We start from the raw sequence: 72,089 nt of genomic DNA, 5'->3' as shown, positions 1-72,089 counted from the left end.
TGAGAGTATCGAAGCGTTGTCCGAGTGCTGAGTCACCACCTTTCAGGTGAGTGCATAGTTACTTTCATCTTACACATAGATATGAAGTATTTTATATGAATTACGTGCTATGTGTGCATATTATCTGAGTACTTGTTGTCTATGCTGGATGAATGATTTTATACATGTTTTAAATGATTTAAACTGTATATGTATTTTATATCTATGATAATATTGGGGTAAAATATGGGTAGATGTAATGGATGGAATATGAGTTGGATGATGAGTTGAGAGGTGTTATAGACCACGAGGTGAGGGTGAGAGGTGGATGATGTGAGAAGCCTTTCCCAAATGATGGCCCCGTCATTCAGCATTGTATGGATGACAACCACAGACTATTCTAGACAGTCCAGTGGAACACTAGCAGGCTCGCAACCTATAGGTGTTATGAAGGATGTGTTCACCCGGTGTACTCTAAACTTTGGTGATCAAGCATACTTGATGCCTAATCCTTGGTGATCATGCAGACTTGATGCCTAAACCTTGGTGATCATGCAGACTTCATGCCTAAACCGTGGCAACTATGCAGACTTAGTGCCCATTCTGTAAACCGTGGCATCAATGGACTTCGTGTTGATTCCTTAGGATGATCATTAGGAATGAATGAACAAGGAATAGCTGATTCTTAGGGTAGATCCTTAAGAGTAAAGAAGATAATGGGGATGGGTAATTGGGTTGATTGTTTGATTGTTAAACATAATAATTATATTATTGTGGGTTGAAAACCCTATGTACTCAACAGGTTTCCCAACCTAACCCACTCAGTTTATTTACATCACAGGTGTTGATATGAAGTCACATTACACTGAGAGATTAAGGAGATATAAATCACTAGTGATAATGAATGTAAGTTATGTTTATGCTTATGTTTCTGTATTAAGAATGACATCCCAAATGTTTTAAAAGGAATAAAAATACTTTTCTTCGGAAATGATTTGATAACGTATTTATCATGTTTTACTGGGAATAATTCTGCAACGTTTTTATTAAAAGAGATACTCTGATTTTTATAAAGCATAAACAAAATCGGTCTTTTCTGACCGAGAAAATGGGGATGTCACAGTTGGTATCAGAGCATTAGTTTAAACGAACTAGGAATTTGTAGGAAATTTCTAGACTTAAACTTAGAATGCTAAGCAATGATTGTGAGGAGTGTGTATAATAAATTTAGGTAATTGTGACAACCCGGAACTTTTACCTTATATGATTGGTCAACAATATCAATGTTTAATTCGATTCCGTTATCTTTTAACGTCGTTTAAGGGTTCGTTTAAGTGTTCTAAGCAAGAGTACAGTTGGGAATGAGTTTAGGAATGAATCAGCATGTCATATTGAAGCAAAAATCCGGCCATACACACTCATGAGAGGTGTGTACGGCCGCACACACGGGTGTGCGGCCGCACACCCATCACCTAGCCGCACACTCACCCCTATATATAGAGGGTGACCCCTTCATTCACTCTTTTCCCTTTTTGGCTGCACTCCACTTCTCTCTCTACTTTCTCTCTCTAGAAACATCCTTCAAGAACACTCTAAGGTCCTCAAAAACGTGAAGTACTCCATCATTCAGCTTGTTATCTGGTAAGAAGCCTTAATCTAAGCTCAAAACTCTTCATTGTTCTTCATGTTCTTCATCACTTGAAGGTGTACGGCCACACACCTTCATATGGTGGTCGTACACACTCCAAAGACCCTCCAAAGTGAGAGTTTGGCCCCCCTATATTTGAGTAAAGACTTGGTTTGAACCTTGAAACACCTCAAAATCGACTTTTGTAGCTTAAATGAGGAGTGTACGGCCGCACACACCTGTGTACGGCCGCACACTCCTGTGTGCAGTCGCACACACTTCCTGGCCGCACTCCCTGGCCGCACACACATCAAATCCGTGAATTTTGTGACCATACACCTCCTCACTTGATCATTTGTGGATCCAACACTTAGTTCTAGCGTTTCCAAGTCTTTAGGGTGGTTTTCCATCATTTTTTGTCATGGAATACTATAATCTAATACATATATGTGTAATAATGTCAATAGGATCCCCTCGTGTACAAAACATCAGTTGACACTCGGCGCTCTTAAGCAAGTTGTACATTCGGATCCTACGATAAAAATTGAGTTCATACCCTTACGCTTTTATAAGTTTTACAATGTTTTTTTTTGGGGGGGGGATACAAACCAAACATAAAGGTTTTCACAACTTAAAAACTAATGCAATTACAATGGTTTTGCTACTTTAATCCTTTTGTAAAATGCATACCATGAGGGACGTTTTTCTAAACATGATTGCATAGTTTTCAGAACAGTACATAAACATAACTTACAAATCAAACTATAATGGGTATAGTTTGGGGATTTTCTTACCAATTTCACACAACCAAAACTATGTACAAAGTCAACTATATAAACTATGACAGCTCAATTTATCCATACAGACAACAAGAGTATCATACTAAATAATTATTTTGTGTATAACTATTTATACTCTACTATATATACATCGATTTCAAACTCGAGAACAACAGAACAACACGTAAACTAGTTAATACAGGATTGTGAGACTTATCTTCGCCTTGCCCTTTGGGGTACCAATAAATCCTTGCCCTTAGTATAACCAGAGTCTCCTAGAGGGAGAGTGTGAAATTTGTGAATAGATCTATTCATGACTGACAATCCCACACCTAAACTTCTAGCTACAGTTATGTGGGCACGCCTGGGGTGACAAGTTTTGTAACGTACGACGTTTGAATAAACGTTAACGAGGTTCATCGGTCATATTAGTATCGTTATACGAACTCACAATAGTATCAACTAATCTTTTGTTTACGGGATTCCTTTCTTCAATAGTTTTATTTTAAACAATAAAACTACTTTTCTTACTGGTGGTAACCAGGATTTCAAACAGAACATACATTATATACTGGTGGTAACAAGGGTTTTCAAATGGAAATACTTTTACACAAAAAACAACAAACATGTTAGAAAATATTGCATTTTCTTGGAAAGCATGCATACACATTCTAGAACTTGAAAACAATGGTTTTTCAATAACAAATGACATTTTACTTATAATGAAACGAAATAGATTGTACAAACTGTCACATCCCAAAACTAATAACGACGGAATACGTTCTGGGGTAGAGGACGTCATGTACAGTATCATCACAATGCATAATAGTAAACACAAGAAACATACAACCATTTCATTTCATAGTAAGTTTAATTACAAGTGTGTTATGTAAAGTTTAACAAACACCAAAAGTAATACAAAAATAAGAGATGGATCTTGTATGCTCCACCTTCTCCAAAATGATGCGCCTGTACCTGTCTATCTTTGACCTGAGGATACAAGTTATTTTGAAAACGAGTATCAGCATAAAGCTGGTGAGTTCATAAGAATTTAGTGTGAGTTTTTGTATAAAATGCATTAGAACATATAGTGTCTAAAGCTGTGATTTACAGTTTGAAAGTAGTAGAAAAACCCTAGAAAATCCTATATTTTCTAGAAAATACATCGTGAGTGAAAATCTTCAAGTTGCAAGTAAGTTTCATTGATGAAAACCGTTTATTGTAAGAGTATATTAGTAATTTACCAATACGTAGTGTAAATAAGAAAAGGTTATGCCTGATGTCAGTAATAGTGGTGCAAACTCCCATTAGTAATAGATACTTATTTACTTCGGGATATTAACTTATACTTTAGTTTTAGTATTTTAGTGTGGATATAGTGTATTCCTTGTATGCGACTGATAGTGTGAGTAATAGAGGACCCCATGACCTTCCCGGTCATGCACAGTGTAGTGAAATAGTGTCATCCTTGGGCTTGCATGGCTCGGACTGAAGTTAACAGTCGGGATTTAATAGTGTCTTCCCCATATAGATCTATACATGTAGCGTCGTCTTCCTATCGGAAAACTCTGGGCATAGTATGTAGCGAGTAGAGTATCTTGTAGTGAGTTAGTGTGTTATCTTCCTGTTTAGTGCTTTCTCTAGTATTATAGTGTAGTAGTCTTTTATATAGCTCGTAGTGTGTTCTCCTATTCATGTATCGTCTCGTAATAGTATGTATTATAGTATGTAAAGCAGCAGCAGTAACAAGTAGTAGTGGCCTTAACTATACCTATTATAGTTAACTTAGTGTGTATGGTTCTTGGCAATTAAGTAGTATAGGCATCGAATGAAATGAAAATGTTTGTATCCAACACCAATATACATGATATATAACTAAGAAATCAACGACAGTCGGACGGATAACAACTACCCTAAGTCCACAATCAAACAAGAACAGGAAATAAGGCGAGCTATCGGTCCTAAGTCCTTCAAGTCTTACTTATATAAATATATTAGTGTGGTTACATTTTATAACAAAATTTATTTAATAAAAATCTTGTCCAAAGAAAACATTTAGAAAATAGTTTATTTATCCAAAGTAGTTTCAAAAACGCAAAGTTCTTTTATAAGGCATAGTGATAAATCACATGTGATTTGAACTACGAGTAGTGAATCACATGTGATTAATCTTCATGAACATGTATATTTGACTTGTATCCCCCCCCTAAAACATATAAAAACATTTGACAGGTTCATTAAAGGGGTATGAACTCACCTGAAGTCGGGTAAATCAGGTAAAAGTGTCGGTTGAGCGTTTGGTGTCAATTATGGACTTGTACACCGTTTAGGACCCTATTAACATGTGAGATATGTGTTTTACAAGATATTAGTCATTTTATGCTTTTTATTAAAACATTTACATATCCTAACATTGATTCGGGGTCTTATGGATTGGAAGTGGTTCGCGGGGATTGTACAAGACCAAAAGGAGTTACGGGGGAGCCCAAGAGTTTACTCCCTTGGAGTTTACGGCCCAAAGGCCACTCCTTGGGAGTTTACGTCCGTAAGCCCCATGGCTTGGCCGTGAACTGTTGTTCTCTCCCAAAAATTGATGCTAAGACCCTTAAATCAATCCGATATATTTTCTAGTGAATGTCTAGGGCAAATTTAGGGGTTTAAACCTTCATTTGGTGTTGTTTGGGGGAGTTTACGGTCCTAGCTTGTGGTTGGGCCGTAAACTCTAAATTACCCCCTAAAATGTGATGTTTGATGGCCCTAAACTCGAAATGGCATTTCCTAAATTCATATCTCAAGTCTAACATGCATTAGATGAGTTTTTGGGGCACTTTTATATGGAAAAAGGGTGTTTACGGCCTAAGCATGTTCTTGGGCCGTAAACCCTATTTTACGCCTTCAAAAAACTTGTGTTTTGATGTCCAAACTCTCTTAGGTAAATTCCCTAATTATCGTACAAGCCTAAAGGAAGGAAAGGTTGGACTTTGGCCATGTTTTGGGGTGTTTACGGCCTAAGGAGCTTCTTAGGCCGTAAACTCCTTATTTACCCCTTAATCATACGATTTTTGAGTTATAAACACAATGATGTATGTTTAGAACAAGTTAGGGAGGAAAATCTTACGTTTGGAAGCCGGAATTCGTGGTTTTGGAGTCAAAAACGGGTCTAGAGAGAGAAAGTAGTGAGAGAGGGAGTATTTGGGTGGTAAAAGTGTGCAAAGTGGTATTCACTTTCCTTATATATGCATCGGGTATTGCACCCGGTACACGACTACCCGATGCTCAAGTTTAACGGGGTTTAAACTTTTTACCCAGGTTAAGTGGTTGAAAAGTAATATAACTTTATTTTGTTAAATGGGATTAACATTTAACAAGTTATATTTGTTTATACTAAAATAATAATGACATGAAATATAAATAAATAGATATTTATTTATTGACGGCTCCAAATATTACAGAACTTTTTATAAAGCGACGAATTCCGTTAGTGAAAACGGGATTATGTAACGGAATAAAATTTGGGTTGTCACACAACATAGTGACTAGTTTTCATTACAAAAACATACTTATGAACTCACCAGCTTTATGCTGAAACATTTTTCAAAACTGCTTGTATTCTCTGGACAACGTTAGACAGGTATCTCGCATAAACTTTTAGAGAAGACGGAGTGTATTAAAGACTCGTCTTTATCTTTTGCTTACACTGATGTATACAAACTATGTTTTCGAACGCATGTAAATATTCATATTGCAATGTAATGGGTGTGTTTGCTATGATTAGTATGTTACAATTGTTGTGATACTACGTATGACGTCACCCGCCCCCGGACGTTTCCGTCGTTGTTTTTCTGATGGTTCGAGGGTGTGAAAGATTGGTATCAAAGATTTTGTTTATAGTGAACTAAGTATACCAAACCTTACATAGTATAAAACTATAAACACTAAGCGGACGAAGTGATCTGAACTAAAAGTATACTTTAAAATATAAGTATTTTGCAAGAAGTATACAAGAATACCTATATACCAGAAATAGTAACCACGAGTAGAACAAAACAAAAGTAATTGGATGTTGGACGCTGTGGTTAAACCTGGGCAGTTATGTAGTCATGTCTATGTTCAATATAGCCTGATCAACTATATTCATTCGATACATGACCAACATGTGCTTGGGAGTGACTGTGGTGTGCAGCAGGCCTAAAACTTACCAAATATTCATACAACAAGACATCGAATCGACAAAACACAAAATACTATAGGAGTATTTTACTAGAGTCAAATTCTTTGTAAAGATTACTCATTCCCTTTAGCGATAACTTATTTGTCTTGGTAGCTTTTCCTATGTTTGTCGCTTAGTAGAACACTCTATCTATCATATTGAGATATATCTTGTTTCATATCTCTTGATTCAATCCAGAGGACTTACCATCCTCTCCTTCCTGATCATTTTTAGAACAAGATACCTCCAAAGAAAAGATCCAACGCAAAGAACAACAATCCTCCGCCGCCACCTCCTCAGTTCGATCCCGTCATGTTTCAGGCAGGCGTTACTGCCGCTATAGCTGCCGCGATGCACAAATGAATCCTAGCGGCTCTAGCAGGCCAGGAGGTGGTATCCATCCCCAAAATCAGGAAGGTAGTCAGGGACACCAGAAGGAGTGTTCCTGTAAAGACTTCATGAATGCGAAACCAACGCCTTTCAATGGCGATGGAGGTGTTATTACCTTGACTCGATGGTTCGAAAAGATCGAGTCTATCTTCGAAATTTGTTCTTGTTCAAAGACCAACAAGGTGAAGTTCGCCACCTGCACTTTCACCGACAAATCATTAACCTGGTGGAATGGCCAGGTCAAATCCCTAACCCTGCTAGTAGCAAATGCTATGGGTTGGGAAAGCTTGAAGGATCTTATGCTCGCTGAATACTGCCCAAGGGGCGAAATGCAGAAACTGGAGCACGAACTCTGGAACTTGAAGATGAAGGGTTCCGACATTGCCTCTTACACAGCTAGATTATGCGATCTGGCTCTCCTCTGCCCGGGAATGGTCACCCCGGAAAGCAAAAATATTGAGAGATTTATTTGGGGATTGACACCCCCAACGCAAGGAAATGTCTTGGTTGCCAAGCCAACCACTTTTGACAGCGCCAAGTGCCTGGCGTAGACCCTCATAGATCACGGACTTGATCTTGATGCAACAACAGCGACTCCTGAACCCGCAAAGGAGAGTGGTGAGAATAAGAAGAAATTATGGAATAAGCGAAAGGGCCAGAATTTGTAGGGCCCTTCCAAGAAACAACAAACAGTGGCAGTCCACGTTGTTACTACTCCTACTCTTGCCCCCCACCACTCAAGCACCTACCAGTAGATATGTTGGCACCCTCCCAAGGTGAAACTAGTGCAACTACCATCATCTCACTTCCAGCCCATGTCGTGAGATGCTCTGCAAAAATTGCGGCAAGAAGGGTCACACGACTCGAAGCTGCAAAACTCCAGCCCAACCAATCAAACAGGCATCTGGGGCAGGTGTCGGTCAAGCCTGCTATGGTTGTGGTGAAGTTGGGCACTACAAGAGAGATTGTCCCAAGGAAACAACTGCTGGCAACACCGAAAGAGTACTAGCAATGGGTCATGAGGAAGAAGTTACAGATCCCACCATTGTTACGGGTACGTCCTCCTTCACAACTCTTATGCATGCATTCTTTTCGATTCTGATGCGGAAAGAAGGTTTGTTAGCCATTCATTCAAACATCTTCTTAAACATAAACCTCAACCATTAACTGAAACATTTACCATCGAGATGGCTAACGGTGAGAAAGAGAACGCTAATGATATATTCATAGGCTGCACCCTTACCCTCAACGATCATTATTTTCCCATCGACCTTATGTCAGTCTCTATAAAAAGCTTCGATGTCATCATCGGCATGGATTGGTTGAGCCCTAATCGTGCTGATATTCTTTGTTACAAAAAAGCTATGTGTTTCAATCTTCTCTCTGGCGAAACCCTCATGATCTATGGTGATAAACTTAGCTCCAACCTTCGTATCATCTCGTGCATCAAAGCCTAAAAACTTATGCGAAGGGAGTGCCATGCGTTCCTAGCCCATGTGATTAATGAGAAACATGAAGTTAAAGACATCGAGAGCATCCCCGAAGTCAGCAATTTTCTTGAGGTCTTTCCCGAAGAGCTTCCGGGAATTCCTCCCGTGCGCCAAGCCGAATTTTGTATCGAATTAATCCCCGGAGCTACCCCCATAGCTAAGTCCCCATATCTCTTAGCGCCAGCAGAAATGCAAGAGTTATCTAGACAGCTCAATGAATTGCTCAACAAAGGATTCATAAGACCAAGTTCCTCACCCTGGGGAGCCCCGGTTCTATTTGTGAAAAAGAAGGATGGATCTTTTCGGATGTGCATTGACTACCGTGAATTGAACAAACTTACCGTCAAAAACCATTATCCTCTTCCTCGAATTGACGATCTTTTCGACCAACTTCAAGGAGCCAGCTACTTCTCGAAAATAGACCTAAGATCTGGGTACCATCAGCTACGAGTCCATGAGAGTGATGCTCCTAAAATAGCATTTCGGACTCGATATGGTCACTACGAGTTTGTAGTAATGCCCTTCTGTCTAACTAACGCACCAACGGTGTTCATGGACCTGATTAACCAGGTGTGTAGCTCCTTTTTGGACAAGTTCGTTATCGTGTTCATCGACGATATACTTGTTTATTCCAAAAGCAAAGAAGATCACAGACAACACTTGAGATTGGTACTGGAAACACTTAGATCGGAGAAGTTGTACGCAAAATTTTCCAAGTGCGAATTCTAGATTCGAAAATTAACCTTCTTAGGTCACATAGTAAGTGAGGAAGACATACATGTGGACCCTTCCAAAGTCAAGGCGATAGAGAACTGGTCAGCACCGAAGACACCCATGGAAATCCGTCAATTCTTGGGTCTCACTGGCTATTATCGTAGATTTATCCATAATTTTTCCAGAATTGCCAAACCCTTAAACGCTCTAACTCAGAAAGGTGTACCCTTTTGTTGAAGTGAAAAACAAGACACTGTGTTCCATACATTGAAGCAGGCCCTATGCAGCGCACCTATCCTGTCCCTGCCCGAGGGGATGGAGGACTTCGTTGTCTACTGTGATGCATCCAACCAAGGCTTAGGTTATGTACTCATGCAGCGAGGAAAAGTTATTGCTTATGCCTCGAGACAGCTGAAAGCACACGAAGTCAACTATACAACTCATGACCTGGAGTTGGGAGCAGTGGTCTTCGCTTTGAAAATATGGAGATATTACCTCTATGGAACCAAGTGCACGATCTTCACTGACCACAAAATCTTGCAGCACATCTTCGATCAGAAGAGTTGAATATGAGACAATGGCGATGGGTAGAGTTACTCAGCGATTATGAGTGCGAAATCCGCTACCATCCCGGCAAGGCCAACATGGTGGCAGATGCCCTTAGCCGGAAAGAATGCTCAGGCCGTAAAGGGAAGACACTAGCAATGACTATCCATTCTCACTTATCCATACAAATCAGAGAGACTCAGATGGAAGCCCTAAACCCAGAGAATGTGTCGGATGAAGCCTTGAGAGGAATGGATAACAACCTCGAAAGCAAGGGAGACAGAGTCCATTATTTCATGGACCAAATCTGGACCCCAAAGTTCGGTGGTTACAGGGAGGTTGTCATAAATGAAGCTCACAAGACTAGATACTCCGTTCACCCAGGTTCGGATAAGATGTACCTTGATCTCAAGAAATTGTATTGGTCGCCAAACATGAAAGTAGAGATTGCTACCTTTGTGAGCAAGTGTCTGACTTGTACCAAGGTGAAGGTCGAATATCAAAAGCCCTCAGGTTTGCTTCAGCAGCCAGAAATACCTGAGTGGAAATGGGATATGATTTCTATGGATTTCATTAGCAAATTACCCAAATCTCTGAGTGGGTACGAAACCATTTGGTTAATTGTCGATCGATTGACGAAATCCGCCCATTTCCTACCGACGAAAGAAACATTCAAGATGGAAAGGTTCATGTGAATCTACATCCAAGAGATAGTTCGACAGCACGGTGTGCCTGTTTCTATTATCTCCGATAGAGATAGCAAGTTTACCTCGAGATTTTGGCAACCCCTGTAGAAGGCTCTTGGAACTAAGCTGGACATGAGCACAGCTTATCATCCTCAGACTGATGGGCAGAGTGAGAGAACCATCCAAACCTTGGAAGATATGTTAAGAGCATGTGTCATCGACTTCGGTAAGTCGTGGGACACTCATTTACACTTGGTCGAGTTTTCTTACAACAACAGTTACCACACCAGCATCAAGGCTGCTCCGTTCGAAGCCCTCTATGGTCGTAAGTGCAGATCCCCTCTGTGCTGGGTTGAGGTGGGTGACACGCAGTTAGCCAAGGGACAAATCCCCGACAGCACTCTTACTGGCCCCGAAATCATCCGCGAAACCACTGAAAATATCATACAAATATGTGAGCGATTGAAAGCCTCTCGAGACAAACAAAAGAGCTACGCCGATAAACGTCGAAAACCCTTGGAGTTCCAGGTTGGAGACCGTGTCCTGTTGAAGGTCTTGCCCTGGAAATGCATGATACACTTTGGAAAGCATGGTAAGCTAAATCCAAGGTACATAGGACCTTTCGAGATCCTCGCTAGGATCGGTCCAGGAGCATACAAACTCCGATTACCACAAGAGCTTAGCAACATCCATCCCGTATTCTACATCTCAAATCTTAAAAAGTGCTTATCCGACGAAACCCTTATAATCCCTCTCGATGAGATAGAAATCAACGAAAGCCTCAACTTTGTCGAATAACCAATCAAAATCATGGATCGGGAGGTCAAACGTACAAAGCAAAGTCGCATCCCAATAGTGCAGGTTCGCTCGAATGCCAAGCGGGGACCTGAATTCACTTGGGAGTGCGAAGACTCAATGAAACAGAAGTACCCCCATCTTTTTCTAAATCCATGATCTGTATTTTATTCTTGAATTTTGGGACGAAATTCCCTCTAACTGGGGGATGATGTGACAACCCGGAACTTTTACCTTATATGATTGGTCAACAATATCAATGTTTAATTCGATTTCGTTATCTTTTAACGTCGTTTAAGGGTTTGTTTAAGTGTTCTAAGCGAGAGTACAGTCAGGAATGAGTTTAGGAATGAGTCAGCATGTCGTATAGAAGCAAAAATCGGGCCATATACACTCATGAGAGGTGTGTACGACCGTACACACGGGTGTGCGGCCGCACACCTATCACCCAGTCGTACACTCACCCCTATATATAGAGGGTGACCCCTTCATTCACTCTTTTCCCTCTTTGGCTACACTCTACTTTCTCTCTCTAGAAACATCCTTCAAGAACACTCTAAGGGCCTCAAAAACGTGAAGTACTCCATCATTCAGCTTGTTATTTAGTAAGAAGCCTTAATCTAAGCTCAAAACTTTTCATTGTTCTTCATGTTCTTCATCACTTGAAGGTGTATGGCCGCACACCTTCATATGGAGGTCGTACACACCCCAAAGACCCTTCAAAATGAGAGTTTGGCCCCCTATATTCGAGTTAAGACTTGGTTTGAACCTTGAAACACCTCAAAATCGACTTTTAGAGCTTAAATGAGTAGTGTATGATCGCACACACCCTCTGTACGGCCGCACACTCCTATATGCAGTCGCACACACTTCCTGGCCGCACTCCCTGGCCGCACACACATCAAATCCGCGAATTTTGTGGCCATACACCTCCCCCACTTGATCATTTGTGGATCCAACACTTAGTTCTAGCATTTCCAAGTCTTTAGGGTGGTTTTCCATCATTGTTTTGTCATGGAGTACTATAATCTAAGACATATATGTGTAATAATGTCAATAGGATCCCCTCGTGTACAAAACATCAGTTGACACTCTGCGCTCATAAACAAGTCGTACATTCAGATCCTACGGAGAATTGTAAGTTCATACCCCTACGCTTTTATAAGTTTTAAAATGTTTTAGGGGGGAATACATGCCAAACATAAAGGTTTTCACAACTTAAAAACTAATGCAATAATAATGGTTTTACTACTTTAATCCTTTTGTAAAATGCGTACCATGAGGGACATTTTTCTAAACATGATTGCATAGTTTTCAGAATAGTACATGAACATAACTTACAAATCAAACTATAATGGGTATAGTTTGGGGATTTTCTTACCGATTTCACACAACCAAAACTATGTACAAAGTCAACTATATAAACTATGACAGCTCAATTTATCCATACAGACAACAAGAGTATCATACTAAATAATTATTTTGTGTATAATTATTTATAATCTATTACGTATACATCGATTTCGAACTCGAGAACAACAGAACAACACGTAAACTAGTTAATACAGGATTGTGAGACTTATCTTCGCCTTGCCCTTTGGGGTACCAATAAATCCTTGCCCTTAGTATAACCAGAGTCTCTTAGAGGGAGAGCATGAAATTCGTGAATAGATCTATTCGGGACTGACAATCCCACACCTAAACTGCTAGCTACAGTTAGGCGGGCACGCCTGGGGTGACAAGTTTTGTAACGTACGACATCTGAAGAAACATTAAGGAGGTTCATCGGTCGTATTAGTATCGTCATACGAACTCACAATAGTATCAACTAATCTTTTGTTTACGGGATTCCTTTCTTCAATAGTTTTATTTTAAACAATAAAACTACTTTTCTTACTGGTGGTAACCAGGATTTCAAACAGAACATACATTACATACTGGTGGTAACCAGGGTTTTCAAACGGAAATACTTTTACACAAAAAACAACAAACATGTTAGAAAATATTGGATTTTCTTGGAAAGCATGTATACACATTCTAGAACTTGAAAACAATGGTTTTTCGATAACAAATGACATTTTACTTATAATGAAAAGGAATTGATTATACAAACTCAGTGACTAGTTTTCATTACAAAAACATTCATATGAACTCACCAGCTTTATGCTGGAACATTTTTCAAAACCGTTTGTATTCTCAGGACAACGTTAGACAGGTATCTCGCACAAACTTTTGGAGAAGACGAAGCGTATTGAAGACTCATCGTTATCTTTTACTTACACTGATGTATACAAACTATGTTTTCAAATGCATGTAAATATTCATATTGCAATGTAATGGTTGTGTTTACTATGATTACTATGTTACAATTGTTGTGATACTACGTATGACGTCACCCTCCCCCGGACGTTTCCGTCATTGTTTTTCTGACGGTTCGGGGGTGTGACAGTAATACACCTGAATAGACACAAGCACTAGCTTATCTTAGGAATTATGCCTAAAATGCTTTTATGTGCTAAATGCTTTGTGCATTATATGTTGTTATTTATTTGGATCTATGGTCTGTTGCCGACCGGATCTGGAAACCTTATGTGTTTAGGATTCTAAACTTACGACTATGATATTAGAACTAGCATATAAACGTTTTGGAGGGATAAGGATGATTTAAACGTCAATCCTAAATAAAGATGTAAATTCACCTTATTCGGTGTATAAATCAAGATAGCAAGGACCCGTAGCGGAAACATAAACGCAAATGGAAATAGGAACCAACCCCCTCAACCTCCAGTGATACAGCAAATACATGTTGTCGAAGAAGTGGCACCTAAGCCAATAACGATGGCTGGAGTGCAAGCGATGTTCCAGGTGATGTTGGATCGCCAAATGGAGGAAACAAGGCGTTTACTTCAACAGAACCGAGAAGAACTTAACATGGTAGTTTCTTATGGTGTGATGGTATTACCCATGGATGAAATACGGGTCATTGGTCAACATGGTAGTTGCTTATGGTGTCCATGGATGACATATGGGTCATTGGTCAACATGGTAGTTGCTTATGGTGTGATGGTATCATACATGGATGACATACGGGTCATTGGTCAACATGGTAGTTGCTTATGGTGTCCATGGTTGACATATGGATGACATATGGGCCATTGGTCAACATGGTAGTTGCTTATGTTGTGATGGTATCACCCATGGAAGAAATACTGGTCATTGGTGAACATGGTAGTTGATAGGGGAATCCATGGCCATTCGTCAACATAGTAGTTGCTTATGGTGTGATGGTATCACCCATGGATGAAATACAGGTCATTGGTCAACATGGTAGTTGCTTATGGTGTCCATGGATGACATATGGGTTATTGGTCAACATTGTAGTTGCTTATGGTGTGATGGTATCACACATGGATGGCATACGGGTCATTGGTCAACATGGTAGTTGATAGGGGTGTCCATGGTCATTGGTCAACATGGTAGTTGCTTATGGTGTGATGGTATCACCCATGGATGAAATACAGGTCGTTGGTCAAGATGGTAGTTACTTATGGTGTCCATGGATGACATATGGGCCATTGGTCAACATGGTAATTACTTATGGTGTGATGGTATCATACATGGATGACATATGGATCATTGGTCAACATGGTAGTTGCTTATGGTGTCCATGGTTGACATATGGATGACATATGGGTCATTGGTCAACATGGTAGTTGCTTATGGTGTCCATGGATGAAATACGGGTCATTGGTCAACATGGTAGTTGATTATGGTGTCCATGGATGACATATGGGCCATTGGTAAACATGGCAGTTGCTTATGGTGTGATGGTATCAGCCATGGATGACATACAGGTCATTGGTCAACATGGTAGTTGACAATGGTGTCCATAGATGACATATGGGCCATTGGTCAACATGGTAGTTGCTTATAGTGTGATGGTATCACCCATGGATGACATGCGGGCCATTGGTCAACATGGTAGTTGCTTATGGTGTAATGGTATCACCCATGGATGAAATACGGGTCATTTGTCAACATGGTAGTTGATTATGGTGTCCATGGATGACATATGGGTCATTGGTCAACATGGTAGTTGCTTATGGTGTGATGGTATCACCCATGGATGACATATGGGTCATTGGTCAACATATATCATTTGTGCCGGTTGTGTATTAAAAATTTAAAATATTCAAATACTTAATTTTGTAGGAAATATTAATTTTTTTAATTATTTTATTAATAATTTAGGGTCCTCGACTAATCCCTACTGAGTCTAATTAATCGCTTATCGCCAGTCGACCGTTAGGCGACCGACGAGCGATTTTTATAACCTTGATTAAAATAGAAATTGATTTTTCTTTTAAATATGACTTTTTACAAAACTACCCTTACTAATTAAATACGAGTCATTGTATGTATTAGGACAATTTGGTCATTTTATAATGGAACATCTTCTTGGCGCCATAATGTTTTCCGACGAAGCACGTTGTTTCAATTCTTCACTCTTATTTCAGTCACTTTCAAACAAACCCAATTTAAAAATTCCGACAGACAAAAAACCCTAAAATCAATTTCGTAGAATCGTTATCTTAGTGAATGTTTATTATTATGGAAGTCAGTACTTCTTCTAAGATTCAATCAAGTAATCTAACGAAATCCCTAACAGACATGCCATTTGAAGTGATGGAAAAATAATAGTCGACTTGGCAAAAATTTCAGCAGTCGAGGCTTTCAGGATGAAGAGTGTGTAAGTTTTTCCTTTGATCATTCTATTTCACAATTGTATTTGAGTTGTCTTTACATTGCGGAGCGAATATTGTGTTTCGTTTGCAGTTGCAGATTCTTCAACGAGGCAGAAAAAATGGATGAAGTATATAAACATATGGAGTTAGATGGATTACGGTTTTGTGCAGTTGTCAATAAATGCATAGAGATGAGAAACCCAAATATTCTATTCAGGAATGGATTGTTACGTTGTTGTATATATCCTTTGTAGTAATTAATATGTTACTTGTTTTGCATAACTTTAACTAGAAATAATCTGTTTAATGTTTTTTTCAGATGAAGTTATTTTTCTTAGAAGCTGAACATGAAGGGAAAACGATGCTTGAAGAAGCATTGGCATTGGGACATTTGGATTCAACATTTGTCCTGGGAATGATGTTGATGGCTGAAGGGAGACATAGGAAGCAGGAAGCTTCGAACATGTTGAACAATGCTTACCGCAGAGCAAAAGGTACATGGAATCTTAGAGCAACTTGTTCTAAGGTTCATCTCCACTTAAATAGGGAGGGGAGGAAACATGTACACTTCCATGGCTTCCATAGATCTTGTGCATTGCATAAGTCTGTAGTTAGTGTGTTAGACGCTTTTGTGAATGGATACAAATGGGTGTTTATGTGTGAAATTTGTTTATGGGATGCTTGTTTCATTAGGTTTTCTAGGGAGTTTGGTATAATTTATGAGTAGTTTATTGATATGTACTTTCATATTATGACAATTAATGCTATGTAGATTCTTTTGGTTTAATATACGAATACATAGTAATTTACTTGATGAGTAATTATTTGATGTTGTTACTTGATTAGTAAATATGTTGTGTTGTTAATAAGGGACTAAAAGAGTTAAAGTTTGGAATGATGTTTGAATGATGTTTAAATAATGTATTTTGGACTTTTAATATTAGTGTTTATATCGTATTGTCATTATAGTTGTATGTACCAAATGTTTGTTCTTTCCTAGTATTAAATACATATAAAATACAATTGTAAAGGCATAAACAAACATGTATTTTATTTTGGACTTGGTAATTTGGTTTAATATCAACTAGTGGAGAACCCATGCTTTGCATAGGGTAAAATTGTAAAGGAATAAACATAGGGACTAAAAGTGGCAACAAAGAAAAAGCATTGTGGCTAAAATCAAAGTAAAAAAGTTACTATAAACATAGGGACTAAAAGTGGCAACAAAAGAAAAGTATTGTGTCTAAAATCTAAAGTAAATAATTTTACTGTTAAAATCTTGTTCCACTTTTAATATGTATATTAGTACATGATTATATACTAGTAATTTGGTGAAATGTTAATATAAATGTATTACATTATGGATTATGATATATATGTTATTTTTGTCTTTTTCATTTCAACAATCAAAAGTCAAATGTTACCTAGCTATAAAAGGCTATAATATTTGAATATGTGTTTTGACACAAATACCCTTAGTATTCATATATTTGGAATGATTTCAGGGGCAATTCGGTCTTTTTGCACTCTAAATTGTTAAGGCGCCATCATACCTCTGAAGTAACGCCGGCGTTCCAGTTCTTCAACCATTCAGAAAATCTCAACTTTTCTGGACGATAAATCTGCATACAAACACTAAAACCCCCAAATCGTCGAAGGATAATCATTCTCAAAAATGATTTTCTCCGATAATAGAGACTTATGTACTCCTCTCGACCAGATCAGCATAAAGTAAGTTTTTTTCCATACCCTGTTACACTGTCTTTCATAGTTATGCTTAATTTTTAAAAAAAAATTGAAATCAACTACTTCAATGTGTATTTTGTAAGTAGAACGTCCAATACTAGAAGTCGTCGTTCGTTAGATGATCTCCCACTAGAGCTTTTGAGTCGGATATTTGTAGTATTAGGGTCAGAATCTGCGAAAGACATCGTCTCTTCAAGACTTTGGTAATTCTCAATAAACATCAACTAATGAATGCATTGACATGTTTGAAGGAATGGGTCCCAAAAATTTGAAAGTTGATTTATTTATACGCACATATGCATTGCATAATAACATTGAAGCCATGTTCAGACAAGGAATTGTATGTGTAGTTTCATTAATTATATGTAATCTATATCATTTATTAATATTTAGTGTCATGATGTTATAAGTTTATATTGTTATTCTGTCAATAGGATGAGTGCTTTTATTATGGCAATTTTGATTTAGGAATGACTTTGTTGAGACAAGCAGCAGATGAAGATCATCTTGAGGCAATTTATTTGCTTGGAATGATCTACATTTCAAGAGGGCCTCATCAATGTGATGAAGGTATGTATATATGGTATATATGTAAATTAAATTTTATATATATATATATATATATATATATATATATATATATATATATACACTTAATTAAGGCATGTTTGTAGTTTGGAGTTAGTATTTAGTTGTGTTGTGTTGTATAATATTTATTGTTTTATTGAAAAGGGTACATTGGATTAATTGATGGATATTTTAATGTGTAGGTTTACAGTTACTTGATGCCTATTTTGGCTGGGCAGTTCCGGATGATGGAGAGTACACGGGTGTTGTTGATAGTGCCAAAGAGTTGTTGCAGGTTGTTGATGTTGTTCATAGACTTACAACGAATAACATCACATTCCAATGTGAAGACCCACGTCATTATGTTAAAGGTGCATTGGCAATAGGCCATGAAGAGGATGAGGATCGACAAAGATATTGCACGGTTTGTCGTTGGTATGTAGAGTATGGTAGGTTTTGTATATTTCTTAAAAATATTAATGGTTGATAATAAAATGGGCATTGAATATTAGTGTTCTTATTGTATTGTATATGAAGTTGTATAGTCCTACTATAATTTTATTTTGGGTTTGTGTTTACATTGTTCTGATAAAAGGGCATTTTAGTCATTTTTGCTTGCTATGTTGTTTGAGTAGGATGAAGTATACGTAAAACTCATGTTATTTTTGTGATGAAGTATAGTTAATGTAATTAACAATAAGTTTGTAATGAATTCGTTATTAAGGAAAATAATCTACATAGATTATATATACTTTAACATGCCCGATTAATGTAACTAAAAATAACTTTGTAATGAATTCGTTGTTAATTATTCATTATATACTATATTTTCAAGAAATTATACACAACTTGATTAGTACAACTGGCTTAACTGCGCCCTTTTCTAACATAAGCTTAAGTTCTAGTCTGCTTGTCAGCAATGTCTACTTTATAATTCATTTTTACATTTTTTTAGCCATTAGTTTATCCCACATATTACCAATTCAAAAAAATTTCATTCAAACCATATCTTACAAATTCCAATGATCATAATAATAATTCATCCATAGTATAACAAAATTAATTAAGCATACAACATCCTAAAAAATGTCGTCACAAATTAGCTACACATTTTGTTCCATAGCAAAACAAGCAAAAGAAATCTTATTCCATAGCAGAATTGCCTAGAAATAGATCCCTACGAATGGTACTTTCGTAGCAATTCAACTATGGAATTGGTTTCCGTCACAAACTTCGTTGCATAGTAACCACGATGATGAATTCCATAGCAGCAGTACAATGGAAAGTGATTTGGTAACAAATGTCATTGGAAAATTGCTACGAATTTTTGTTCCATAGAACTATCGGTAGCATAAAACCAACGGATATGGAGTCGGTAGAATTTTCCCTAGAAACTCCCACTCTCGCTACCAGAAATAAAATTTGTAGACAATGTGGTAGCAACATTCCTATGGAACGACATCCCATAGCACGATCCATTGCAGATTAACAAAGAAAATGCATTCCATAGCGATCTTCCCTAGCAAAATCGCGTTTTTCTTGTAGTGCTCAGATTATGTGATCTATACAGTTAACCATGGTTGATAAGATTAGTTATTATTTGATTATTTATTTTCTTATTTGTTTGATAGTTTTTATGAGTGTCTGTTATTTTCCTTTATATGCTTTCTTTTGAGATTGATTAATAAGAAGATACTTATATTCTCATTTTGGTTAGATTCTAAGGAATCTGGAATAAAATCATTGGGACTACTATTAGTATATTCACAAAAAAATGGATTCAAAAACTAAAGTGATTAGAACCTATAAAATCATAGGGATAATGACTTGAGAGGGTAACATACTATTGCTTTTGGTCACATTTGGTCACTAAACTTTTTTCCATACTCTAATAGCCATTTAACTTGTTGATTCGTGTAAAATTCCCCCCTACGACTGGTTTTTTCCGGTTTCAATGGATTGGTCGATCCTACGTGTCAGTTTGATCCTACATGGCATGTAGGGCTAATGTTATTAAAAGACGGGTGTATGTGGTTCCTTTATTGTGCCCTAATACCCCGATGGCTTCCTCCTACAACTTCTCATCATCCCTCAATCGATCAAGCAAGAAATCAACAGTGAACGATCCAAAAACTTGTGATTGTGGATTCCCTGCACGTATTCTAACGTCAACAACACTAAAGAATCCAGGGAGGCATTTCATGGTGTGCAATGAGGTAAGCTATTTCAGTTGAATTTTCTCCCTTTTTGTGATTCTTTTTTCCTAATTTGAAATCTCATTATGAGTTATTTGTGTTGAAGGGTAAATGCAAATATTGGAAATGGTTGGGTGTAGAACCCGTACAAATGCCTCTAATGGAAGTGGTGGAGGGAATGAAAGTTGAATTAGTAGCATTGAAGACCAAAGTAGAGAAGGTGAAGGAAGATATGGAACAAATGAAGAAGGAAAAGTACTCTGATGCCATTGCAATGAAGGAAAAAATATATAAGTTTACCATAGGATTTCTTTTTTTGATCATTGTTTATATGATGAAATGATGTATTGATAGATGTTGTTTGAATGGAATGAAGGCATTATCTTAACTTCTTGTTGGAATGTAATGAAGTAATTTTAACTAGAATGGAATCACAAAGTAGTAATTTATGACTGCAATGGAATCACAAAGTAGTTTTTTTGACTGGAATGAAGGCATATATGTACAATTAATAACATTACACATCAAGACGTCTAATTAACTTGTAACAGACTAGAAAGTAAAAAATGACGAAACTACCCTTGGTAGTTAAAATTGATTAACTATAATATTAGCTAAGCTTTTGACTGGAATTAGAAAGAAGTAATTTTGATTGGAATCATAATGTAGTACTTTTTGACCAGAATGGAATCACAAAGTAGCATACATATAACAATGAATACATATATGTTCATGTTCAAAAGATTGGTTTGAGAGAAAAGGATGATTGAAAATAAACTTTTTCTTATTTCTCTTCTGAACAACTACTGAACTATTACATATATGTACAATTAATAACATTACACATCAAGACGTCTAATTAACTTGTAACAAACTAGAAAGTAAAAAATGACGAAACTACCCTTGGTAGTTAAAACTGATTAACTGTCATATTAGCTAAGCTTTTGACTGGAATTCGAAAGAAGTAATTTTGACTGGAATCATAATGTAGTAATTTTGACTGGAATGGAATCACAAAGTAGCATACATATAACAATGAATACATATATGTTCATGTTCAAAAGATTGGTTTGAGAGAAAAGGATGATTGAAAATAAACTTTTTCTTATTTCTCTTCTGAACAACTACTGAACTATTACATATATGTACAATTAATAACATTACACATCAAGACGTCTAATTAACTTGTAATAGACTAGAAAGTAAAAAATGATGAAACTACCCTTGGTAGTTAAAACTGATTAACTGTCATATTAGCTAAGCTAACAATATATGATTCCATTCTTTGACTGTAACGGAATCACTGAGACAACAATGTATATACATAATAAGAAAGTAATTGAATATGGTGGTTGGATTCATTGAAATACTCCATCAATATTTGAAATAAAACAAAGGGTAAGTAGTTGTCTGCATACACAAAAGATAGGATAAAAGATTCCTACTAAGGACCACAAAAGAAGGGTCACCATGTGCCCACATACCCAAAAGAAAAGAATAAATAAAAAATAGTACTTTGTCTTTATATCACAACTTGATAACAAAAGATGTGCCCACCCACTACCTACACACTAACTTAATCAAGGACTGCAGGGTTCTCTGCACTGCACCCAACCCCAGGTATGTTCCTCCTCAATGTCATTTTGATAATCCTTTCAGAATATTGCCTCCATCCACTTCTACCAATTGGGGACCTTCTTGGGACAAGACTTACAGCTACTGGTGGTGATGGTGGGGGAGGTGGTGGTGGTTGGGCTGCTGCTGGTGGTGGTGGTTGAGGTGGTTGGGTTGTTGCTGCTGCTGCAGGTGGATGAGGTGGTTGAGCTGATGTTGCTGCTGTTGGTTGGGTTATTGCAATTGGTGGTGGTTGAGGTGGTTGGGCTGCTACTACTGGTGATGGTTAACTTGTTCCTGCTCCACTACCCCTGGAGGAACTTGGTGCTGCAAAAATATTGAAGTCTCAATTACTTACTAAAATCATGTACTATGTTCAGATGATTGGGACATTTACCTGATGTATTTGTTTGCTGCTTAGATGTACACTTCTTCTTCTTATGGCCTGGTTCCTTGCAAATACTACACCTTATCATGGATCCCCTTCTTGTCACAGAATGTATAACTGGTTGTAACGCCCGCAGATCCGGGCTAGTCAATTTAGAGATAATAGGGGTCGAAAACGAATTTTTGACAAAAGATTATCTAGAATAAATAATCTTAACCAAGTTGTATAATATGTCTCAAGGGTTTCGTACATATAAAGAACGCCGAAATCCGAGTTATAACGAAGAAGTTATGTCTCGTCGAAGTTTTACGGCAAAACCGGCACGGCACCGGGAGACGTGAATAGTGAATTTAAGATAGAGGAATTTTTAGCCTTAGTAATCTAAACAAAAGTTGTAGTATACATTAAACCGAGAGCGTCCATAAAAAGAACGCCCAAATCTGACTTCGTATGAGGAAGTTATGATTTTTCTAAGATTTGGCATAGCAGTGCAACGCCCGAAACTCGGATTTTAGTTCGAGCGGTTTTTTTCCTACGCGACCTAAATGAGAGTTGAAGATCTCATTAATAGGAACTCAACGATAAAAATATAGACGAAAACGAGATCCGTATGAAGGAGTTACAAATTCTTCGCGGTCATTTAACAGTCTAATCTCCTCCTACTATAAGTAATTGTAGATCTTTTTTTTACCTACGCTTGGATATAAAGAACATCAAAAACGGAGCTCGTATGCGAGAGTTATGATTTTTCTAATTCGGGAGGGTGCTGTGCGAAATCAGGTGACATGGCACAATCCTAGTCATTGCTTCCTCCCCAAGGCTAGCCACCAGATGGTGACCCCTGTCCATAAAACTCAACGGTTTTGAGGTAAACTCGACGAGTTTTGGTGATTTCCAACCTATAAAAAGGGTGTCGGGCATCCTCATTTCTCACACCTTCCAACTTCTCTTTCTCTCTCTAGAATCTCTCTCTAAGCCTCCTCAAGCCCCCTAAAGTCTAGGAAAACCCCTAGCACCCGAAGAAAGCCCCGAGGCTCCTAGAGTCCCGAGAAAAAGGGTCTTTCGGTTCAGGAACGCTGCTCCAGCGAAGCCCGGTTTTCAAGAAAACCCGCTGTAAGTGAGCTACACCTAACCTATCTTTAGTATAGCTTATGTTTCAATATAGTAAAGTTATTAGGACCTTAAAATAATTATTTGGTCTATTATTATGAGTTATATAGGGTGGAGTTTAATGCTTATATAATAATAATAATAATAATAATAATAATAACAATAATAATAATAATAATAATAGCTAGACTATTAATTAGTCACGGTTAACGTTAGACTAAACTCTAGTGGTAATGATACTAGGTTTTGTCGAGGAAAATTATTTTAAGATAACGAAGCGTTGTTCAAGTGCAGAGTCACCACCTTCACAAGTGAGTGCATAGTTACTTTCAGCTTACACATAGATATGAAGTATTTTATATTAATTACGTGCTATGTGTGCTTATTATCTGAATACTTGATGTCTATGTTGGATGAACGATTTTATACATGATTTAAATGATTTAAACTGTATATGTATTTTATATCTATGATAATGTTGGGGTAAAACATGGGTAGATGTAATAGATGGAGTATGAGTTGGATGATGAGTTGAGAGGTGTTATAGATCACGAGGTGAGGGTGAGAGGTGGAAAATGTGAGAAGCCTTTTTCCCAAATGATGGTCCCGTCATTCAGCAGAGTATGGATGACAACCACGGACTATTCTAGACAGTCCAGTGGAACACTAGCAGGCTCGCAACCTGTAGGTGTTGTGAACGATGTGTTCACCGGTGTACTCTAAAAACCCATTGACATGTATTGCGAGTGGATTGTGTCGATAAATGAAATAGCCATGGCAGCTATGGATTTAGTGCCCGTTGAGCAAACCCTGGCAGTTATGGATTTAGTGTCTGTTGAGTAAATCCTGGCAACGATGGATATCGTGTCGGTTCCTTAGGATGATCCTTAGGAATGAATGAACGAGGAGTAGCTGATTCTTAGGGTAGACCCTTAAGAGTAAAGAAGATAATGGGGATGCGTAATTGAGTTAATTGTTTGACGATTAAACATAATAATTATATTATTGTGGGTTGAAAACCCTATGTACTCACCAAGTGTAACATACACGTTCTGTGATGTGTGTAAAACCAACTAGTTTTAATCCTACTAACTTAGACACAAAATAAACACACGAAAGGCAGTGTACCTATCGATTAGTAATATAGTTCAAGCAAGTAGGGTATCGAACACAGGGAACGGTAAACAATTAAAATAAATGCTAATATTATCTAAATAAAACAAATAACAAAAAGGGGGTTTTCTCTAGTTTTACAAGACTAGGAACTTAATTAGAATAACCAACACACAAATTAACTAACTAGCAACTAAAACAATTAATTACCAACTAAATTCAATAGTAAAGAGGACTTCTGTTTAGGTACGACTCACTTGTTCCCATGGATGATTTTAATGTATCAGATTAATTCTTCATTGGCTACCGATTAAGATAATTAGGTTCACGTTCGCTATTCCTAATTCTTAGAAAACAAATTAACTCAAGCAATGGCCAGTTGTCTAAATTAACGGGTTTCCTAGATTATTGATTCGAGTTAAGTAAGACTTGTAGTGGTTAACTAAATTGGCCCTTCAATTAACCTCTTGTTGATGTTCATCCAACAAGCTTACACATTAACTTACCTATCTTCTAGTTAATTCTAGTTTCACGTACGTTATTCCTAGACATACAACTATGTGGTCACAATAAATCATATGAAATTAATAACTAAGAGATGTTCATACAACTTAATTACTAATATATTAACAGAAGAATAGTTATTGTCAACACATAAGGTTCTTTAACAAGCTTAACAAAACATAATTACCAATTAAAATTAATCCTACTCAAATAATCAATCCATGTTCACAAAATTGTCTACCCTAACAGAAGAATAAGTTTTTAGCTCATGATTGCAATAAACATAAACTCAAAAACAAAATCAAAGTATGTAAACATGATTCAAATCAAAAAGTTACTAAGAATAAACCAAAAATGTCTTGATTCTCTTCACAATTGAATGTAGGGTTGATTCTTCAGTTCCTCACGACCTAGCAGCACTTCCAATCGTTTCTCAGCCTCCTACGATTTCTCTCCATACTCTGATATCGATCTGAAAGTCCCTTTATATAGATTTTCACAAAACAGAGGCTACTCGGCGAGTCCAGTGACCTACTCGGCGAGTCCGTCACTTAAAACCCGTGCACGGCAAGTCAGCGCGTCCAGAATCGCGAAACTTCTGACCAACTCGGCGAGTAATCGACCCTACTCGCCGAGTACGTTTCGAATCAGCATTTTCTCAAAACACGAAAGTCGTTCGAAATTGTGTCTACTTTTCAGAACATTTTGAATCTCGTCAATCGGAGTTACGGTTCATGAGATATGGCCAAAACACTGACGAGGGGTCAAGCTGTCCAGCAACATACTTCTTTCTTCAAAATCCAAGATCCAAGCGTCCAATCGCCAATTCCACTTCCTTTTCCATCCGAGCATGTAATTGTTGCTGAAAAATAAAATTATAAACTAATTAAGTACCTTTTGTTCATTAAATGAGATAAAATCAACATAAAGTATTAAGATAATGCATGAATTATATGACTAAATATGCTCATATCATTCTGAAATTGTGTATTGTTATTATTAAAAGTGAATAAAATTGAGTGTTGACTTCTAACAGCTAGTTTTTACTAGAAATGAAGTAAAACTATGTTTAGAATCACTCATAAAATGTTGGAAGTCTTATGAGATTCCAATTAATAGCCAAATAATGAAAATTTAGCGCAAATATAAAATTTGAAATAAGTAAAATTTTATTATTGAAAGTTGTAGATAATCTCGTTAAAAACACGTAGGCGAAAACCTCGTCAAAATCCGAGTTATAACGAAGAAGTTATGACCAATCAAAGATTCGCGACAAAACCGGCACGGTGCCGAATGACGTAAAAAGTGAGTTTTTGATAAACTAATTTTTAGCCTTAGTAATCTAAATTAAAGTTGTAGTATTCGTTAAACCGAGAAGTTCGATAAAAAGAACGCCAAAATCTGACTTCGTATGAGGAAGTTATGACTTTTCGAAATTTCAGCTTAGCAGTAGACAGCTAAAAACTCGAATTTTAGATCGGGTGATTTTTAGCCAACACAACCTAAACGAGAATTGAAGGTCTCGTCATTTGTAGTACAACAGTAAAAAGTCTGATGAAAACGGATGTCGGATGAAGAAGTTATGAATTTTTAACGGATTATCCTATCCCGGTCTGTTAAAAATTATAATATTAAAATTAAATTCAAAAATAGCCGAGGAAGTCTAAACGAAAGTTATAGATCATAATTTTAGCTACGCGTGCATATATAGAACGTCAAAAACGGAGATTGTATGAAAAAGTTATGGATTTTACAAGATTTGGCACATTTTTTATTTAATTTTCGCATGAACAGTGTTAATCCACGTGGCAGTTTCTGATTGGACCGCAGCCTCGCTGGCACCTTCTGATTGGTCTGATGCCGTGTCCTCCTTGTGTCCGAAGCAGCTTAGTCATCCGAGCAGCTGGCAACGCGCGTCGCAACCCCCTCGCACCGAAGGCTCGGCCAATCCGAGACCGCCACCTGCCCTTCCCGTGTTGACCTGCGAAGCGAGCCACCTGGAGCCTCGCATGCGAGCCACGTCCGAGCCACGCAGCAGCCTCGTGTCCCTCGCTGCTGATGCCACTGAGCTGCTTCGCTGCCTGGTTCCTTCTCAGCCGACCTTTGGACCTCGCCTATAAATAAGGAGGCTGCAAGATCTTCCGACTAGAATCCTAAATTTGGCATTTTTGGCCCCTTTTTCAATATTTTCACTATTTTAAATTGCCTCGAAACCCCGATAACATTTTTAAAGCCCGAAATTTGCCCCGAAGTGCCCAGAGAGCCCGAAAAATTTATCTTTTCGGTTTTGAAGCTCTACCTTTTTAGAGTCCGGTTTTTAGCTAATTCTCCCGGTTTTCAACAAATAAAGCCATATTTGGAGCCAATATGCTGCTCAAATTACTATTTTAACCCCCGATTATTTTAAGGTGAGTTTAATATATAGGAACAATTGTATGTTATGTGTTATATGTACTACGTGCTTTTCAGCGTTATTATTCCGGGTTATTTTTATTTGCTACTTTTAATAGCAAAGATATACCTTTGACCCTGTGATTAGTGAAAGGACTTAGATTCACGGTGGTACTGGTACGTAGCCTCTGGCCATGTAGAACGTGTCTCGTAAGAGAATGACTTCTATTCTATGGCATTGGCAGAAGGTTAGATAGGACTGGTATGTAGCCTCTGACCATGTAGAGCATGACTCTGTATGAGAATGAACTCTATTCTATGGTATTGGCAAATGGTTAGAAGGGGCTATAAGCCTGAAATCTACCAAAATGTTAATCAGAAAGTATATGTCTTCTGAGCCATTTGGGCCAAAGCTTTATTGATGCATATCAAGAATTGAAAAGTATATCTTTGAATAAAGTCTTTGATTGATATGAACGCTTGTCACATGATCTCACATATGTCTTGTTCCCTTTGCTTCTGTCATATTGGTATATATAAGGCATAAGGTTATATTGTATCTATTTATTGAATTCACTAAGCGTTATCGCTTATCCCTCTCAATATTTATCAATTGCAGGTGATGAGTATCCAATTTAGTTTTATACTGCTGAAAGATTTAGAATAGTTAATACTATTTCTCTGTATTTTAATGTTCATGTATGTATATGAATAGTAGATTCCTGGGTAGATATGAAATGTAATAAAACTTAGTCGGTTTGTATCCAATCCTTTGTAATCACTTTATCAATATAAAATATTGTTTTATAAATATGCATGTAGCATGTTTGAGGAAGTAACTTAAGAATAATGTTGGAATAGTATGAAAGTTTGGGTCTTTCAATCATGGTATCAGAGCAATAGTTTAAGTGAACTAAATACCACGGATTGGTATTTAGACTTAAACTGTTGGAAGCTCAATATATGAGCTGATTCATAATAAGTATATGGATACAAACCATAGGAAATATTTAAGTGGGGGATTGGGCAATGATAAACCCTAGTATTCTAAGATATCAAGTTACTTCAGAATTTTAAGAGAATTAGTTTAAGCGAACTAGAAATTTTGAGAATTTATAAACTTAAACAATAATTGTTAAGTAAAGATGATACGATATGTATCTGGTATATTTTAGGTTGAATACCTAATGGAATCAAGCACTAGAATATTAAGAGGAGATATGCCTTATATTCTAATATGTGCTAAATGATAAATGAATATAGCATGCCTTAAGGTGCTTATCTATAATTGCTATTATTTGAGAAAGCTTAAGGTCTGTTGCCGACCTTGGTTTAGAAAATTTTATGTTCAGAATTCTAAGAATTTTCGTAATAGAATTTTTCGAAGTGATAAAGAGACTTATGATAGTTGACATCGATAAGTTTATAAATAAACGATCGCGAGATATCGTAAAATAATAAATATGAATTATTATCATAATAAGTGTATTAATGTCAATAGAGTGGTAATATACATTTAAAGTATGTTTGATATATAATAACATCTTTGGAAGAAAGATGTGCGTTTGAAACACGTTTGGGCGAGACAAATGTGTTGGTGCAAATCCACGAAGTTGTTTCCACCGCTGTTTAGATTGAAGCAGTGATTGTTTAGAGAATCAGAAGAACCGAAGATGGCGGTCAATACTTCAATAGTATCTCAATTGATGTGGTACAAGATTAGAAGAATTAAATGAAGATCAAAGGAAAGGCTAATGAAGTTTTTTCAGACTTAATAGGCCAAGACTTTGTGATGTAGTATGTAGTTCGAGTAGTAACCCTATAAAAGATGTTCATACTTAGTATTTAATAATACTAAGTGATGATTGACTTCTATCCCATCCTTATAGAAGTTACATTATGTGTTAAGCCGACTTTAACATACAAGATTGGGATGGTGAATCGAGTCATTTAATGGTAAATGGTTAAGCAACTTACTTGTTTAAGTAAGGTAGAATGCTTAATTGAAGAAGAAATACACCCATAGTATCGTATGAGAAGAGATGTTGTAGTCAGGAATGACAGAGAACCAAGTTGAAGCTAGTAGAGCTTGCTGAGATGCAGCTAAGATGCAGAATTCTTAGGATAGACTCCTATGAAGTAGACTTAGGCTTACTCAGATATAAAAATCACGATTTCAATGAAGAATAATGAAATGAACAAATGTGCATGATGGTTTGCATGAGTTAGAAGATGATGCAGGTAGTAGAAGACCGTTTGTCTCCATGCTGCTAGAGTAAATTTTGGAATAATGTGTCTTGTAGAGTAGACACTACTCGAGAAAGAATTCATATGAAGAAATGGAAGTAAAATTTCTATCGACCTATGGAAAAGTATTAGGATATATTAAAGCGAGCATATGCATGAGAAGAATCCTAGAAGGCGAGTATAGGTAATCCAATATATGTTGGATAGAAACGTGAAAACCCTAGTTGAGTCTAGGAGAAACTGTTGTATGTATTTGTTTGAACACATTCATGTGTGATAAGTTTCTTTGTGAAAACTTTTGAATGGTGACTTGGGAACTGCGAGACAATACTTGGGATGAGTATGAGTAGGTGTGAATAGTAGTAAAGGCCTATACTACTGGAAGCACAGGACTCACACTTGGATCAGGAAAAGTCACAAGGTTACCAAGAAGCTAGTAAATGATTTCGTTTTATTCATGCGTGTCGTTACCTTCATTTCGGTAATGACTAAGAAGATAATTATCGTTCAAATCTTAATGTCATAAAGAATCGAGTCCGATTAGTATAAATCTGCGAAAGGAGTTGATTGGTTCAGAGAACCATGTCTCATATAGTGACGAAACTTCAGTAGGAATACTGAAGAAGTAAATGGTCAAGGTAGTCGATAGAAATATAAGGATCTTCATTAAAGAATTGAGCAATCATTTGCCAGAGATATGACTTGCTATGTGGTGTTACTGGACACAAGAAATGTTTCTGCCCTACTCTTACTAGTCAAATGGCAGGGAGTCAAGTTTCCGTTCAACAATCAAAGAGTACTCAAACTAAAAAGGAGGATGTGCCAAAAGCTAAAAGATGTGTATATCCGAAAGCATGAATTAGAGATATGTGGTGCTATTCTTTCTATTCTGAAGCATCCACGTGTTGATCAAACTCTTTTTCTTTTCGCTATTCTATCAGCTCGATTTATTCGATCTGATTCTAATACAAGAGTTTGGTTCGTTGTGTATCTTGTGTGTTATAAATACAAATGTCATTAGAATAAAACCATTCGAGTTGTTGTTATAGCAAAAGTAAAGACCTTATCGCGGGTTTAGTCTATAAACCAAGAAGGAGCAGGAGTCTGCACTGAGAATTGAGTTTTAACTCAAAGATTAGGATCGAAAGCCCAATAGAGAATGATGAGCAGGTGCAGGTTTGAGCACCGCTAGTAATTAATAAGTTTGAAGAGTTTGACAATTGTTTGGCAAACTAAAAGTTAAATATCGTACATTTTAGATTACCACGGAGGAAGTAAGATAGGACTCGGATGTTGTGACTAGTAATTTTCTCGTAAACTTTAGATTTTCTCACGTCTTATTTGATTATGATGCCTCAAATTCTTTCGTGCCTTATAAATTCGCATATTCCTTTCAAATCGCTTGTTACGCAATTATCCAATCATTTCATATAGATAACCTAGGAAATATATCATTACTTGCTGATAAAGCCTATAGAGTTAGTGTTATAGGAATTGAAAGTTATAATCTTCCTGCTAACCTAATTCCTATCTTTGATATTATTCTCGACATGGATTGGTTGTTAAAGAACCACGCAGAGCTCTTGTGCTACAAAGAGATGATATGCATCCCAATCGAAAGGGAAGATTCTATTTATGTCTACGGTGAAAATAATAAATTTCTTTCTTAGAAACTCGTAAATTATGTCGAAGGGATATTCTACTTATCCGGCTTATACAGTTAATACCTTGGAAGAGGAGAAGAAAACTGTGAATGATAATCTTTGGATAATTATCGACGGGCTGATGAAGAGTGCATATATTCTCGCCACACGTGAAACGACTCCGTTGAAGAAATACACGTAAGTTACTTAGATGAAATCATCGCGAGACATGGTGTGCCACTAAAGATTTTTTTTCTTCCGATCGTGATACTCGCTTCACTTCTCACTTTTGGGCGAGTATAAAGAGTGAATTGGGATCTCGAATTACTCCCAACACAACTTATCATCCTCAGACAAATGATCAGAAGAAGAGAGCAATCCAAATAGTAGAAAATATACTGAAGGTATATAAAGTACTAATGTCATACTCAAATATGTTGGCGTGACGTAGGACAGAAGATCTTTGGAGGATCTGAAATGATTCAATACATCACTGACAAGATACAAATTTTGCCGAGAAAGAATGAAAGCGGCCAGGATCGACAAATGTCCTATGCAGAAAAGAGGAGACAACCCATAGAATTTCGGGTGGATGATTTAGTAATATTGAAGGTATTTCATGAAAAGGCGTTATTCTACTTTGGAAGAAAGAACGGTTGGTAAGCAAGCATACTACTTGGAATTGCCTGAAGATTTGACAGATATTCATAAAGTGTTTCATGTGAGTTATCTGTGCAAATGCTTAAGCGTATATGATGAAATGATTCCGTTATCCTAAGACATATTGGATATTAAGTTAAGATATGTAGAAAACCCTGAAAAGACTATAAACGAATGAACGACTAATCTACATAATAAAGAAGTAGAGTTGGTGATTTTCAAGTAGAAACACCAACGAGGCCCAAATTATACTTGGGGGAAATAAGAATGAGATAAGAGTGAAGTATCCTCATTTATTTTAATTGTTATGATTTCGGGGACGAAATCCTCAAAAGGAGGAGGTATTTGTAACATACACGTTCTGAAATTGTGTATTGTTATTATTAAAAGTGAATAAAATTGAGTGTTGAGTTCTAATAGCTAGTTTTTACTAGAAATGAAGTAAAACTATGTTTAGAATCACTCATAAAATGTTGGAAGTCTTATGAGATTCCAATTAATAGCCAAATAATGAAAATTTAGCGCAAATATAAAATTTTAAATAAGTAAAATTTTATTATTGAAAGTTGTAGATAATCTCGTTAGAAACACGTAGGCGAAAACCTCGTCAAAATCCGAGTTATAACAAAGAAGTTATGATCAATCAAAGATTCGCGACAAAACCGGCACGGTGCCGAATGACGTAAAAAGTGAGTTTTTGATAAACTAATTTTTAGCCTTAGTAATCTAAATCAAAGTTGTAGTATTCGTTAAACCGAGAAGTTCGATAAAAAGAACGCCAAAATCTGACTTCGTATGAGGAAGTTATGACTTTTCGAAGTTTCAGCTTAGCAGTAGACAGCTAAAAACTCGAATTTTAGATCGGGTGATTTTTAGCCAACACAACCTAAACGATAATTGAAGGTCTCGTCATTTGTAGTACAACAGTAAAAAGTCTGATGAAAACGGATGTCGGATGAAGAAGTTATGAATTTTTAACGGATTATCCTATCCCGGTCTGTTAAAAATAATAATATTAAAATTAAAGTCAAAATTAGCCGACGAAGTCTAAACGAAACTTGTAGAGCATAATTTTAGCTATGCGTGCATATAAAGAACGTCAAAAACGGAGCTCATATGAAAAAGTTATGGATTTTACAAGATTTGGCACATTTTTTATTTAATTTTCGCATGAATAGTGTTAATCCACGTGGCAGTTTCTGATTGGACCGCAGCCTCGTTGGCACCTTCTGATTGGTCCGATGCCGTGTCCGCCTTGTGTCCGAAGCAGCTTAGTCATCCGAGCAGCTGGCAACGCGCATCGCAACCCCCTCGCACCGAAGGCTCGGCCAATCCGAGACCGCCACCTGCCTTTCCCGTGTTGACCTGCGAAGCGAGCCACCTGGAGCCTTGCATGCGAGCCACGTCCGAGCCACGCAGCAGCCTCGTGTCCCTCGTTGTTGATGCCACCGAGCTGCTTTGCTGTCTGGTTCCTTCTCAGCCGACCTTCGGACCTCACCTATAAATAAGGAGGCTGCGAGATCTTCCGACTAGAATCCTAAATTTGACATTTTTGGCCTCTTTTTCAATATTTTCACTATTTAAATTGCCCCGAAACCCCGGTAACATTTTTAAAGCCCGGAATATGCCCCGAAGTGCCCAGAGAGCCCGAAAAATTTATCTTTTCGGTTTTGAAGCTCTACCTTTTTAGAGTCCGGTTTTTAGCTAATTCTCCCGGTTTTCAACAAATAAAGTCATATTTGGAGCCGATATGCTGCTCAAATTACTATTTTAACCCTCGATTATTTTAAGGTGAGTTTAATATATAGGAACAATTGTATGTTATGTGTTATATGTACTACGTGCTTTTCAGCGTTATTATTCCGGGTTATTTTTATTTGCTATTTTTAATAGCAAAGATATACCTTTGACCCTGTGATCAGTGAAAGGACTTAGATTCACGGTGATACTGGTACGTAGCCTCTGGCCATGTAGAACATGTCTCGTAAGAGAATGACTTCTATTCTATGGCATTGGCAGAAGGTTAGATAGGACTGGTATGTAGCCTCTGACCATGTAGAGCATGACTCCGTAAGAGAATGAACTCTATTCTATGGTATTGGCAAATGGTTAGATGGAGCTATAAGCCTGAAATCTACCAAAATGTTAATCAGAAAGTATATGTCTTCTGAGCCATTTAGGCCAAAGCTTTATTGATGCATATCAAGAATTGAAAAGTATATCTTTGAATAAAGTCTTTGATTGATATGAACGCTTGTCACATGATCTCACATATGTCTTGTTCCCTTTGCTTCTGTCATATTGGTATATATAAGGCATAAGATTATATTGTATCTATTTATTGAATTCACTAAGCGTTATCGCTTATCCCTCTCAATATTTATCAATTGCAAGTGATGAGTATCCAATTTAGTTTTATACTGCTGAAAGATTTAGAATAGTTAATACTATTTCTCTGTATTTTAATGTTCATGTATGTATATGAATAGTAGATTCCTGGGTAGATATGAAATGTAATAAAACTTAGTCGGTTTGTATCCAATCCTTTGTAATCACTTTATCAATATAAAATATTGTTTTATAAATATGCATGTAGCATGTTTGAGGAAGTAACTTAAGAATAATGTTGGAATAGTATGAAAGTTTGGGTCTTTCATAAATACGAAAGTTGAGGTCTTTCACCAGGTTTCCCAACCTGGCCCACTCAGTTTATTTATATCACAGGTATTGATATGAAGTCACATTACAGACTAAGGAGATATAGATCACCAGTGATTATGAATGTAAGTTCTGTTTATGCTTATGTTTCTATATTGACGATGACATCTCAAATGTTTTAAAATGAATAAAAATATGTTTCTTCGGAAATGCATTGATAACGTATTTGTCATGTTTTACTGGGAACAAATTTCGCAACCTTTTGATTAAAATAGATAATGTGATTTTTATAAAGCATAAACAAAATCGGTCTTTTCTGTCTGTAAAAATGGGGATGTCACATTGGTCCACTCAACTCTCTTTCCACTGCATCCCTCTTCCTTTTCACTGATGGCTTACCAGGTAATCTTCTTCTTTTTGGAGGCAAATTCTTTCGATAAGGAATTTCTGGCCACATATCACTACCATTGAGAGGGTTAATGCTATAATTGTAGCATTTTAGATAAGCCTTTTTACTGTATGATTGGGACACATATGTTTCTGCATCTTGATTTAGGGAATAGATTGCAACTACTCCATCTAAGCATGGTGTCCCTGTAAGTTGCCATATTCTACATACACAAGTCTTAGCAATTAGATCCACTCCATAATCTGTATAAGGCAATAATGACTACAAATTCATAACTAATAACACAAAACAAATAAAAACCATTTGTTGAATTATAAAACTACACGTTACCCCTGTTTAACCTTCAAATCTTGTATAAGCATCCTAATACTTGGACAGATAGTCAAATCCCGTTCAATTCCATCTACTCTTTGACTGGATATCCTCTCCATCACAAATATCCTAATCTCCTCTAGCATAGTGATGATTGGTTTCCTTCTAGCATGCCTAATAGTAGAATTGAAACTCTCATTCTCCCCATTCTCAACTGCATCACAATCTCTTCCCTCTTTAAAAAATGCCTTAGACCAGGTAGTAGGATCTCTATCTATAAGGTAGTCATATGCTTGAGTATCTAAAGATTTGATATTTTCCATTACATGTTTGAACTTCTGTTCAGTACTAGCTTTGACAATCCTCCAAAAAAGCTTCCTGAAATGTTGACCATTAAACCTTTTAGCAAAATTAGCCACAATGTGCCTGGCACATTGTCTGTCTTCAGCTTCTGGACACCTTTCTTTTACTGCTTCTAGCAACCCCTACAAATAACAACAACAAATTTAGTGAAACATGCATAATAATAGATGTATAAATATGAACCAATGCTCACCTTGTGTCCATCAAAAAGAAGGGTAATGCCTGCACCAAGACCACCATCAATGTCATCCATGAGGAGATCTATGAACAATTTCCATGTGGCCTTGTTCTCAACCCCAACTACATCCCATGCTATAGGGTAGATGTGGTTGTTTGCATCCTTCCCTACAGCTGCCAAAACTTCTCCCCTAACAATACCCTTTAAAAAGCAACCATCAAGGCCAATCACACGCCTACACCCTTCCTTCCAACCATCACTTACAGCTTTAAAGCATACATAGTACTTAGAAAACAAAGTTGTGGAATCTAACATGATGTCTACATCCATCCTCACAATAGACCCAGGGTTTGTCCTCAGAATTTCATGACCATATGACCATAATCTCCATAATGTTCAATTAGAATTCCTTCAATTTCTTGTAATGCAAATTTCTTTGCATTGCTGCATTACCCCACACTCACATTTATATTGAATGTTGTTGAAACTTTAGCTTTCATCTTCCTAACACTCATTTTTGGCTTCTCTATAATTTCACTCATAAACTGTTTTCCTAACCACTTATAAGTTACTATGGACCCAAACTTAAACACCCTGCTACAATTATGTTCACTAACTAAAGATTTTATCTAAAAAGTCTTCTCTTTACTCATCCAAGAGGCCCACGGTCTAAATGGACAAGTAGGTGACTTGTTTTTTTGCAACACTTAACTAACAACCTTTGGGAGTCATTTCAGTCCACTTGATAACCCTCTCTAACTCGCCCTGACTCACTGAGTCATGGGTTGACTCAGTGAGTCAGGGCGAGTTAGAGAGGGTTGTCAAGTGGACTGAGTCGATCTGGGACTCGTCGAGTCGTTCTTGAGACTCGGCGAGTTGAGTCGGGGTGGCCCCGCGATTTCTGCCAGGTGAAACTCGTCGAGTCAGGGGGAGTACTCGACGTGTAGAAAGGGAATCCTAGAGAGTTGGTGAGAACGTCTAGACTCGCCGAGTTGTCGTGTGCACTCGCCGAGTCCGGTCAAAGTTGACCGTTGACCATTGACCTGTGTTGACTTCTTAGGGATAGTCAACATTAGAGATAAAAAGTGTTAATTAGAGTCATGTGATGTTATAGGAGGATTAGAGCTCGGAGGATCGAGCACGAGGGATTTCCAGGATTCGTGAGATACCGAGATACGCGAGGTGAGTCTTCTCACTATACTTTACCTTGAGTAGGTAATCAGAGCTATGTGTTAGTGTATGTATGTTATGTGTATGCTATGTGTTGTACTGCATTATTTCTATGTGATTTATGTTGTGCATGATTACAGAGTTGGAACCGGAAGGTTCCTAGAGTTAGAACCTGAGGGTTCACAGAGTTGGGTGCACGGACCCATAGAGTTATATCCTCGAGTGGCTAATATGTGTTTTATGTGTGGTATTTTGGGGAAATCACTAAGCTTCATGCTTACAGTGTTAGTGTTGTTGTTTCAGGTACTAGCGATGACCGTGGGAAGGCGCCGGCTTGATCTGTACACACGCAGGGGACTTTTGATATATTTATGTGATCTTGGGATTTGTATGATACAGATTGGAATTTGAAACTTAATGTTTTTATGAAATTAAATGGGAAATGTTTTTATATTGCGAAAAATTATTTTGAAATTCACGGTGTTACAAGTTGGTATCAGAGCCTTGGTTTGAGGGATTCGAGTACACCTTCGGGCGTATTTGAACTCAAACTGAGGATTTGAGATGTATTTTCAAAAAGAGTAAAAGATTTTTGAAAAACGCAGAGCAAGAGATGTGTGTACAATCAGTCAGCGCCCGAACGGTGATTTCCCAAAATACCTTTATATATTATGTGATATTGACATTGATATGATGTATTCGCATGCTAGAGTAGGCTAGGTATTGCTATTAGGACTAGAGTGGCCTGATTTGTGATGCCTTAGCCTAGGGGGAGGTGAGCTGCTATGAGATGCTTGAGAGTGAGTAGGTAGCAGCGAGGGACTTATGAGAGATCTATTAGAGAGTGGTCTACGCATGATAGAGTACTTGAGACCTGGGATCCGAAGAGGAGGACTTGGAGTGTATTCTGGTGCGGTGCGGACAGTAGTATTGGGCCCGTACTACTGGAAGCACCGAAGCGGTGTGCAGCCCAAGTAAGAATCTTTGGAATGCCAAGAATCAAGGAGGAAAGAGTTGACGAGTGTGAGCATACTCGTGTGGATTCTAATTCATCGTATGTTGTATTTCAGAGGTAGATCTTGGTGAGGACACGTTTGATGCCCGAGAGCAGTGGTACCAGTGAGGAGGAGATCCGCCGGATCATTCAGGAGGAGGTGGTTGCGGCCATCAGGGCAGAGATACCGGAGATGTTTGGGTCTATAAAGACCACATTGATTGAGATGTTTGATGAGTGTTATGCCGCTCTTTCTGAGGCTGCTGCTGCAGCGGCTACCGCAGCGATTGCTGCTGCGAGGCCGCAGGGTGGGGATGCGTTGCTGTTCTGTGAGTTCAGCAACACAAAACCACCAGAGTTTGATGGTACTCAGGACCCAGTGGCATCTATGAGGTGGATATCTGATATTGAGGGGTGTTTCTTCACTTGCTCGTCTCCTGAGCATTTGAAGGTCCGGTTCGCGCTGAACCAGCTTCGCTTGGGAGCGAAGGACTGGTGGAAGTTTGTGGCGGCGCATTATACGCCTGCTGAGCTTTTTGCGGTGACCTGGGAGAGGTTCACCACCATGTTTCGGGATGAGTACGTTCCCCAGGTGGAGAGGGAGCGTTTAGCACAGGAGTTTCTGACCCTCAAGCAGGGTACTGAGTCTGTTACAGCGATCACGAGGATGTTCCACGAGAGGGCGATGTTCTGCCCTGAGCACGTGTCCACTGAGCAGGCACGTATGAGCCGCTACTTGAGCATCTTGAGGCGGGATATTCGGGAGTTCGCTGCGAACTCCTCGTACCGGACATTTGCCGAGCTTCAGGCAAATGCCCGGAAGAGGGAGATCGAGCTTGAGACTCAGGCCAGGGAGGAGGCGGAGTCTCAGGGGAGGGATCGGCGACCGGCACAGTCGCAGCCGGCCGCCAAGCGGGCCAAGCCTGCTGATCCCAGACCAGGGAGCCAGAAGGGCCGCACTTGCGGAAAGTGCGGAAAGGGTCATGACGGAGTTTGCCGAGCGGGGTCTTGCTACAAATGTGGCAAGGAGGGGCACATGGCCAAGGACTGCCCCAAGGGGTTTGCAGTGTGTTTTCACTGCAACCAGACCGGACACCGGAAGGCCGAGTGTCCGCAGTTGCGCGGAGCATCTCAGGGGTCTGCTCCTGCCGCCATCAGAGCTATAGAGAGTCGGCTTGTGAAGGCCGAGGCGCCGAGAGCTCGAGGGAGAGCCTTCCAGCTGACTGAGGAGGAGGTCCGCGCTGCGCCCGATGTTGTGGCTGGTATGTTTCCTTTCATGTATTTATTTTTGATGTTGAGATATTATGCTTATATTATATTATGCGTAGGTACCTTTCTTGTGAACTCTGTACCTGCTTTAGTGTTATTTGACTCGGGTGCGAGTCGGTCTTTTGTATCTTTGGCCTATAGTCAGCATATCAGTGTTAGTCGTGAGGCATTGAGTCGGCCTCTGAGAGTTTCCATAGCTGATGATAGAGTGATTTGTGCCATGGAGGTTTTCCGGGGATGTGTGTTAGAGATTTTCGGGGTTGAGTTTCCGATTGATCTGATTCCTATTGCGATGGGTGATGTCTGTGTCATTGTGGGCATGGACTGGTTGAGTCGATTCGGCGCAGTCATCGACTGCGAGCGTCAGCTGGTGACTATACGAGACCCTAGTGGGGGAGTTCTTTCAGTGTACGGCGAGGGTACACGTTCGGGATCAGCCTTTTGTTCGGCCGCTAGGGCGAGGCAGTGTCTACAGCAGGGCTGTAAGGGTTTTGTGGCGTATGTGATGGATACGCGAGCGACTTCCGAGAGACCGAGTTCAGTTGAGGAGGTACCGGTGGTACGTGAGTTTCCAGATGTCTTTCCCGAGGAACTGTCGGGAGTACCTCCTGTGAGGCAAGTGGAGTTTGGTATTGATTTGGTTCCGGGGACCGCGCTTATCGCTAAGGTGCCTTATCGTCTTGCACCTCCAGAGATGCAAGAGTTATCCTCGCAGCTTCAGGAGTTGCTGGGGAAGGGATTCATTCGGCCGAGTAGCTCGCCGTGGGGAGCACCTATTCTGTTCGTCAAGAAGAAGGATGGTTCACACCGGATGTGCATTGATTACCGGGAGTTGAACAAGCTGACGGTCAAGAACCGTTACCCGTTGCCAAGGATCGACGATTTATTTGATCAGTTGCAGGGAGCATCTTGGTTTTCCAAGATCGACTTGAGGTCGGGATATCATCAGGTGAGAGTGTGGGATGAGGACGTCCAGAAGACAGCATTCAGGACGCGATATGGGCATTATGAGTTTGTGGTGATGCCTTTTGGGCTCACCAATGCCCCGGCTGTGTTCATGGATCTCATGAACAGGGTATGCAGGCCGATGTTGGATCGGTCGATGATTGTATTTATCGATGATATTCTGGTGTATTCGAGATCTAGAGAGCAGCATGAGGAGCATTTGAGGGAGGTCCTTGGGGTATTGAGATCGGAGAAGCTTTATGCAAAGTTCTCCAAGTGTGATTTCTGGTTGCGGGAGGTCCAGTTCCTAGGACATCTCGTTAACCAGGAAGGGATTCTAGTCGATCCGGCCAAGGTTGAGGCGGTGATGAGTTGGGAGGTGCCGAAGTCACCATCTGAGATCAGGAGTTTCCTTGGGTTGGCAGGGTATTATCGGAGATTTATCAAGGATTTCTCCAAGATCGCAGTGCCGCTCACCAGATTGACCCGGAAGGGTGTCGCATTCTCATGGGGTCCCAAGCAGTAGACCTCCTTTGAGACACTTCGCCAAAGGTTGTGCGAAGCCCCGGTATTAGCTCTCCCAGAAGGGATGGAGGATTTTGTAGTATATTGTGATGCATCGATTTTGGGGTTGGGTGCGGTGTTGATGCAGAGGGGGCATGTGATAGCATATGCATCGAGGTAGCTGAAGCCTCATGAGACGAGATATCCCACGCATGATCTAGAGTTGGGGGTAGTAGTGTTCGCCCTCAAGATTTGGCGTCACTACTTATATGGGGTTCGGTGTACGATATACACGGACCATAAGAGTTTGAAGTACTTGATGGATCAGCCCAACCTAAATATGCGACAGAGGAGGTGGTTAGATGTGGTCAAGGATTATGATTGTGAGATCCTGTACCACCCGGGCAAGGCCAATGTGGTGGCCGATGCGTTAAGCCGCAGGGCGGAGAGCACTCCATTGCGAGATGTATGTTTGAGATTGACCATGATAGCTCCGGTATTGGATGCCATTCGTGGGGCACAGGCCGAGGTTGTGCAGCCGGAGATGCAGAAGAGGGAACGGGTCGTTGGTTTGGTTTCAGAGTTCGTTACGGATGGTCGAGGGCTTATGACTTTTCAGGGTCGGATTTGGGTACCGTTTGTGGGTGGTACGCGCACTTCTTTGATGGAGGAGGCTCATCGGTCGAAATTTTTGATCCATCCGGGAGCTACGAAGATGTATTTGGATTTGAGGAAAGAGTATTGGTGGCCCTGTATGAAGAGGGACGTCGCATGGTTCGTTGAGAGGTGCTTGACCTGCCGCAGGGTTAAGGCCGAGCACCAGAGACCGCATGGCAAGTTGCAGCCATTGGAGGTTCCCGAATGGACGTGGGAACAGATCACTATGGATTTCATCACCAAATTGTCGAGGACTGCCAGAGGAGTTGATGCAATTTGGGTGATTGTGGATAGGTTGACGAAGAGCGCTCACTTCCTTGCCATCAGTGAGAGTTCTTCAGCGGAGAATTTGGCGGAGTTATATGTGAGAGAAGTGGTATCTCGGCATGGGGTGCCGATCTCGATTGTTTCGGACCGTGATGTGCGTTTCACTTCCAGATTCTGGAAGAAATTTCATGAGGAGTTGGGTACTAGATTGCATTTTAGTACCGCATATCATCCCCAGACAGACAGTCAGAGTGAGCGGACGATTCAGACGCTTGAGGACATGCTTCGAGCATGTGTGTTGGATTTCGGGGGTAGCTGGGATGCGTATTTACCCTTGGCAGAGTTTTCCTACAACAACAGCCATCATTCGAGCATTTGTATGCCACCCTTTGAGCTGTTGTATGGTAGGAGGTGTCGGACCCCCATTTGCTGGGGAGAGGTTGGGCAGAGAGTGATGGGCAGTACAGATATCGTGCTTCAAACGACAGAGCAGATTCAGCAGGTCAGACAGAGGTTATTGACCGCCCAGAGCCGACAGAAGAGTTATGCAGACAGACGCCGGTCCGAGCTTGAGTTTCAGGTCGGCGACTTCGTTCTCCTGAAGGTCTCTCCTTGTAAAGGAGTGATTCGATTCAGGAAGAGGGGCAAGTTGGGGCCCCGGTATATTGGGTCATTTCGTGTGATTGCGAGGGTAGGCCGGGTAGCCTATCGTTTGGAATTGCCAGCAGAGTTGGGGCAAATCCACGACACTTTTCATGTGTCGCAATTGAGGAAATGTATAGCCGATGAGTCGGCAGTGGTTCCATTAGAGGATATTCAGGTGGATGCGAGCCTGAATTATGCCGAGAGACCAGTAGCCATCAGAGATCGGAAGATCAAGGTTCTGAGGAACAAGGAGGTACCTCTGGTGTTGGTTCAGTGGCAACACCGGAAGGGATCAGAGATGACCTGGGAGCCGGAGCGCGAGATGCGGGAGCAGCATCCGGAGCTATTTTCAGAGCGAGACTTCGAGGGAGAAGTCTAGTTCTAGTGGGGGAGAGTTGTAACAGCCTGTATTTCCAGGTATCTTTATTGTTTTGATTTTTGATGTTTTGAGAGGGGACTCGGCGAGTTGGAGCTCAGACTCGCCGAGTAGGGTCGCGATTCTAGACGCGGGATTCGTCTGGACTCGGCGAGTCCACGTTGTTTAATGAAACCCTAATTTCTCGGGTTTGGGACCTATTTAAAGGGCCTTATGGCCGTCATTTGCACCCAACAGTCCATAGAGAGAAACCCTAGAGTGCCTTAGCGATTTGAGAGAGAAAGGAAGCATTTCTTGACATTTGTGTGTTGTTTAGCAAAGAAGAGGGAGGTTCTAGCCAAGAGGAGACAAAGGAGATTGCTATTCTGTGGATTTGAAGCTTAGCCCTTCAATCTAAAGGTATGATTTCGGCTCATCTCCTATTTTGTGAAGTATAATTGATTTTAGGGTTTCTTGTGACCTTGTTGAGTTGATTGGATGGCCAAATAGTCCCTTGCTAGTGATGAGACTTTGGATCTGGATCCATAGAGGTCCAGAGAGCCTCATTCATCAAGCTTTATAGAGAAAAATGGAGGTTATGACCTTGAGTAGTGATAATTGTTGATAATTCTTCATATATGGTCATATAGAGGTTGTTTATGCACCAAGTCTGGGGCTTTACGTGGTGAATCAGTCTAGGAAGGCCAGATCTATGAATTGTTGGAATAGATCTGACCTTAGAAGCAAGTTTGAGTGATTGCATGGCATGGACTCGCCGAGTCTGATGAGCAGACTCGGCGAGTAGCTTGAAGATTGCCTTGGACCGGCCAGTGAGTGGTCCAGTCGAGTCATGGGTTGACTCAGTGAGTCAGGGCGAGTTAGAGAGGGTTGTCAAGTGGACTGAGTCGATCTGGGACTCGTCGAGTCGTTCTTGAGACTCGGCGAGTTGAGTCGGGGTGGCCCCGCGATTTCTGCCAGGTGAAACTCGTCGAGTCAGGGGGAGTACTCGACGTGTAGAAAGGGAATCCTAGAGAGTTGGTGAGAACGTCTAGACTCACCGAGTTGCCGTGTGCACTCGCCGAGTCCGGTCAAAGTTGACCGTTGACCGTTGACCTGTGTTGACTTCTTAGGGATAGTCAACATTAGAGATAAAAAGTGTTAATTAGAGTCATGTGACGTTATAGGAGGATTAGAGCTCGGAGGATCAAGCACGAGGGATTTCCAGGATTCGTGAGATACCGAGATACGCGAGGTGAGTCTTCTCACTATACTTTACCTTGAGTAGGTAATCAGAGCTATGTGTTAGTGTATGTATGTTATGTGTATGCTATGTGTTGTACTGCATTATTTCTATGTGATTTATGCTGTGCATGATTACAGAGTTGGAACCGGAAGGTTCCTAGAGTTAGAACCTGAGGGTTCACAGAGTTGGGTGCACGGACCCATAGAGTTATATCCTCGAGTGGCTAATATGTGTTTTATGTGTGGTATTTTGGGGAACTCACTAAGCTTCATGCTTACAGTGTTAGTGTTGTTGTTTCAGGTACTAGCGATGACCGTGGGAAGGCGCCGGCTTGATCTGTACACACGCAGGGGACTTTTGATATATTTATGTGATCTTGGGATTTGTATGATACAGATTGGAATTTGAAACTTAATGTTTTTATGAAATTAAATGGGAAATGTTTTTATATTGCGAAAAATTATTTTGAAATTCACGGTGTTACAATTTCCTTGTATTTTACTTGTATCCCCTACCCCTTTATGACCCTAGTAACATATGAAGACATATGTTTACAAGTAATTAGTGATTTAAACTCTAATTAAACACATATAGGCATCCTAATGTGATTAAAGGTCTTATGGTTGAGTGCTAGAAGGCTAATGGGTTGCAAGGAAGGAGTATAAGACCTCACTATGGAGTTTACCCTTCTAAAACTCACCTTAAGTGAGTTTACGGTTGGGAGACCACATCCCCCATGAGTTTACGGCCGTAAACTCATGGGAGGAGTATAAGTGAGTGATTTCAAGCCTTTTGTGGTTCTAGAAGTGGTTATAAGGTAATATATAAGGCTATAGGGGTGTTTAAGGTCAAAGGAGGGTACTCCCTTGGAGTTTACGGTCCAAGGACCACTCCTTGGGAGTTTACGGACGTAAACCCCATGGTTTACGGTAGTAAACTCTTGGATACCCTCATTCTTTGATTACAAGGCCCTTGGCTCATTCCTAACAAGTTCTAGTGAGGGTATAAGGCTTTTTAGGGGGCTTAAACTTTCATTTGGCATGTTTTAGGGGAGTTTACAGTCTAAGCATATGCTTGGGCCGTAAACTCTAGTTTACCCTTCAATTGTTGGTGTTTAGGTGTTCCAAGTCCGAAATAGCAAGTCCCTAAGCCATATCTTAAGTCTAAATGTGGTTTGGAAGTGTTTTGGGCTTGGTTTGCAAGTTTAGAGGGTGTTTACGGTCTAAGCATGTGCTTGGACCGTAAACCCTCTTTCAAGCCCTAACATTTGATGATTCAAGGTTCAAACACTTCTAGGTTAGGTCCAAAACTAGTTTCTAAGCTTAAGGGGAAGAAATTTGGCACTTTTGGTATCATTTTAGGGGTTTACGGCCTAAGGAGGTTCTTAGGCCGTAAACTCCTCTTTTTCAGCCTTCTTGCATGATTTTTGAGTTAAAACACTAAGCAATGATGTCTAGAACAAGTTAGGGTAAGAGAACATACGTTTTGGAGGCGGAAACTTGCGGTTTTTGGATGAAATCGGACTTGAGGAGAGAGAGTAGAGAGAGAAAGTGGGTCTAGTGTGGTAAAAGGTTTCTATGGAGTGTCCACCCTCCTTTATATAAGGCTTGGGTGTTGTACCCGGTATACGACTACCCGATACTTATGTTTAACGAGGTTTAAACATTTTATCCGGTTAAATGGTCGTAATAAAAATAACTTTTTCCAATTAAATGGAAATGTAATATTACGTGTTTTTATTTATCTTATTACGACGATAAAAACATAAAATATAAATAAATAAAACATTTATTTATTTGTCGACTCCAGATTAACGGAACTTTTATAAAATAGAATATTTCATTAACGGAAACGGGTTATATTGACGGAATAAACTTTGGGTTGTCACATTCTTGGTGTTCTTGGTGGAAATAAGAAGATCTGGCAATATTTTATGAAGATATGAAGGTTTACAGATGACTTTTGAGAGCAAAATGAGAGGGATTTCGGTGCACAAAATGAGAAATGAAGAGTGTTTGCGGTTGATCAAATATATATAGAATTGTGATTTTGGCCTTAAAGGGCCTTTAGTTTTGGGTTTCGGTCCTTAATGGACTTTTGGTTATGTTCCCGGCCATACAAGGGGTGATTTCGGTCCTATAAGACCGAAATCTCTATGTTTCCTCATTCTAAAACCGAAAACTACTTTTGCTTTAATTTGTTGGACCGAAATATAATTGTTTTTAATATCTTGGGACCGAAAACCACTTGTTCTAGTAGTATATGACCGAAAACACATATATGGTGGGTTATAAAACACATATATGGTGGGTTATTTTATGGTTTAAACTTTTAACTTTTAACTTATGTTGTCATATATTAGCTTAACTTAATATAGGTATTAAACTATACTTAGTTATTAGTTTATAATCATGCCCTTAAGGCATAGAGGACACAATGCAACAAGGATTGCAATGTGTTCACTTGTACTTGGTTAGGTTTTAGACCATGCTAGGTCTAAAATTTTCGGATTGTTACAAAAAAAGCTTCAGATTATGTTATTTATAATACAGTTAGCCATAGTTGATAAGATTAGTTATTATTTGATTATTTATTTCCTTATTTGTTTGCTAGTTTTTTTTTTTTTGACTGACAGTTATTTTCTTTTATATGTTTTCTTTTGAGATTGATCAATAAGAAGATACTTATACGTAAACATGTTATGGCCTTAAAAATATTCACTGAGTTGCTCATTTTGGTTAGATTCTAAGGAACCTGGAATAACATCATTGGGACCACTATTAGTATATTCACAAAACAAAAAAAAAAGGATTAAAAAAACTAAAGTGATAAGAACCTATAAAATTAGATTGAACATTTGATTGAGATTACATTTTAAAGGGAAATATATGTAATGTGTTCATATAACATAATATCTCTTGAAAAGAAAAGATATACTTTTTTTATGGCTATAAAGTCTGTAAGCTTTTTTTAACATAGAATAACCAACAAAAATGTATTTTTCTGCTCTAGATTCAAATTTATCTGTTAATTTTAGCTTTGTAGCAAAACACAAACATCCAAAATTCCTCAAATGATCAAGACCTGGAGTATGGACATAAATGATTTCAAATAGAGACTTCTCCTTTAATACAGATGAGGGAAGTCTATTAATCAAATAAGCAGTTGTAAGAATTGTTTCAGACTACAGAAAAAGAGGAATTCCCCCTTGAAACAATAAGGATCTAGAAACATTCTGTAAATGTTTATGTTTCTTCTCAATAATGTCATTTTGTTGAGCAGAATACACAAATGTTTCGATGGACAATTCCTTCAATTTTAACAAAGTTATCAGACTAAGAATTTATAAATTCAGAACCATTATAACTTCTAATTGTTTTCACATTTTTTTTTCCAAATCTATTTTTTTAAGTTTGGTAAAACTTTAAAAAGTTTCAAAAACTTCTTTTGATTTTAAAAGGAACACCCAAACAACCTGGAATAAATAATCATCAACAATGGTTAAAAAAATATTTAAAACCTTCCTTACTTTGAATCCTATAAGGACCCTACACATCACGATGAATTAATCTCCTAACCTCACTAGACTTGTGATCACTTAAAGGAAAAGGATCACGAGTCTGTTTTGCCCTGTGACAAATTTAACAAGGTTGGATAATTTCATTTTTCAAGCAAAGAGAGTCTGTTAAAACAAAAGGCACTTGATCTGAAGGATGTCATAAAGGACTATGCCAAGTATATTTAGAAGCAAAACAAGTTGCATTAGAAGCATTAACATCTAAATCAAAAAGAAATACCCCCAAATTCTGAACATAACATTTATTTTCATCAAATCTAACAAAAAGTTTACTATCACGGGCGAGCTTATGAATAAATAGACAAGAGATTTACTTTGAACTAAGTAACAACTAACACATCAAAAACAGTAGAAAAGCACTGGACTGAATATTGAAACTAGCAGAAAGAGGAACTAGTACTCTATGAGACTATTCCTTGAAAAAGCAGTTTACACTAGTTAAAGGTTCATTCATGGGAATATGGCTTTCTTAAGCAAGCATAAGTTAAAAACTGCATGAGTTTCATAAGCTGAGAATGAATACCAAATTGGGTGGAAAAGAATGAATACCTAATAGTAGGCAATTAACAAGTTCATCAGATTGCCTCCAAAGTTAATATCAGATAAACCATTTTGAGTAAGAGAGTTAATTTGTTGATAGATGTTGAATGTACTTTCTGTTCTTGTATTATAAAATTGTATTTTGAAAAAATGTAGCCAATATCATGAATATATAAAACAATTTTCACATCTATAATGTAATATTCAGCTATACAAATACAATACCTTAATTAGGAAAAAACTAAAGAGTGAGTTAAATAATAAATAAAAATTGTAACAATGCTAGTAAAAAGGGTAATAACAGAGTGGCATGTCAGATTTATGGATTGTAAACTCCTGCAACTGCAAGAGGATAGTATAAAAGTAAAAGCTAGGTTAACCAAAAACCAGATGCGGATAGTATACAATTTGAATTTGGGAGATACATAAAATTGTTTGTTTGGTAATATATCTCAAAATGGAGCTACGAAATCCGTTAAGCGTGAAGTGAACTACCGACTGCCACTATATATATAAGAGAAAAAGAGATACGAACGAACCAAGGCAAAAAAAATAAAAAAGCAAAAACTTTATGGTTGCACTTGCATCAATTCCATTTACTTTTCCCTTTGTTTCTCATCGGTTAACCACCACCACCACCACCATCTTTTTATTGTTTGTGGACAGGCTTCCGAAAATAATAGTTGTAAGAAAAACCAGAAAAAGGTTTGCAACCAGGGTAGGGCGAAACCAATAATAACCTCTCCCTCCCTAAAACAGGCCTAAACTGTAAAATATATATAATATATATAACTCACTCACGTGAAGCCTCCTTGTCTTTGACCGAAAGCAGGTGGGCGGGCGGATGGGGCTGCCCCGAGGATTCCGATACTTGGGTCGGGTAAACGGGTCCCGTTAGCAAAGGGAGGTCTTTGGTGTGGTGGTGGTTGGAAATGGGTGTTTGGGTCGGATTCGGCCCGTCTTCTTCTTTTCCATGCTTCGAATTTTGCAGTGTCAAGGCCTTTGTGGACTAATGTGGATGTGGATGATGATTGGTGGTATGAATCGTTTCTGAAACCTCGTCCTCCTCCGTTGATTTGGGAAGGGCCCACTCCTACTCCTGCTGCTGAGTCTCTCTCTTGTTTCAGTTTGGAATAGATTTGTTGAAGTTTGGCACCCGATAGATTTGAGAAGGTGGACACATAGTTCCATAGACGTGTTGTCATCTCTGATTTCATTATCCAAAAAAATGTTATGGCCCGTTTAACCAAGGATAAATAAACAAATAAATAAATAAGTTTGGCATACATACTTTCTTGTTTATACGGATCCTCCTCATGGTCAATAACAATTTGATCAATTTTTCGCCCGAGAAGCTGCAAATAATTTCTAATTCTCGAAAGAACCTGAACACAAAGTAAAGAAAGAAATGATATTAAAAAAAAAAAAGGGGGTATTGAAACAGCACAGCTACTACAAACAACCTTTTTCCTTAAAAGGTACTAATTATGTCATGTGGTTGCAAAATTCATTCAATGATAACATTGTTGTTATCCTTCTCCTTCATAGTGGAAGTGAAAGTTGTTTTCTACTTGCTAGCTAAAATTAAGTGACTTTTTCTAACAAACAAACGATTCCATGCGACATTGTATTTGCAAATTTTTTTCTTACTAGGATTACAGCAGTGAAAAGTGATTTCGACTTTGGAATATTGTACAACAAACAAATGAAATGAAGGAAAGGAGTGTACCTTTTCCTTGGGAAGATCTGCACTGGTGGTTTGTAGGCGATGAAGACGCTCAAGTGTCTTTTTTTCTTCAGTCAAGACATCTTCACACCATTCCATCCATTTAACTTCTTTGAACTGTTCATACACTTCTTCAGTGTCTGACATCTCACCTTCCTCTTTAACCAAGGGCTCAGTTTTCTTGCCAGTGCCACGTGTCATTTTGATTTTATTTTTTGGGAGTTTTGCTTCAGGAGACCCTGAGCCTGGTTTCCACTGTTTGCCTCTAGTGCGAGAAATTGGGTTGTTGTGATTTGGAAATTGATCTTTTTGCTTTTTAGTGCCCTTTCGACCCCCTTTGGTCCCAGAGGCCTTGCCACCAACAGCCACAAGTTCCTTAAACAAACAAAAATCACTCAATCATATCATATATCAATCACGCCAAATAGTAGAGCATTATTTATTCAGAATTAAGGATATACAACTGTGGTAGAAGCTACAACATGAACGTCAATGATTATTAATAACAAAAAGCCAAAGCAAGCATAAAAAATTAAGAGTGAAATCAAGCAAGCAAGTACCATTTCAAGAAGTTGAGAAGCTCTTTCTTTTAATTGGGGAGCTCGTGGTAGGAAAGTTTCATGGTGTTGAAGTTCCACAGGAGCAATCTTCTTCAAGAGCCCAAGCTTTTCATCCATCCGTATCTTTTCCCAGTTCCCAAATCCATGATAGTGAATCCCTAGCAGCAGTCTTGCATCATCCTCTGAAAAAAAAAATCACAACCATTTACCTACCTAGTGTTTTTGGTATTGTTCAATTGAACTCCAATTTCTTCACACAAACTAGAAAATATATATCTTTTATTACAATCTCAATCTCAATCTCTTGTGTGTAAAAAAAATCATTGATTATAAGTGATCACTTAAAAGTTTATGTTGTGATTACATATAATGTTAAAAAATGATATAAAAGTTCCTACAGCCAACGAACCCAAAGAGAAGAGAAAGAAAAGAAGAGAAACTTACTCTGGTTCCAGCCACAACCTTTAGACCAAGTTGCAGGTTTGAGGTACATCAAAGCCTGAAACTGTGAGATTGGATCATTGTAGCGGTTTACTCGTTTTGCAAGGAGTTGAAGTTCTTCCACTCGGCTCAATACATCATCAGCCTTCACAGGAACACCAAAAAAGTCCAACAATGGCCCCTGATTTCATTAAACATCAAAACAAAATTCATTTTTAGGTTAGTTAACCACAATCCCTGCAAACCATCATGTTATGTTGCCTTTCAACAACCTAACTTTATAGAGCTATCTATATAAAGAGGGCATTTATGTCTTTGTCTTTGGAATGGACGAGAAAGAGAAAGAGAATTTTACCTTTGCATCCATACTTCCTCCTTTAACTGCTTCTCTGCAACCATCTACTAAAGCATCAAAAAGCTCAACCTGTGCATCTACTGGAGCAGCTTCAACAGACCCACCAACCTCTGCAGCTATTAAGCTGATTTGGCTATCGTTTCCAAACTTTTTCACCTGGATCCATCATTTTTGTTAGGATACAAACTCATCTTCAAAGGCTGTTAACAACTACCAACCTACTTTCATTTATTTCTTTCCATTACACGTGTCACTTTTTCTTCTACTTTGAAAAAACTTCATACCTTCAATTTTTTTACTTATTTGAATTTTTCAAGCAACAGTGGGATGCGATAATAAACACATAAATCAAAGTATGGTGTTATTTCTTGCTAATTATATTCAAACTATTGCTAACTGTGAATATACAACAGAAAAAAGGTAAAACGCAAATTAGATATAGTAGTCCACATAACCAAAGAACATTTTTTATGAAAATCTATTTCAAGGAATTCTCACAAAAAAAAAAAAAAAAAAAAAAAATTGTTATCATATACTAAGATTAAAAGCTTGTAAACGCAGTTGATGAAATATTTTTTAAAATATGATCGTAAATCTATACATTATTCATAAATTGATTAATTAATAATAAACTCAATATACAAGGCAATGTCTTCACTCTTCATAAGCTCCATTTTACAATCATACAAGATTTCAATAACAACTTTGCATAATAGAAATAGAAATATGCCTCTACCCTTGCTCATAAAATGCAAGAAAGAATGTAGCCAAAGGGTGCTAGTTTAGAGAAAAATCATGAACATGAGCTCATTTTCAGCATTTAAAAAGGACTGCTGAGCATATAAAAAAAATATGTAAATTATAAAGAGAGGGAGACTCACTGCACGAAAAAAACGTGTAGCATCTCTCTTTGGTAAGCTCCCATATGACCAGCCTCTGACTTGAGCAGAAGCTCCCTCAAGTGCAGGTGGTTGATAAGTAGAATAATCAGCAGCAGCCTTTCGGCGTTTTATTCCTCTCTCTTGTAGTTGTAATTCAACACCCTTCTTTTTCCTTTTGTTACTATTTCTCTCAGATGGGGTCGCCTCAGCATAACTCTTGCTGTTCCTTGCAGCTCGAGGGGCTAAGGCTTCCTACATTTATTATAATAAATAAATACACATTCTCAAAAAAAAAAAAATAATAATACACACACACACCTCAGCCTGTGAGATGGCATCAGGTTTTATCCAGCGACTCCAAAAACTTCCATCATCTTCAGCAGAGCAGAAATTTGCAACCTGCCAAATCAAATGAGGAATTGTTATCACATGATATAACGGTGGAAAGAAGAGAAATTTTATGATATTCTTGCCTTAAATGCACTCAGCAATTCATGTCCTGCCTCGTCTTCAGCACCTTTCTGTTCAACCTTCTCTGCCCTTTCAAGAATCTCATCAATATCCATGCTCAGAAGCCGCTTTTTGCTTTCTTCCTCATTTTTATCTTCTTTAAACAGTTCCTCCGCCCCAAATCTTAAAATAGCTGATAACTCATTCTGGAACCATAACACCAACATCAACATGTGTGTGACTCCTTACAACTCATTAATGGCTTCTTTTCATACCACACACACACACACACAAATATACATAACTACTAAAAGCATGCATACACATACTTGTGATTGTGATCAATACAATACCTTGTCAAATGCACTCCCTTTTTTCGCTTCTTTCTTCTCCAATCTTCCCTCTGCATTTAGTTTCTGAATAACCAAATGGTCAAGTACCTGAAAAGAACAAATCCAAACATAAGAAAAACAAGCATATTCGTGCTGGTATTCAAAGAAGAAAGCAAAAGTGCATGTTGATACTTGAAACTTGTTCAAAGAAAGGCTAAATGAAACCTACTTTCAATTACTTGTTTATTATAGCATCCTACTTTCATTTCTTTCTATTACACCTTTGTACTTGCAATTTTTTTCCTACTTTCAAAAATCTACCCAATTAAGATATTATTTTGAAAAATCTGTCCGCTGAAACTGCTTTGTTTATTATAGCTGGGTAGATCTTTCAAAAAACAATGTTGTAATATAGAGAATTGCAAATTAAAAAATCAAACTTGCATTAAACCCTTCAAACGAAAATATAATAATATATATATTTACAGTTCACATTATCAAAATAATGTATCAACCTAGAGTAAATAAGAGATTATGCAAATTGGTAGTTAAAAGAGCATAACGATACATACCATCTTCTTTTTTGCACGCTCCAAGATGTCTTCCTCAACACTCTTGCTTGTCACGAACCTATAGATATTAACAACCTCCTGTTGTCCGATTCTATGGGCTCTGCTCATTGCCTACATACACAAGATTAATAATATGAGGGAAATCTTCATAATCAGTAAAAAGAAGCATATAAAGATAAGAGTAAAAAGAAGCATATAGTTAATTCAAAATGAGTAAAAAGAAGAGAAAATGTTTGAAATAAGGAAATAGATACCTGGAGATCATTTTGAGGATTCCAGTCAGAGTCAAATATGATTACTGTGTCTGCTGTTGCAAGGTTGATACCTAAACCACCGGCACGAGTAGAAAGAAGGAAGCAGAAATCATCACTGCCAGGCGCATTAAAATGCTCCATGGCTTGATGCCGGACCTCAGCCTTTGTACTTCCATCAAGTCTCTGATACTTGAACCCCTTAATTGATAGGTATTCCGCTAGAATATCCAACATCTTAACCATCTGCAATGCATTATATATACATATATTAATACAAGGATGGAAGGAATAACCAAGTGTGCAAAATCATTTTACTATTACAACATACTTGTGAAAATATTAGAACCCGGTGATGTGTCTCATGAAGTCTGTCAAGAAGCTTGTCAAGGATAACTAGCTTTCCACTGCTAAGAATTACCCGCTCCAGTTTACTGCTACCGCTAATAGCAGAGTCTCCACCATAACCATAACCATGGTCAGCGCTTTCAAACAGGAATGGATGATTACAGCATTTCTTCAACTCCACCACAATGTTCAGAAGGGAAACCTCAACATTTGCAACAGATTAGATGAGATGAGACGAGACGCACGCAAGTCAATATTTATTTAACTATTATATGGACAAGGACAACTGTATGTCTAAAAAAATAACAGCACCGATTATATTATATTATAAAGAAAACTGAAACGTTGTATTTTATAAAAAGTATTAGGCTAATATTAGCACAGAAATTATTTCAAAAATGAATTTAACATCAACATGTTTCTCTCTCTATAACACAGGCAATAAACATCTTAATATATCTTTTTATTCACATGAATACTAGCTAACCTGATTTCCACGTACACCTTTGTTGAGGTCATGAAAGTTGCGTTCAAGAATCCATTTGTAATACCTGACAAATAAATTATAAAGCAGTCAGTCAGTTAGGTGGCAAGATCCCATGGGGAGAAATAGAAATAGAAAGAGAATATTACTGTTTTTGTAGAGGGGACATCTCAACCCGGAGAACACGCTCGATCTTTGGGGGCAAGGACTTCTCCACATCCTTTATAACTCTTCGCAGAATGTGGGGCCGCAACTCCATATGAAGATTCGCAAGCTATGTACACAAATTATTATTAAGTATAAAATATCATCTCACTTTTTACCCTTACTAAATAAATGCAAAAGGAAAGGATGTATATGTATGTTAAAAGTATAATAATTATTCCCACCTCAATCTCATTGAATGAGCTCAGGTTCTTGTAGTTTTGAACGAATTCATCCTTGCTATTGAATTTATCAGAGTCCAGAAAGTGAAGCAACGCCCTGCCATAATACAAAAGTATACATATATCAGGGTTATTTATTTGATAGTTGAGAAAACAACTGGCACTCCAATAAAAGATAGATAAAAATTACCATACCATAGTTCTTCAACACTGTTTTGCAAGGGAGTCCCAGTAATAAGAAGCTTGTTTTTCGTGCTGAATTCCTGTGAAACAAGTAGTAACCAACTAAGAATCAAGCAAAACAAAGACAGAGACAGAGAAGAACTTTTGTACCTTGAGTGATGTATATAATGAAGCTTCGCTATTTTTTAATCTATGTGCTTCATCAACCATAAGATAGTTCCACTTAATTGTTGATAGAACCATCTTGTCCTTTAGTAAAACTTCATAGGTAGTCAATAGGGCATCAAACTTTGTAGTTCCACCAGTGTTCATATCAGAGAAAAACTCATACTGCTGACAAACCTATGCATGAAAAAGGAATTCATTTCAAATAATCTGACCTACAACAAACAAATAGCAACCAACGTACTTCCATTGATTTGTTTTTCATCCCTATTTCCATTTCTTCCTATTACAGACAGCATTGTCGTACCCAATAATATTTATTTATAACAATGTCATCCAAATTCCAAACCAATATTCACTCACTCACAAAGCTACCCCTTGCTAATGTTATGCAACAGAAATGAATTTCATCCATTTGGCAACTATGGAATGGAATCGTGAATTCCAATTATGGAAAAGGTTTGTATGGAAGGAACACAAAAAATAACCATGGTTAACTAACATACCTCTCGGCTAGCACGGGTCCCAACATATACGATCACGTTCATATCAGGAAGCCACTTTCTGAATTCTTTAGCCCAATTTGACAAGGTTGATAAAGGAACAACAACAAGAAACGGCCCATGAATTTGTTGTGAGTTCTGTAAAAAAAAAAAGAAAAAAAAAAACTATTTTTAATCACTTTGTGAAGCAATTTGGCAGAAACATGTGAGAAATTAAGATATATGAATACCTGGAGGAAACCAAGCATAGAAACAGATTGAACCGTTTTCCCAAGACCCATTTCATCAGCTAATATCACATTTGTATCGTTTCTCCAACTGCACTGTGAATATTGTTAATAAGTACAGCTTTAAATAAAGCAATTACCTAACCCTAATGGAGGTATCTGTATCACATACCTATTAACAAGAAAATTCAACCCCTCAAGTTGATAATCTCTCAGTTTCCCGCCTTTTAGCCAATCCGGCTGTTCATCAAGTTTTCTCAAACTTGCTAAAAGAATAAAAAGTAATAATTTAAATAAAAAAAATAATAACCGACTTAATGTTTGATAGGTTGGGTAACAGACAAGAGCCACTAAATAAAAAAAACCACATACCCATGAGACTGAAAGTATGAATATCCTTCTAGGGTTAGTTTATTTGTTTGTGTTACAGAAGGTTATTTTTCAAAATATCTATTTAAGTTGCCAAGGAAAACTTATGGACAGTTTTTTAATTTACTAATACTTGTTATCCTCTTAAATCTAATGTTAGACTGTGTTCTTGATTTAGAAATGGTAGTATATTTTGTCCAAGGAAACATATTCTTAGATTGTCGTTATAATATGATCAGTAATAAAAACTGCATCTTGAAACATAACATACCTTTACTCTTTCTTCGTTGAAAATCTACCATTTTTCCATGTGCAGCTGCAAGGGCAGCTTCTCGAGCCTGCATCCAAATTGACAAAATCAAAAACCAATAATGGAATAAAAAGGATACCCAAATAATCCTTCTTGAACTCAAACACATTAAGACTAAAACATTACCTTGTATTCATCAATTGCTGCTTGTGCAAAAGCAATATCATCAATCTTCTCCCTGAAAATATCAAAATTAAATACAAGCATGTGCTGCAATGTCTCATTTTCATTGGTTAGGGAAAAAATTAACACACGGGAACCTACTTTTTCAGTGTCTATAAGCAAATCATAAAAAAATCAAATAACAATACGCACCACAAACTAACCACCAGTTATCAGTTAGAGCATATCAGCTAGACCAAAATCAAAAATAAAAATACTCTTGTAACACTGATATGGCAGAATACAAGATTGAGCCCAAAAGATCCCAAAAAAGAGCACTTTAGAATAAAAGTCAATATACAAAATTTTGTATACATTATTACATACAAGGTAAAATGAGTTTATACTCCCTCTATTTCTGTGTGTCCATCTCAGTGTGAGTAAAACTAGACTGCTAATAGAAACAAACATAAACGTGAATTGTTGATTACTACTAGGCCATGCTACTCAGCAAAAAATACGAATAAAATAATTATAAATAAATAGTGCCACCTACCAACACCTGAGAGAAATAAAAAATCAAGATTCATAGAGGTTAACTGTGTCCACATACCATGTTGCTTCAGCATAGGAGAGTCCTTGCCACTTAACCAAATACTCTGGCACTTCTGAACTTTTGCCGATTCTATCAGCAATTATTCTCTCAACCTAATTGGTGCAATTTAAAAATAAAAAAAATAAAAAAATAAAAAAAAAAAAAAAATTACATAGAGCAGTGTGAAAGGAGAAAAAGGAATGACCGAAATTGCATAAGCTATAAAACCTGACAATTCTGCTTGATAAGATCCAGATCCATCTCCTTGCTCACATCAATGACCTCAATCTAACCAAAAAAGGATACAAAATAAGTAAAATCAGGTCACTTTGAAAAAAAAAATGACAAGGCTATAAGTTCTTGATAGCAAAAAGTAGATAATATAAGTGATGTTTTACACGAACGGAAGCAAAATATCATGTTGCAAACCAATATGCAGGGTTGTGAAAGAGGGCATAAATAATTTTGGTTTGATGAAGTTCATAAAGAACATAGAACTAGGAATAATAGGATCATCAAATCATAAATCGAGTCAAATGCAAGAAATAGCAGTGTACTTTAATTGATTTGTTTGTTATAGCATCCTACTTTAATTTCTTCCAATTATAATCTATTGAATTATAGCAATGCCAGCAAAATAAGAAGCAAATTTCACTGCTACAATTGGGTAGATTTTTTAAAAGTATAATGTGTGAATTAAGAACAATCTGAAAATACAATGCTATAATTGTGTAGCTTTGGTAGTACAACACCTTAAAAAGAAAAAAAAATGAAAGTGCTATGCTTTAACACAAAACAATGCTTGTAAATTCTTGATTGTAAACTAGTCAACTTTCATACAATAGACTACCAATACCATGCGCAGATATAAATATAGTATTCAAGGTGAAATGAATGTAAAGCAGTAAAAGGTTTACAATTGCCTAAAATTTATAGGATTCTCCCTCTGTAGAAATAGTACTAAACTTTCTAGTCATAAGTTTTATATGCAACACAGTAAACTCTCTTGAATAGATTACCAATCACATATTCAGCTATACTGTGTTCGAGATGAAATGGCAATTAATAGGCCTAACACTCCTCAATATGCACAACTTCCATGGGGAAACATGTTCATACTTCATACACTACGACATAGAGAACAATTTAAAAAATAGATTAAGGTCAAAGCCACTTATTTTAGAGATCCTTGATATAGCTACTAAGCCTTGTTCTGCTTCATTCATTCATATCAAAATCTTCACCCCTAGAACAAAGTGCATGCCTTCATGATAGAGCTAAATAAACGCTATGAGGCATAAAAGAGTGTCTTTATAGCTTACATCTGCCTTATTCGGTGGTAACACCCAAGAAACAGAACAACATAACCATAATTCAAAGTGCCATGAGTGACTACAACTTCCATGCATAAGGTATGGTGCATGTGAGGGGCAGAGGGAGTTGGAATCTAAATGAACTTTCAAAGCAAACATTAAGGCTCTGCTTCTCTAATCTCTATCAAACAAATAAAACAACCCCATTTGATTTTATTTTATAAGAGAAGGAAAAATATTAAGAACATGAAATAACCATTACCTCCTCACGAGATACTGTTCTCCTATGCCTTATTTCCTCCATGATTTTCTTAGTGTAGTTTATAACCTTTTTAAAGCCACTCAGCTGAGATGACCACAAACAAACAAACAAAAACAAAAATGATTAAAAGGGAATGATAATCATAACATTACACCAGAAATACTTACATTTTGTAGTTCAGAAAACGATTTCCATTGACAATGCAAATGTGACTGGCCTTTCCACTTGATAAAAAATTCAGTATTGTTCCAATCTGGCTCCGAGTCAAATAATTGGTTCAACAGTAAAGGCTCTGTAGATCTGTTGGTTCTTGCAGCTTCTTCTGCCATGCCCTTTGGCTGATGCCATAGCACCTTCTCAATCGAATCACCATCTTCCTCTTCCATGTCATCCTTACCTCACAAAAGGGTATATACAAATTAAGCTTTAATAATAAACAACACCACATGACTACTATAAGTATAATCTATTCTAGTTCTACACACCTTGTGGCCCTTTCTCTTGATATCGTCATCATGCTCCTCACTTTCGCTTTCAACATATGATACTTTCCGCACTGATCTAGTAGAAGTTCTAACTTCATTGATCCTTCCGGAACCTTTTGTAAGAAAAGATGTGTCTTTGCGAGGATGGCTGCTTTTCCTTCTTGTACTTTTGAAGTCCTCTTCTAAATCATCGTCTAAATCATCATCTGGCGATGAGTCATCTTCATCAAATGAAGCTCTCCCTCTTTTCCTCCTGCTAAAAGATGTAGATGTAGATGGTTTGGGTTCTCTACTAGACTTTGAACTACTACGCCCTCTCTTCTGCCTTTGCATACCACTTGGTTTTTTATAAAAATCATCTTCTGAAATGTCGATTTCATCCTCCTCAGAGTTATCTTCATCCAAATCCTCACCATCCCAGTCATCATCATGTCCCTGAAGGATTGAAAATTTGTTTACTCCTCAAACCCAATAGATACGCATAGGCCAAAATAAAGTACAAGTAATAATAATAACCTTCTTCCCTCTTCCAACACTTGTGGTGACTAAGTCGGGATCAAAATCTGCATCAGCAGGGTCATCTTCTGCAGTATATTAAGAAAATGTAAGTACATATCTTATATCTTTAAGAGAAGCACACATGAATATATATATATATATATATATATCATCAAACAACATCAAGTTACCATCTTCTTCATCCTCCTCGTCATCTTCAAAATCAGCATCTTCCACGTATGCACCCCGAGATGAATCTTTTGACTTCTTTCTAGACACCAAGTTATTGGCAGAAACTCCCCGTTGTGGCATTGAATTATAACCACCTGCAGCTGCATTATTTAACAGCTTGTGATGCTTTGAATCACTTTGGTCATCTCCATCCAACTCGTAGTAATCATCAGACAGCATCTCATCCACATTTTGACCCTTATTTGCCTTATCCACATCTGACAAATCATTGCCAGATCCGTCTTCATTGTTGTAAGCAGAACTGCTTTTTGATTCCTCTGACCCATGCTTCTGATGCATGGGTTGACAGTCCTTCCAAAATGTTGATCCCCATCTCCCGGTTGTTTTCCTTGTAGTAGCATTAGAAGTTGTTAAATTCAATAAGCTATCATCATCCTCAGCTGCACCATGACCATGATATTGTCCATCTTCCATCTTTGTTGCAAACCCTTTATCCACTCTCAAAGTTGTTTCCAAATCAATGCTCTCGGCTCTTTCTATAGTTCTACCATGGCTCTTGTATTTAATTCATCGTCTGAAACTGTCCCATGAATGAATATCGCAAATATATAACAATTGCAAACAACAAAATATGGAGTAAATTACATACCAGATGCTCACAGCAAGTTTTTTCTCCATCTTCTGTTTCTTTTATTGAACTCCACAAGTTCTTTCAGAGTAATACCAAATGCTCTTTCTCTCTTACTAATAACTTTTCTACACCATCAACCAGTATAACTTCTTGAACAACACTCTGTCATGATCATGAAAACAAATTAACCATACATAGTAGACTTTATGATCCCCTTTTGGGCATTTTAGTGATTAACCTCAAAAGATTATCGTACTGAAGTGCACTGTACTATGAATTAAAGCACAAAAAGAAGCGATAAACTCACATTTGGAGGAGAATCTTGTAAGTATGCTACAGAGTTTGCACACTGCCAAACACCCAAAACTTGTGAAACACTAAGAGCTTGTGTTGTATCAAAAGCCGAATCTTGGAAGTATGATATTCTTTGTGTTCTTCATATGATGGGCACTAAATGATAAATCGAAGCATTACACACTGAGAGCTTGTGTTGTAGCAAAAGCCCAATCGCACAGTGCAATTAGTGGGAAAGAAGAGTAGAAATTGAAGCATCAAACAGCCCCTGAAGAATTTTAGCGAACAGATGGTGGGCAAAAACTAAACACACAATACTGATCAACCAATAACCTAAGCTGGAGAAACAACAATCATAAAACTAAAAAACTCGTACCCTACCAATCGATAACTTAATATCAAATCAAAACAATGAATCCATAAGAACAAAGATCGGCACATAATTAAGCTATCGAGTTATCCAAATTAGAAGATCACCTGTTTCCTTCGATGTCAATGTTAGGTTGAATAAAAGGAGAGTATTTGAATTGCAATTCGAGGGAAGGAAGGCGGTCGAGGAGGTGGACGGCGCTGGAGAGGACGACGGTGGAGGAGGTGTCCGGCGAGGCTGAAGCAGCGTTGGGTGAAGTCTCGTTCAAGATGGGAGCGTCTGTGATGCCGATGGTATCAGGGCAAAGGGCAAAAACGTGAACGTTACCGAGTCAGCAATTCTTTTCTTTATGAACCGAGTTAGAGATCAAATTTGCTCGCATCAAACATATTGACTAACGAGTCAGACAAAACGTCTACTAACCACTAAAATCAAAGCCCTAAGACCGGTCTAAGTGCGCCTCTACAGCACCATGTTGCGTTGGTGCGGTGAACACAACATCGTATGATGGAGGAGCGGTATGACCACCACGAGACTCCTTTGCTGCACTTAATTTTCTTATTTGCGGACCACTCTTTTTCAGAAAAAAAAAAAAAAAAAAAAAAAAAAAAAAACCATACACTTCTATATACATTCGATTCATAATTCTAAAATGTCTTCATCGTCATCTACTTCGTCTGCTACATTGTAGTTGTGTCACATACTATTCTACTATGTTTCGATTATGTTTTTTTTATGTTTTTAGTTTATTATGTATTTTTTTATTAATGAGTACTTTTCTTTTATTAATTTTATATAATTATATATTATTAAATTACATTTTATTTAATTAAAATAAATAAATAAATAAAAGTGTGGTATGGCACCCACCAATTTTGTACGATGAGGGGAAAATGGTGTGGCGCTAATGTGGTTGGTCAAAAGTGTGATAAGGTGTGGTATGACACACATCGATCTAAGGTTGGAGCTAATGTGGTTGGTCAAAAGTGTGGTAAGGTGTGGTATGACACGCATCGGTCTAAGATTGGAGGGTACAGGCATGGTGTTATAACTCCACAAAAGTAACACTTCACATGCTATACAAGTTTAATTATTTTTTTCAAAAATAATTTTTATCGTTGTGTGTTGCAATTTCACTAAAAGTTCAATACGGTAATAAAAATCTATCTAAGTTAGCATGTTGTGAATCAAAGTATTTTTTTTTAATTTGCATTTTGACTCTTAACTATGTTATTAGTGTGGTTGTGAAAGTGTAAAGTTTGGTTGGTCCAAACAGAAACAAATCGTGCATTGTATTTATACAACCATACTCCATTAAAATAATTCATCATTTGGTTGCAATGCTTAAATATACTTTGAGATATGTGTCATCTACAAAGTAACTGAATGGCTAACAGAAATACTTTTGTACATACATTTATCAATGCTAACTCTCTAGCAGTAACGATCACACATGGTCTACCATATTCGTCGAGTATGACCTTAAGATAATTCAAAGCCCAAATGAAATTAGATTCTTTTTCTTGACCAATAAACCTGAAACCAATGGAAAATATTGTGTTTGTTGAAGTGACACACACAAATGAACAGAAAACAAATTAACGCTTGTTTGTCATGTAGGTGGCATCCATCATCACAACCTTTGGAAATACATACCAGATCTTCAATGATATTAAATGAACACAAAATAGATCTTCTAACTCATTGGTTGTATGATTTGTATGATACTCATATACATAACCTTTTGAATGTAAAGTTTCTAATACAAGCTGAATTTGACTTCGTCCAAAAAAATTGTAGCACCTAGTTCTTAGTATGTGTTCTGTTATTAAATCTCCTTTATTTTTGCACTTTTGGCCTTGGACTCGGCGAGTCGAAGGACTGACTCACCGAGTAGAAGCGGGATGAGGCGCGGGGTTTAAGTCGTGGACTCGGCGAGTAGCCGCTGTTTGGGCAAAAACCCTAATCCAGGGGTTTGCACCCTATTTAAACGACCTTATGCAGCCTCCTTTCCCCCTTTATGCTCCCAAACACTCCTCATAGCAAACCCTAGCCGTTTTTGTGAAGATCTAAGGCTTTTTGAGTAATTCTTGTGAGTTTTGGTCTCAAGGAAGAAGGAAGAGCATAGAAGGATGAAGAGGGGACTGAAGGATTCGAGTTTGGTTTATCATTTGTAGTCTTTGGAAGGTATAAAGTCTGAACCTTGCTCATTCTTTTGTTAAATCCCTCTTTGGGGTGATTTAGGGCTTTTATGAGCCATTTTTTGTGGCCAACCATGTTTGCAAACATGGTTGGGGGTTTGGGTTTCTGTATCATGTCATTTTATGAGCCATAAGTCAGATCTAGGTTGCTTTTTGCACCAAGGAAGGCCCCATGCAACAAAAGAACCATTCTAGAGCCTTTTAAGCTCTAATGTCCCATGCATGCACGTAAAGTTTGTAACTTTACGTGCTAGATCGAGTTTAGGGGCCTAGATCTATCATTTGGTTAAGTGTTGTACATCAGAAATCGAAGTTCTTAGTAAGGAATGTGTTAGACTCGGTGAGTCCAAGGGCTTTGGTCCCATATCAGTGAAGGTCGTAAGGACCAGTTAAGTGTGGAAGGGTTTTTAGGAGTCCCGGGGAGTGACCCAACGTTCTGGACTAAGCAAAGTGTTCTGGGAATTCATAGTACTCGGCGAGTGCATGAACGGACTCGGCGAGTCGAGGACAAAACGTGTTCATAGGATGAAGAGTAACTCGACGAGTTGTTCATACAACTCGGCGAGTCAAGTCAGGACATGAGTATCAGTCGATGATGAACTTGACGAGTTGTTCATACAACTCGACGAGTCGGATGTAGATTCAGTGGGTGTTCATTCAGGAGGAAAACTCGTCGAGTCATCGCCTAACTCGACGAGTAGAGACAGGTATGAGGTCTGATGAAAGGATAGGGACTCAGCGAGTTGACGAGTCAACTCGGCGAGTCAGGTCAACTGGAAGTTGACTTTTACGTTGACTTTGACTTGGTCAAGGGGTAAAATGGTCATTTACCCTAAGGGTAGATGTCAGTTTCTGACTAAGTGTTTTATGGGAATTTTAGCCGGAGAACTTCCGGAGCAGCCGCGGCAGCAATCAGAGGATTCCCGCACAGTTCAGCAGATACGAGGTGAGTTACCTTCCAGTAGGGGTGGGTCTAAGGCCACAATGTCGGCCCACCATTGAGGAGTATTTAGAAGATAATTGTCTTTTTGATAATTTATCTTGGTTTGGTATGCGTTTGGTTATGTGTTATATCTGTATGATATGTTGCATCATAGGGATAGATTCCCTGATAGTGGTCTGTAAGACCAAGGGGTAGGTCAGTACCCGGATATGTCTGAATGTGTGCTTATATCTGCTATTGTATGCTAGTGGTAAGGGGTGGAATAGTCCCCAGTTACCGGTTGAAAGATACCGATGTCGATTACCGGTTGAAAGATACCGATGACGATTGTCGGTTGAAAGATACCGATGGTATTGTATGGTATGTGGTATGATGGGGGAACTCACTAAGATTTGTGCTTACGGTTTCAGTTTTTGGTTTCAGGTACCTCTTCGTCTAAGGGGAAGGAGCCGGTGGCATAGCATGGCATCACACACACATGATTTTTCCGCATGGTGTTTTTTGGGATTGTACTCTGATATGACATTTGTTCATGGTTATGGGTTTCGAATATGATACTTGGTTTTGAGATGTCATGTTTATACAATACTTTCCAATGAATGTTTTATGAATTAATTAGTAAAAAAAAAGAAATTTTTGGGCTTGAATTTTGTGATGTTACAAAAATCATCTGTTTGAATTTTGTTTTTCGCATTATAAACTGTTTTTATTGTAGATACGTTATTCTCACTTCGCTTCAACGTCAATAAAATATCACGTTGGGGGACATTGCTCATTCTTAATTCTGCAACCACTTTGGGTCAACTGCCTTACAAATGGATGACCGTCCATATACATTGCAGTCTCATGATTATGTTGATCATTTTTAACCTTCAACCTCCAAACATTTTTTTTAAACGACAAACTAATATGCTCGTAGCTATCATCAATTATGTCTCAAGCGAGACTTAAACCCCTGAACTCTTAAATGAGAGAGTCACTCCTTACCGCTAGGCCAAAAACCCTTTGGTTTCAAACATTATCAGTCTTATAGTAACAAGTAGACAATTTGAATGGACAATTTGTTTTTATCGTCCTCGTATCTCTGGTGGATTTTTTTTGTACATCTAAACACACCACTGTGATCACATATCAAAATACTTTTTGACACACAGCCACTTAGTTTCATTTGTGTTCTTGTAATAACAACCACATACCCAAGAAATCGTGCCACATTTTTCACCAACTCCATTAAATTTTCATGATTGTTGATGTAACACCCTATTCCGAATCGTTTCCTAATTTGGGGTTGTGACCCAAAGATCGGTTATCACAAGGCTTAGGGCCTTTGGGAAAGGGAGATTTAGGCCCTCTTTGGGTGTGTAAGTGTAGATTGGATGACCCGGAAGTTCGACTTGTGTTTTGGAGCCCAATGGTATAACCGTAAAGTGGTAGTTCAAGTTTTTTATGAATTTTGGATTTGATTTTGGGAAGTTTTAATGTAAATATGAGTTTATAGAAGTGTAGAGCTCCTCATCACCTTTCTGTGGATATAAGGATCGTCGAAAACGGATTTAGAATGAAGAAGTTATGACCTCCGAAAGTTTGGTGATTCAAAGGCTAAGCCTTGTACGCAGGGCGTACAAGGGAGTATGCTATGCATACTAGGCAAAAGGATCGCGGGCACCATATGGAGTACGCTGGGATACTGGGAGTACGTGGGACGTACTTCAACTAGATGAGAACCCTAATTTTTAGGGTATTTGCCCTATTTAATCAACTTATAACACCTTTGGTCATTCTTGTAACCAGCCTCCATCTCGCTCAACCTTCAATCTTGAAACCCTAGCCCCATTGAGTGATATTTGAGTTCTTAGTGTGATTTTGAGGCTTTTTGGTGCACATTGAAGAAGGAATAGCTTCTTTGAAGTTGTGTTTGGGAGCTTGGATCTTGTAGATCTAGAGTTACCTTCACATATGCAAGCCATTTGAGGTATAAAGTTCTCTACTTGATGGTTCTTCATGCTAGATCTACTTTTGGGACCTTGTTTGTGCAGGTCTTTTTGAGCTAAAGTTGCGCTTGTGATCTACTCTAGAAGCTATGGATGTTAGATATTTGCTCACTTGAGGTCCGTTGTCCATAAAAATGTAATCTTTATGGGAAATTTTGGTACATGCAAGTGTTAAGAGCTTTATTAAGCTTCTTTTTGAGTGTTGGGTCCCATTAAGTCGTGCATGGGTGTAAAGTTGCCAACTTTACATATTAAGTCACCATTTGGGATCAGATCTGAGAGTTTGGCTAGTTGTCTTAAATGATTAAGTGCTTAATGGAGTAGAATGGTGACATGGGGAGTACGTTGGGCGTATTGGCCCCGAAGGGAGTACGCTAAGCGTACGAGCTAAGTACACCCTGCATACTCAGCAGATAGGCTTTTGGGCTTAGTGTTCGCGGATTGGGCCATGCTTTGGACTTTTAGGGTTTGGGTCTTTGGCCTAATAGACTTATGATTTTGGGCTTTTGATAGTATATTGGACCTTCTTGGGATTAGGTCCATGGTGATTTTTGGGCTTAATTTGGAAGTTGGGCCTTATTGTGCGTTGTGATGCCATTTAAGGAATTTGGGCTTATGATGCTAGTGGATTGGGCTTTGGATTTGGTCAAAATGAGGGAAGGCTAAAACGGACTTTTACCCTGAAGATTTGGACATTGAACTGGGATTCTTGATTATGGGTCGAGATCCAATTATTGATTGGGTGTTATTTGATGATGTTAGCACGGGGATTTTCCGGATCAGCAAGCTGAGATTCGTTTGTGCGATTTAGCAGCTAGAGGTAAGTCTCATCACTGTATTATGGGTCGAAGGCACCAGTGTCGGCCCATTAGCTTATATATTATAGTAAGACCAGGGGTGGCCCTTGGCATTTGTATGAAAGACCTAGAAGTGGCTCCTGGAAATTTTGTATGCAAGACCAGGGATCGGACCCTGGCAGATAGGTTGATAGTTAGATATAGATTGTATGCTAGTTATCTTTGTGATACTCACATGGAAGACCAAGAGGTGGCTCCTGACACTTTTCTGTAAGACCTAGGGTTTTGGCCCCCAACCTAGCAAGGGAAGACCATGATACGACCCATGGCATAATGGCAAACTATGGTCGGCTCATAGCATTCTCTATTGTATATTGATGGGTTTTATACAAAAGAACATCCTATGTGCTCATGTAAACCCTAAAGCTCGGATCTAGGTTTCTCTATTGTACATGCAATTCATCCAAGACTTATAAACCCTAGATCTAGCATACATATTTCAAAATTATCATATAAGATCAGATCTAGATGATTACCTCTTCAAGAATGGCTTGAATATTCTTCTCTTGGAGCTTAGAATCACAAATGTCACTCCTCTAATGCCTTACAAACACCACAAGTAAGAGGATGATATTGGAGAGAGGGGGGAGGCACAATTTTGGCTATGAACTCTTCTAGGGTTTCCAGTGGCCGAAAATTGATACCCTAGGGGTCTATTTATACTTGTGCTGCTAGGGTTTCCGTCAAAACCCTAATGGACAACTTAGGCCTTAAGTAGTCCAGGGAACCTTCTGGAATAAGGCCTCTATGGCCGAAATTAAGATGGACTCATCCTTAATTTCGTCCATGCCCTAATCCATAAGGATTCTCAGCCCAATATTCAAATATCACACAATTGACAGTTCAAGTCCCCTTTATTTAATTAATGTCTTTTAGCCACATAATTAATTCTTAATTAATTCTTGTCTACTATTAATTAAACTATATGATTTCTCTTTTAATATATTATTCATATAATATATTAATAAACCATAATAACCTCTCTCTCTCTCTCTCCATAAATCGCCCTGTCAAGTTGCTTTGGTGAAGGCAACCCAGAAGGACCATGCACAACCGGGTCAAGTACATACCAAATATAGTTACGGGCTTAGACACTAATCCAACAGTCTCCCACTTGGATAAGTCTAGTAACTACAAATGTAAGTACAATCTGATTAGCAATCATAGCTCTCAAAGACGATGTCGAACTCTGATCTTATCAGTAACTTGTCCTTTAGATAAGGGATCATATAGTCCTATGTTCTTGATATTTTGCAGACAATTACATGGAACATAGTCATACTTATTGTCCAGAAGTTTGTTTCTCGATCTCTGATTCGTCTGACATAGAACTTAATTGAACACATCAATTCAGTCCTGACCGGGCCCGACACATAAGTCAAACCAAATCATCAAGGGGCCCAGATAACGCTTTTACCCTCTTAGGATAAAAGGAACAGATAAACTTCGACTTATATGCATTTACCATTCACTCATCAAATCATGCACAACAATGTGTTTTATAACATCAAGTTACTGATGCGTTTACGCATTATCAATGCACAACCAACTCGCAAATGATAAACCATATATCTAGATTTTAAGACCATATGATATTATCGTCTTTTGATAACTCGAGACTAATTCCATGAAGTGATACCAGCAAGCGTAGGTTTAATCCAATGCTCAAATCAAATTCATAAGCACTCATGAACGTTGCAGCAAACCTTTGCTATGTCTAATACACTTTAGACAATCTACAAAACAATTCATGACAATCTTCTTTCATACCTACTCCTAAGACGAGTTTTGGAAATGAAGAGTTGAATTCCTAAGACACACTATTAGTGATGTGGGAATTCTTGAGGACCCTTCCCATAATCAAAACCGTTGAGAATTTGTCAGCACCGAAGACGCCGACGGGAATTCGCCAAATCCTAGGTCTCGCTGACCTACTATCGTAGTTCATTCAGAACTCCTCACGAATTACGGAAACCTCTTACGGATTCAAACCAGAAGGGAGCGGCCCTTGACTGGGAAAGGAAGCAAGAGGAAGAAACCTTTGGAATTCCAAGTGAGAGACCAAACTCTTTTGGAAGTCTCATCCTGGGAAGGCTTGATATGCTTCGGAAAGCGTGGAAAGCTAAATCCAAGATAGTTAGGACCTCCGAGATTCTTGCCAGAATCGGCCTTGTAACTTACAAATTCAACCTACTCGCGAACTCAGTAACGTACATTGTACCCTCCACATCTCGAACTTGAAAAAGTACCTTTCCGTCAGGACTCTTGTAATCCCACTCGACGAGATCAAGTTCAACAAGAGCCTCACCTTCGAGGAAGAACCTTAGTGACCATGGACCGAGAAGTCAAGCGGACGAAGCAACGCCGTATCCCATTAGTGAAGGTTCGTTGGAATGCCAACCGAGGACCTGATTTCACTTGGGAGTGCGAGAATCAATCGAATAGGAAGTATCCCCACCTCATTGCTCGATTATTCATACCTACTCCTTTACCTAAATTCTAATTTCGGGACGAAATTCCCTCTAACAGGGGGATGATGTGACAACCCGAAATTTTCCATCCTGTTCAGTCTAACACTTCATTGGAAGTCAAACTCATTCCTGCTATCATTTAGCATAATTTGGAGCCGGTTTGAGTGTCCTGAGCCTTATACACTTAAGGGATAAGTGTCGGGGTTTATCTGTTGAAGCTATAGCACAAAGATCGAGCCTGAAACACCTTGACCTGGAGTTCACGGCCACCACATGGGAGTTTACGGCCGTAAACTCCATGAGGGCCGTAAACTCCACCCCATATGATGATATGTTGGCCATTAGTTCATTCTTTCATTTCCCTTGGCTGATTTCCTCCCAAATCCTCTCAAGTATCATCCCGATCTTCGTCCCCGATCTTCAAAACTCGTAATTTTATTGTCCTAACTAGTTGATATCTTACATGATCTAATGATCTTACATGATTTCATCCGTGAAATCATTCCATTTTGTAGATCTTCAAGTTTCACCAAGAACACACACTAGTGTTCTTGGCCAAAAACGACCATTCAAGCTCCTAGATCGTAAGTACTCTTGTTCTAACTCGTTGTACACTATGATTAACATGTTTAGAGCTTAGAATCATCAAGAATAGAGGGTTGAATGAGAGTTTACGACCAAGGATCTCCCAAGATCGTAAACTCCCTATAAGGGTGCAATGATGCCCTTTCCTCCTTCCAATTGACTAGAGCTTAGCATAGAACCAACCACCATTGAACTAGGGACTTCAAGAAACGAAATGGTACTTCCCACCATGAGTTTACGGCCGTAAACTCATGGGGAAGTGGTCCCTAGGCCATAAACACTAGATAAGGTCATTCTTGGACCTTAAACTCACCTAGCCTCTTGTTTAAGCCTTGGAGCACTTAACCACTTAAGACATCTTACCTTTAAGCCACAAATGGTGACCCATTAGAGAGTTTACGTCCAGGAGTAAACTCCCCTGGGCCGTAAACTCCATTAAGTATGGTCCATTGACCTTAAACTCACTTACAATGCCTTGCACTCCTTCGTTGCAACCCAATGGCCTCCTAACACTTTGACCAAAGTGTTTTCCACGCATTAGGATGTTTATACTTGTGTAATTGATGTGTGCAAACTCACTTAGTTTTAAACCTACTTTTAATTATCAAATAACACACAAAAGGCAGTGAACCTATCAATTGTGGTATAGTTAAATAAGCAGGGTATCGATCACAGGGAACGACAAATTAAAATTAAAGACTAATTTTATCTAAATTAATAAATAAGAATGGGGTTTATCTAGTTTTACAAGACTAGAAACTTACTAATTATTACTAATTTAAGAACTAGAAAATAAAGACTTAACTAGATTCAATAATTGGGAAGGAACTTCTGTTTAGTTCAACTCAATTGACTCTATGGTTGATTTTAAGGTAATAGTGCAATGGATTAATTCTTCTGTCGGTTACCGATTCAATTGATTAGATTCGTATTCACTACACTAATCCTTAGCAAATAAACTAACTTAAACAGTGGCCAGTTGTCTAATTTAATTAAATTTACTAGATTAATTATTCGGGTTACATTAGACTTGCAATAGTTAACTAATTTATTCTTTTAATTAACTTCTTGTTTGATGGTCATCTTACAAGCTTGCACATGAATTTACTCAATTTTCTTATTAATTCTAGTTTCATATTCATTAATCCTAGACATATGGCATAGTGATCACATAGCATATGAGGTTAATAATCAATAGATGTTCATGCTAATCAATTATCTTCCTATTAACAGAAAATTAATTATTACTCACACACAAGGTTCTTTAGCAAGCTAAAATAACAAAAAATCACCAACTTTAGAATTAATCCTACCAATCAATCAAACCATATTGTCAACTTTGTATCCCCAAACAGAAGTCTAAAGGTTTTAACTCATAATTGAAGTAAATAACAGCAAACAAACAAAGTCAAATTGTTTAACCATAATGATAAAACAAAAGAATAAGTGGAATGATGAAATTTTGCCTCAATTATTCTTCGGGATTGAATTCTAGCTTCTCTCGTCGTCTTCTAGGGTTTTTTTGCCTTCT

General features: G+C 38.1%; 2 protein-coding genes across 6 annotated transcripts; both read right to left on the bottom strand.

Moving 5' to 3' along the window:
- Positions 1–35,134: 35,134 nt before the first annotated feature.
- LOC145089407 (uncharacterized) lies at positions 35,135–36,389 on the bottom strand. The gene is made up of 3 exons (XM_079027850.1): positions 36,075–36,389; positions 35,548–36,003; positions 35,135–35,467 (listed from the first exon to the last, which is right to left on the bottom strand). The coding sequence occupies exons 1-3, from the start codon at positions 36,387–36,389 to the stop codon at positions 35,135–35,137; spliced, it is 1,104 nt and encodes a 367-aa protein (XP_078883976.1).
- A 12,211-nt stretch (positions 36,390–48,600) lies between these two features.
- LOC145086539 (protein CHROMATIN REMODELING 5-like) lies at positions 48,601–61,865 on the bottom strand. Of its 5 annotated transcripts, none has more exons than XM_079024343.1 (33): positions 61,618–61,865; positions 61,154–61,478; positions 60,865–61,008; positions 60,215–60,795; positions 60,042–60,109; positions 59,526–59,960; positions 59,208–59,432; positions 59,041–59,124; positions 57,694–57,753; positions 57,484–57,578; positions 56,895–56,946; positions 56,730–56,796; positions 56,262–56,355; positions 56,093–56,180; positions 55,866–56,000; positions 55,345–55,536; positions 55,207–55,274; positions 55,015–55,108; positions 54,775–54,899; positions 54,629–54,692; positions 54,125–54,343; positions 53,797–54,039; positions 53,543–53,653; positions 52,992–53,078; positions 52,662–52,844; positions 52,507–52,587; positions 52,189–52,440; positions 51,308–51,463; positions 50,956–51,133; positions 50,512–50,693; positions 49,955–50,326; positions 49,517–49,610; positions 48,601–49,432 (listed from the first exon to the last, which is right to left on the bottom strand). In XM_079024343.1, the coding sequence occupies exons 4-33, from the start codon at positions 60,687–60,689 to the stop codon at positions 49,023–49,025; spliced, it is 4,989 nt and encodes a 1,662-aa protein (XP_078880469.1). In that variant the 5' UTR covers positions 60,690–60,795; positions 60,865–61,008; positions 61,154–61,478; positions 61,618–61,865; the 3' UTR covers positions 48,601–49,022. The 5 variants fall into 5 exon arrangements, with proteins under 5 accessions (XP_078880469.1, XP_078880473.1, XP_078880471.1 ...); XM_079024347.1 differs by having other exon boundaries at positions 60,215–60,789; XM_079024345.1 differs by having other exon boundaries at positions 61,154–61,473.
- Positions 61,866–72,089: the final 10,224 nt, after the last annotated feature.

The sequence above is a fragment of the Lactuca serriola genome, chromosome 2 (assembly GCF_051521515.1).
Source record: "Lactuca serriola cultivar US96UC23 chromosome 2, Lser_US96UC23_V15, whole genome shotgun sequence".
Taxonomy (NCBI): domain Eukaryota; kingdom Viridiplantae; phylum Streptophyta; class Magnoliopsida; order Asterales; family Asteraceae; genus Lactuca; species Lactuca serriola.
This window is presented reverse-complemented; position numbering and strand designations above follow the sequence as displayed.

Excerpts from the sequence above, each read along its gene's own strand:
- LOC145089407 (XM_079027850.1), bottom strand. The coding sequence starts at position 36,389 with ATGGATGTAGACATCATGTTAGATTCCACAACTTTGTTTTCTAAGTAC. Across the intron at positions 36,004-36,074 it reads TTCTTTTTGATGGACACAAG|GGGTTGCTAGAAGCAGTAAA; the intron begins GTGAGCATTGGT and ends TGTTATTTGTAG. Across the intron at positions 35,468-35,547 it reads TGCTTATACAAGATTTGAAG|TCATTATTGCCTTATACAGA; the intron begins GTTAAACAGGGG and ends ATGAATTTGTAG.
- LOC145086539 (XM_079024343.1), bottom strand. The coding sequence starts at position 60,689 with ATGGAAGATGGACAATATCATGGTCATGGTGCAGCTGAGGATGATGAT. Across the intron at positions 55,275-55,344 it reads CATTATATACATCACTCAAG|GAATTCAGCACGAAAAACAA; the intron begins GTACAAAAGTTC and ends CTTGTTTCACAG. Across the intron at positions 55,109-55,206 it reads AACAGTGTTGAAGAACTATG|GGCGTTGCTTCACTTTCTGG; the intron begins GTATGGTAATTT and ends GTATTATGGCAG.